Source organism: Nicotiana tomentosiformis, chromosome 10 (genome assembly GCF_000390325.3).
Source record: "Nicotiana tomentosiformis chromosome 10, ASM39032v3, whole genome shotgun sequence".
NCBI classification, from domain to species: domain Eukaryota; kingdom Viridiplantae; phylum Streptophyta; class Magnoliopsida; order Solanales; family Solanaceae; genus Nicotiana; species Nicotiana tomentosiformis.
The window spans coordinates 52,628,512-52,700,600 of record NC_090821.1 but is presented as its reverse complement, the minus strand read 5'-3'; the positions used below and the strand labels follow the sequence as shown (position 1 = coordinate 52,700,600).

At 38.7% G+C, this 72,089-nt stretch overlaps 3 protein-coding genes across 9 annotated transcripts in view; 1 reads left to right on the top strand and 2 right to left on the bottom strand.

Moving 5' to 3' along the window:
* Positions 1 to 6,756, bottom strand: part of LOC138900168 (uncharacterized) — a 14,159-nt gene extending 7,403 nt beyond the window's left edge. Inside the window, exons 1-3 of the mRNA XM_070186883.1 lie at positions 6,467 to 6,756; positions 6,295 to 6,421; positions 1 to 253 (exon numbers count right to left, since the gene is read on the bottom strand). The exon at positions 1 to 253 is cut by the window's left edge and continues 323 nt beyond it. Coding sequence (XP_070042984.1) covers positions 1 to 253; positions 6,295 to 6,421; positions 6,467 to 6,756 — 670 coding nt within the window. The remainder of the gene's footprint in view (positions 254 to 6,294; positions 6,422 to 6,466) is intronic.
* Positions 6,757 to 54,249: 47,493 nt separating this feature from the next.
* LOC104102912 (LEAF RUST 10 DISEASE-RESISTANCE LOCUS RECEPTOR-LIKE PROTEIN KINASE-like 1.5) lies at positions 54,250 to 56,810 on the top strand. The gene has a single exon (XM_009610759.4). The coding sequence runs from the start codon at positions 54,577 to 54,579 to the stop codon at positions 56,482 to 56,484; it is 1,908 nt and encodes a 635-aa protein (XP_009609054.1). The 5' UTR covers positions 54,250 to 54,576; the 3' UTR covers positions 56,485 to 56,810.
* An 816-nt stretch (positions 56,811 to 57,626) lies between these two features.
* On the bottom strand, positions 57,627 to 64,888 carry LOC104102887 (uncharacterized). Of its 7 annotated transcripts, none has more exons than XR_011411445.1 (15): positions 64,718 to 64,888; positions 64,433 to 64,585; positions 64,225 to 64,323; positions 63,608 to 63,709; positions 63,303 to 63,446; positions 63,028 to 63,122; positions 62,825 to 62,954; positions 62,641 to 62,745; positions 62,230 to 62,336; positions 62,093 to 62,144; positions 61,703 to 61,785; positions 61,519 to 61,603; positions 61,327 to 61,391; positions 59,572 to 59,674; positions 57,627 to 57,948 (listed from the first exon to the last, which is right to left on the bottom strand). XR_011411445.1 is itself a non-coding variant. In XM_009610738.4 (14 exons), exons 1-14 carry the CDS (start codon positions 64,805 to 64,807, stop codon positions 57,862 to 57,864), a joined length of 1,404 nt encoding a protein of 467 aa, XP_009609033.1. In that variant the 5' UTR covers positions 64,808 to 64,887; the 3' UTR covers positions 57,627 to 57,861. The 7 variants fall into 7 exon arrangements, 4 of the variants coding, with proteins under 4 accessions (XP_009609033.1, XP_009609039.1, XP_033513763.1 ...); XR_687787.4 differs by having other exon boundaries at positions 61,703 to 61,792; positions 64,718 to 64,887; XM_009610738.4 differs by lacking the exon at positions 59,572 to 59,674 and having other exon boundaries at positions 61,703 to 61,792; positions 64,718 to 64,887.
* Positions 64,889 to 72,089: the final 7,201 nt, after the last annotated feature.

Sequence of the window (72,089 nt, the reverse complement as noted above, 5' to 3'; positions counted from 1 at the left end):
TTAAGGCATCTGCTACAACATTAGCTTTCCCTGGATGGTAGAGAATGTTAACATCGTAATCTTTCAATAACTCAAGCCATCGCCTCTGTCGCAAATTCAACTCTTTCTGCTTGAAGATATATTGTAGGCTTTTATGATCAGTAAATACATCAACATGAACACCATATAAATAATGCCGCCATATCTTAAGTGCATGGACAACCGCAGCTAACTCGAGGTCGTGGGTCGGATAATTCCTCTCGTGCTTCCTCAACTGCCTTGAAGCATACGCAATTACCTTCCCATGTTGCATCAGGACACATCCTAACCCGACACCTGATGCATCACAATACACGGCATAACCCTCTAGACCCTCTGGAAGTGTTAGAACTGGAGCTGAGGTCAACCTGTTCTTAAGCTCTTGGAAACTCTGCTCACAAGCCTCTGTCCATTGAAACTTAGTTTCTTTCTGTGTCAACTTCGTCAATGGTGCCGAAAGGGAAGAAAAACCCTCTACGAACCTCCGATAGTATCCTGCTAAGCCTAGAAAGCTACGAACCTCTGTCGGAGTGGTAGGTCTAGGCCAAGATTTCACGGCCTCAATCTTCTGAGTGTCCACCTTTATCCCTTCATCTGATACAATATGCCCCAAGAATGCTACAGACTTCAACCAGAACTCATATTTAGAAAACTTAGCATACAACTTACGACGCATAGACATGATTCCTAAGTAATTACGGTTATCGCATGTTGATTATTAAAGAAATAAATTATTAAACCTATTGACATAATTTCTAAGTGATTTTCGCAGTAGAGATCAATGAATAGATTGAAAGTACTTAGAATTGCTCGTGCTTTTTAACAGTAACATGATGAAACTATAAACAACGTTTGAAGTGTTCAGCATTAAAATGAGTGGTGATATCCTATAGGTAGGATTTCTAAAGATTGGCGATTGGAACTGATTTCCTATATTTAGTCCCTATAGACATGTTTTCTAGGTGAGCATCATAATAGCAATAGAAATTAACTAATTAAAAATTCTACAGGCATGATTTCTAACGTATTTGAAGCACTTATGCAAATTAAAGGAGTGTTTACTTCCTATAGGCACGCTATCTAGAAACACGTAGCAGTAGACATAGAAATAGATGAAGCATTTAAACTCATGTTTAATGGTATACGAGTGGTGTGTGTGTGTGATAATCCTAAGAACATGATTTCTAACAGTGCACCCAAAATTGAAAGGCATATATAGCAGGTTGGATATATAAATCATATGAATCCTATAAGCATGCTGGCTACCCTTCCATGCAAATATTAAACATACTCGTTTCCCCATTTTACTAATACCCCAATTGTTTATTACAAAGTTATTACTGGCCCAGTAATGTAATTACAAAGAATTGAACAAACAATAACAGTGGATCTATAACAGGCCCAAAAGAAATACCCATCATTGCCTAGGCCTCTAACAAAACTCCTTCACCAAATTAGCACACCCCGATTAACAGGGACTACATCCATCAGCAAACTAGAAATCAAAGGGAAAAACCCAAACCAAACAAGACAGCCACAGATTGACTACATGACCAAACATCGAGTTACCCAGAAATCATTTTAAATAACTTATATGCTCAACAGATAGAATGAGGAAACACTTAGGTGTCTGAGATAACTCAGGTATCAGAAGTAAAGAGAATGGCCAAAAGACCCCAAGCCCTAGTGTATCAGAGTTCACAAGGGCCTCAAATGGACCCCGAGAAGTGCTCACACTAGGGAGGGCAATGGTAAGAGTCTTGGTGGCCTTGGCTTTCAGCCGGCCAAGAATGACAGACTCAGAATGATACATATAGTAAACGAGATTGAGAGAACATGAATTAGTGACAGACTTTAAAGAGATACACTTGCATTTCAGAAGCAGACATAGCAAAGTTGCTTAAAAATATAGAACATGCCAATCAAGTGGTTCAACAAAACTTAGAGGGCATGTCACTATTATAAGTTCAATACTTAGCAAGAGATAACATATTGGCAGTAAACATATTGAGCATTAATGGAATCAGATTTTTTTAAAGATTAAAGGTGCACAATGCCAAGACGAGTTCAAAGTAATGCACCAACTCAAAGGGTTAAAACCTAAGGGTCCAAATTATTCAAGTTAAGTATCACAATACTAGAAAACTATGAAATAGACCAATGTTAAAACTTCATCGTGAATAATGATAGTTAGGACAACTATTCTAAAAGTGTCAAATAATCATGGGAGGGTACAGGATTTAGCAGACCAAAACACAATGAAGTGATAAAAATAACATGGAGCGGATCATAGCTAACATGAATGCCTTAAGTACATTACAAGCATGAGCTAGTCATTACAATGATTCAGGACAAAGCAGGGAAACAAACTCATGTTAGGCAGTAAAGATAAACATTCAGATACCAATCTACTAGTCTAAGCGAGTTTAAGGGAGTCCAAATTATTCAGGTTAAGCATGTATAGATGCATACTTCATGACTGGGAATGTTTTAGGTGAAATCAATGCTCAAGGAGTTCAGATCCTGATAATGCCACAAAGTTGCACTCAGAGATAGTCTAGGAAACATTTAGGTCACGAAATTTCAGAGATATGAATATGCGAATCATGAACGCAGAAAAACGAAATCGCAAAAGCTAAGAAACATACCAGCTATCAGTTGACAAATAGATAAAGAAGGAAGAAAAATTCCACAATATTCTAAACGCTAACAAAGAGCAATAAAACCCAAGATCTTAGTGCGTCAAAGTTCCCAAGGGCTTCAAACGAACCCCGGGCAATGCTCGTACCAAGAAAAGTTGAAAAACTCAAATTCCGGTGGCCTTGGCTTTCAGCCGGCCAAGGGCCAAAGTAGAGAATGAGAGAATAATAGAGTAATAGCTTTGAGTTTTAGTAAAAATCAGTGGTAAAAAAGTCTCACCATTAAAGAGGAATGGGGAGGGTTTATATAGTAGTAGAAATCAAGCAAACGAATCAAGAAAACACTGTAAAATCAACCCAAATAAGGAAATGATAACATGCAGAATCAATAAAAAATCGGATTAGGGAAAAATTAGGTAAACCTTAATTGACAGAAAACGGAAATTGGCCGGAGATCTTGGCTAATCTGACCCATATAGCCTGGCCATGATGCACATGGACAAGATATCGTCCAGATTCAAGCGATTAAAGTTGAACGACCAGATTCTGAGAGATACTACTTGCCATGTTTAGGCAAGTACTAAGTGATACCATGGTCTTGCAGGTAATACTGAAATAATACTTAAAAGGCAAGAAAATCATGGAAGGAATCCATGATTGAGAGGGATTCAGAGAAGAACTAGAGGGCGGCTAGGGTTTTTCTGGGGGAGGGAGGAGTGTTTGAGGGCGGTTACTGAAGAGACAATGGGGATTAGGGTTTGGGTGAGGGGATATAAGGAAAGTGGGGGGAAATGTTGTGAGTTGTTGATCAATTTTGATCAACGGCTGGGGTTAAAACAAGCTGGGGTTGGTTTTTTGACTGGGTTGGGGAATTGAGTCGTTTGGGCTGATGAGGTTGTTGGGCCAGGGGTGTATTTGGACTTTAATGGTCCGAAATTAATCCTAATTTTGGGCCAGATTTAAAATAGGGAATTAAGGGGAAATAATTTTATAAAATATAGTTAAATAAAAATATAAAAATGTCATTTATGCAAATTAATATTTTATAACAATAGTAGAAGATTATAAAAATGTAAGATACTACTTCGACCTTGAATAAAATGATGAATGCAATAAAATTGTAAAATATAGGCTATTAATGCAAGATTGTGCAAATAGCTTAAAAATATAGGCTATTAATGCAAGATTGTGCAAATAGCTTAAAAATTCTAATGTAATTATATAAAATGAAGTAAAAACAATATTTGAAACATGTATTTTGGGTGAAAATAATAATTTTAGGTAATTAAGTCGTCACAAAATAATTTGAAGGAGTAATTAATAGATATTCAAGTAATTTAAATGTAAGAAAAAATAATTTTAAAGCTCTAAAATTATGGAAAATTATAAAAAAAATACTTGTAAACTAAATAATGATTTAAAAATGATATTTTGAAAGTATATATACTATTTGGGAAAATATGAGGGCAAAATTGGGTATCAACAGCTGCCTCTCTTTACCCAAGAATGATGAAAGAGTTGTCGGGTAAAGAAAATGATGACCAATTTTGGCCGAATTGAGTGAGTAATGATGTGATTTGAGAAAATGGAGGTCGAACCCTGGTTCGTGAGTTGCCTATATATCCCTAGTGTTACAGGAATCACGCAGTGTGCAGCTCTGAATCCAACGGTGAACGAGGCCGATGAAGTTGCTATAGGAATGCTTGCATGTTTCGGAGAGGGTTCTTTTGGGTGGGATAGTATCGGATGAATTTATGTGAAGTCGTGAATGTGAGTTTGAAACGTTATGGATGTATCACAGAGTAAATATCTGAATGGTCATAGAGTAAAAGATGGGTAATTGATAGTGGTCGGTTATGTTTGAAACAATTGCGGGATGTGAACGTTATGAACGGAAACCGGAGCAAAGATTGCTCCCGTTTGAAGAATGGTTACTTCCTGGATTACCTGCAAAACTTAAAACACGATGCATGCAAGTATATATGGATTATTGCGAGAATTTAAATATGATGCAAATTCCCTTTGGACCATGAAAGTTGTCTTTGGACGGTGAGGATGATGTCCTTAGACTATGACGTCCTGGGCCATGAATCGTGTAATAAGAGATTCGCAGGCCATGAAATGATGTCCTCGGTCCATGAGGATGGTGCCTCTAGACTATGATGTCTTTAAATAATGATGTGCAATTTTGAGAGATCCTCAGGCCATGGAATGATGTCTCCCCGCTATGAGGATGATGCCTTCGGACTATGACGTCTTTGGACAAAATGGCGATGTTTCAGCCCATGAAATGCAAAGATATGATGCTTGGTCATATGCGAAATTAAACAAGACAAGGCTTAGTCTTGTTTAAGATGAAGGCAGTGCTTAGCCCAGGTGAATAGAGGATAGTGCCAAGTCTTATATAGCGTAATGGAGATAGTATTTAATCTTGAGAAAAAAGGCATTGCTTAGCCTTATGCAAGAAGGGAGGTAGTGCTTAGCCTCATGCAAAGAAAGAGACAATTCTTAGTCTCATGTGGGAAAGGCAATGCTTAGCCTTATGCAATTAGGGAGACAATGCTTAGCCTCATACAAAGAGGGAGACAATGCTTAGTCTCATGTAGGGAGAGCCAATGTTTAGCCTTATGCAAAAGGGGAGAAATGCTTAGCCTCATGCAAAGAGGGAGACAATGCTTAGTCTCATGCAGGGAAAGGCAATTCTTAGACTCATGCAAGAAGGGAGGCAGTGCTTAGCCTCATGTAAAGAACGAGACAATGCTTAGTCCCATGCGGGAAAGGCAGTGCTTAGCCTTATGCAAGAAGGGAGGCAGTGCTTAGCCTCATGCAAATAGGAGACAATGCTTAGTCTCATGCAGGGAAGGGCAGTGCTTAGCCTTATGCAAAAAGGGAGGCAATGCTTAGCCTCATGCAGAGGAAGAGACAATGCTTAGTCTCATGAAGGGAAAGACAGTGCTTAGCCTTATGCAAGAAGGGAGGCAGTGCTTAGCCTCATGCAAGAAAACGATGAGTGATAGTGAGGAAGTAAAGTATTTCTTAGCTGGAGATGCTTGCGCTAGATAATTTGTTGTCTTGAAGACAGTGACTTGATGTGTCTGCGGATATCGTTGTCTTATTGTGCGTGCATCCAAAGAAAAATTGTGAGTTCTGTGGGGTAAGGTTGATTCGTGCTTTTGTTTTCTTATTCTATCTTTGCTCCTGCCTTGAGATCCTATTTGAGTTACCTTGGGTAATATCTAGTTGTTATAGAAATAAAGTTTTCAAAAAAATATGCATGCATTTGATGAATATAGTTATTTGAAATATAGTAGTATGCAATATCAAGTAATTTAGATGAACCGATGATTGTGACATATTTTAGAGATATTGCGACATCCTTGCTTTAGAATTTTGAGGGTTTTTTATCATGGCGAAAATGAAGATTTTATTAAGATGTGATCGAACCCACAGGGCTGCCTACGTATCCCCTCTTAAACGGGAATCAGTTCAAGCGTAGTTCAGTTACATCAAATGAAGAAATGTAAACAATCCTAAACATAGTATCTCTTGACTGCGTTTGAGTTGATGTGCGAACCGTGGTATGATATCCAAGCAAAGCAAATGGTGGCCTCTCATGCCATTGTTTGTAATTATTTACCATTTTCCTCAATATCTTCTTGATGTTCTTGTTGGCGGCTTCTACAGCTCCATTCATTTGCGGCATGTATGTTGTGGAATTCTTATGCTTGATCTTGAAGGTCTCACGCATGGCCTTCATCAGATCACTGTTAAGGTTGGCGACGTTATCGGTAATGATAGATTATGGTAACCCGAATCGACAAACAATGCAATCCCGAACATAATCTGCAACGACCTTTTTAGTTACAACCTTGTAAGATGCGGCTTCAACCAATTTTGTGAAATAGTCTATGGCCACTAGAATGAACCTATGCCTATTTGAAGCAACGGGTTTGATTGGACCGATGACATCCATCCCACAAGCGGAGAAAGGCCAGGGTGCACTTGTTGTATTGAGTTCATTGGGTGGCACTCCTATCATATCAGCATGCATATGGCATTGGTGACACTTCTGGACATACTTGACATAGTCTATTTCCATAGTCATCCAGAAATATCCTGCTCTTAGTATTTTCTTTGCTAAGACAAAGTCGTTCATGTGTGGTCCGCAAGTTCCGGCATGTATTTCCTCGAGCAATTTGGATGCTTCCTTGGCATCAACACATCGCAACAACCCTAGGTCTGGAGTCCTTCTGTACAAAATTCCTCCGCTTTGAAAGAAGTGGTTGGCTAACCTTCGGAGTGTGCATTTATAAGCGTGATTTGCGTGCTCCGAGTACTCTCTTTTTGCCAAGTATTCTTTGATGTCATGGAACCATGAATTTCCATCACTTTCTTCTTCAACATGAGCATAATAACTGGTTGCTTATGGATTTCTATTGGGATAGGATCGATGAAATTCTTATCTAGGTGTTGTATCATGGAAGATAAAGTGACCAATGCATCTGCGAACTCATTCTGGACCCTCGAAACATGTTTGAATTCTATCTTCGTGAACCTCTTGATCAGCTCTTGTACACAGTACAAATATGGCAATATTTTGGTATTCTTTGTAGCCCATTCTCCTAAAACTTGATATACCAAAGGTCGGAATCTCCCATCACCAGCAATTCCCAAACATTCATGTCAATGGCTAACCTGAGTCCTAAGATGCAGGCCTCATATTCTGCCATATTGTTGGTATATGGAAACCTGAGTTTTGCGGATACTGGATAGTATTGGCCTATTTCTGATACTAAGACAGCTCCGATACCCACTCCTTTAAAGTTTGTTGCTCCATCGAAGAACATTCTCCAACCCTCATATGCTTCAGTGATATTTTCTCGTACGAATGATACTTCCTCTTCAGGAAAATACGTTTTCAAGGGTTCGTATTCTCCATCTACAGGACTTTCTGCCTAATGATCCGCCAACACTTGTCCTTTAACTGCCTTCTGAGTTACATAGATGATGTCAAACTTACTTAATAATATCTTCCATTTTGCTAACTTTCCCGTAGGCATGGGTTTCTTGAAGATGTATTTTAGCGGATCCATCCTTGATATGAGACATGTGGTGTAGGCACAGAAGTAGTGCCTCAACTTTTGAGCTATCCATGTCAAAGCGTAGCAGGTGCGCTCCAACAAAGAGTATCATGCTTCATAGGGCGTGAATTTCTTACTCATATATTATATGGCATGCTCCTTTTTTCTCGTCTCATCGTGTGGTCCCAAAACATAACCAAAAGGCCCATCTAGTACGGATAAATAAAGCAGCAAAGGTCTCCCTGGTTCCAGTGGGACCAGAACAGGTGGTTTAGATAAATATTCCTTGATTTTGTCGAAGGCTTTCTCACATTCTTCAGTCCAACTTGTTGGAGCATCTTTTTTCAATATTTTGAAAATCGGTTCACAGATCACAGTTGATTGTGCTATGAAACGGCTGATGTAGTTGAGACGCCCTAAGAAACTCATCACATCTTTCTTGTTCTTCGGAGGTGGCAAGTCCTGGATAGCTTTGACCTTTGATTGGTCCAATTCAATTCCTCGGCGGCTGACGATGAATCCTAACAATTTCACGGCGGGGACTCCGAAGGCACACTTTGCGGGATTCAATTTCAGATTGTATCTTCGAAGTCGATCGAAGAATTTCTTTAAGTCTGCTATATGATTTGTGTTTTTTATGGATTTGATGATAACGTCATCCACGTACACCTCTATTTTCTTGTGTATCATGTCATGGAAAATAGTTGTCATAGCTCTCATATAAGTGGCTCCAGCATTCTTCAAGCCAAACGGCATCATTTTGTAGCAATACACTCCCCATGGTGTGATAAAAGTTGTCTTTTCGGCATCCTCTTCATCCATCCATATCTGATGATATCCCGCGAAGCAATCCACAAAAGATTGGAGTTCATGCTTGGCACAGTTGTTGATCAATATGTGTATGTTGGGCAATAGGAAATGATTTTTCCGACTTGCTCTGTTTAAATCCCGATAGTCGACACACACTCTGACCTTCCCTTCTTTCTTTGGGACTGGCACGATGTTGGCCAGCCAAGTCAGATACTCAACTACCATAAGAACCTTGGCTTTGATTTGCTTAGTGACTTCCTCTTTTATTTTCAAACTCATAGCTGGCTTGAATTTTATAAGTTTATGTTTTACAGGTGGACACATGGGATCAGTAAGTAGCTTGTGAGCCACTATGGATGTGCTCAAACCAGTCATATCATCGTAGGACAATGCAAAAATATCTTCATACTCTTTCAGGAATCGGATGTATTCTTCCTTCTCTGACGGTGATAGATGAATGCTTACACATGTTTCCTTGACTGTTTCGGAATCTCCTAAGTCAATTGTCTCAGTCTCGTCCAAATTAGACTTAGGCTTATTTTCAAAGTTTTTCACTTCTCTGACAATTTCCTCAGGTATTATATCATCTTCTAGATCTTCTAAATCACTATCCTTATGTTGCGTTGTCTCATTACATGTCACAATCGTAGGTTCATCGGGATAAGTAATAATAACGCTGTAGATAGAAAATGTAAAGAATAATAATAAATACTAAAAATAATAATGCATTAAATAAATCTTGAAAACGTCAAACAAGTACGGCTCGATGACTCGAGCAATTATTTTAAAACAAAATACGTTCAAAATAAAAAACTGAAAATGTCTTAGATGCTCATAAAATTGCTTTAAAAATAAGTGATGCTAATTGCCAGGCTACCCAGGAACTTGACGGGCTCTCGATGGTGCAGCAGTCCAGTTCTTGAGAACATCTCCTTTCTCCACAGTCTGAATAGTATGGTATTCCTCCTCCTCTTCCTCAACTATCGCACTGCAATCCATGTCTTCATCATCCAGAAACAACTTTCTTATGCCGACTAAGACTTAATCTTCCTTAGACCCTCACATCACGTCAGCTTGATAAAATGTCTGGTGCAAATGTGGTACTGGTTGTTCCAGTAGATAATAAGGACCATGCCATGGCGGCGACCAATCCTGGTACTCTTGCCAAGTGTATTCATACCCAAGCCCGAAAGTTGTACCATGACACTTTAGCTGTGCCGGTTTGGTGATCCCTTAGAGATTCTTGCCGAGACCCTTGCCAGGCTCATACCTTGTCCATAGCAATATGATTTCTATCTTGTTGCTCCACCATTTGTATTTTTCAATTGTGTTGACGCGCTCAATGCGATCGTATGTTTCTCCACCCAATTTCCTTCTGTTCTCGATGACTAGAATAGTCTGATTGGTATAAATGGGATTACTCTCATCTCCATGGATGATCACTTCCTGATGATTCCATTCAAACTTCATAGCCTGATGTAGAGTTGAAGCTATAGCCCCAACGGTATGTATCCAGGGTCGCCCCAATAATAGATTGTAGGTAGCAGATATATTCAGCACTTGACACTCGACATCAAACCAAGTTGGTTCCATCTGTAGGCTGAGGCTGACCTCTCCAATTGTGGCCCTTTGGGATCCATCAAATGCCTTCACATTCATACTTCCTGCTCATATCTCGTGCAATCCTTTACCCAGCCTCATTAGAGTAGTTAATGGATATATGTTGAGACTCGAGCCCCCATCTATCAGGACTCTGGCAATGAAGTTGTCCTCAAATTGCACTGTGATATGTAGTGCCCTGTTGTGACTTAGTCCTTCCGGTGGCAGCTAGTCTTTATGAAAAGTGATTTTGTGGCTTTCCAGTGCCTGCCCGACCATGTTGGCCATTTCTCCACTAGTGATGTTGATGGGTACATAGGCTTCACTCAGCACCTTCATCAGGGCATTCCTGTGTGTCTCAGAATTTTGTAGCAGTGACAAGATAGATATCTGAGCAGGAGTTTTGTTCAAATGGTCAACCACAAAGTATACTCTTGCTTGCACTTTTCTCCAAAGGTCGTCAGGGCTAGTTTCAATGATAGGCGGCTTAGATGCAACTTCCTTGCTTGTTCCTCCCAAATGTTCAGGTGTATAAACCCTACCAGTTCTGGTCATGCCTTGTGTTGTACCTGTTTCTTCCATTTTTGCTTTTCTTTTCCTTCTCGCTTCCACTACATAATCCCATGGTATAACATCAGACTTGTAAGATGGCGTGGGTGCTACCATCATAGTGAAGGGTGAGGTTACCTCAACTCCAAACGGTGTTGGTGCGGTTACCTCGACTTCAAGCGGTGCTTGGGTTTGTACCACAATGGGCGTGAGGGTGACTGGAGGTTTTTATGATCATCCCCCTCCCGAATGAGTCCAATTGACCCTTCCGGAACCCATTCCTCATCGTTCTCTATCACCTCCTTGATCCGGAAGAGGATTATTACGAACATTGGGTGCGGCTTCTTTTGCCTGTATGACCATGGTGTCGATAAATGTCTAAATCTTGTCCTTCAGAGTGCGACACTCATTAATGGTATGGCCCTTCATGCCTGAGTGATAGGCACATGTCTTGTTTGGGTTAATCCACTGAGAAGAGTTTTCCATAGATACGGCGCGAATGAGAGTGACATAACCAGCAGCCTTCAGTCTCTTATACAGTTGGTTTATGGGTTCAGCGATTGGAGTGTATTGTATGGGTAGTCTGTGGTCGAAGTTTGGTCTTGGTTTTTGGTAATTTTGGCGGGCGGGTAGTGGTGAGTGATAATATGCGGGTTGGGTGTTATAGGTGTGGTAGGTGGTGGCAAGTTGTTGGTATCTAGGGGTGAGGGCTAGTATATGGGTGGAGGTGTTTGGTATGTGAGATGAAACTTAGGACCCTGGGCTACCTTTACATCACCCACTTTTTTCTTCTTAGAGATACCTCCTGACTGCAAAGCTTTATTTGTGGCCTGTAGTGCTTCGAAATTTGTCACCATTCTACTCTTAATTCCTTCTTCTATTCTTTCTCCCAGCTTGATGATGTCAGAGAATTTATGGTTTTCAATAACCATCAGCCTTTCATAGTACTGCGGGTCTTGAGCTCTGAGGAAGAACTTATTCATTTGTTCTTCTTCAAGCGTTGGCCTTACCTTTGCAGCTTCAGATTTCCACCGAGTAGCATACTCGTGGAAAGTTTCTGTTGGTTTCTTCTTGAGATTTTGAATGTAGAAAACATCGGGTGATTTGTGTTGAACCTGAATCTATCCATGAAGTCTGACGCCATGCTCACCCAATTAACCCACTTCTTCTGGTTTTGACTGATGTACCAAGACAAAGAATCGCCTGTGAGGCTTCTCATGAACAGCTTCATACGGATTCGTTCATCTTTGCCTACTCCTACAAGTTTGTCACAATATGTCCTTAGATGTACCTTCATATCACCAGTTCCATCGAACATTTTGAACTTGGGAGGTTTGTAACCCTACGACAGTTCCACATCTAGCTGAATGCACAAGTCCTCATAATTCAAACCTTCAAGGCCCTTACCACATTCGACGCTCTGAACTCTGCCATTGAGCTTCTTGAGTTCTTCCACCATGTTCTTGATGAGCAGGTCCTTCTCGGTTGATTCCGGTATATATAGGGTTTGTTGTGGGGTGTAGGGTAAATTTTCCACATATATGGGATTGCTTTGTTGAACTCCGGGAATCTGGGCATAAGGATGGTCATTGGTTGAGTTTTGGGGATCAAGAGTAGGTTGTGGCACGTTCTGGGGAGCGTGATAAGTGTTGTTTTGCGGGTATTGAGTCGGATGATGGTGGTGTTGTTGAGGAATAGGTACTGGTGGAGGGTTGTGGTTCTGAGGAGCTGTGGTGTATTGATGTGGTGCAGGAGGATTCGATGGTGGATTTTGATTTTGCGTGTTTTGGGGTGGTGTCGGGTTTTGGGCATTTGGATTCTGTTGGTTGATATCAGTTTAGGGTGAGGGAAAGATTTCCCAAGTTTCGGACCTGCTCAAGTTCTCCTTGTAGCTCCAGGATTTTCGGTTCCAGGTGTAAGACCAATTCGTTCTGTGCCGGAATACTTCGGCCATCTGAAGTTTCAACGTTTTCTGCTATAGTAGCATTGTCTTTTCTAATACCGCTCAGATCATCCATTTTTCCTTTCCCTTTGCTTCTGCCTTTAAGATCACTTGGTGGAGGAGGAGGAGGAGGACATCTGGATCTAGTGTGATATGCAGATGATGTCAGTATGTACGAACCAACCTTGGGGAATGGGAATAATCAAAATAAAGAAAAACAAACAAAGGTAACCAAGTTAGTAGGGATATTTGAAAGAATGCTTGCAGTATTTAAACATGTTCCATAAAATCATGCAATAATTCGCGTCCTAATTGGGGACCTCATTGTGCCTGAGGTAGGCCTAAGCGACACATAGACTCGGAGAAAATTGATGCCAATATTGCATCATTTCATTAATGTGAAAACGAGCCAAACTTGTACTAAATCAACAATAACAATGAAGTTACTAATGGCGTTTAGCCTTATTACAATCGAACTCTAAACTAAGCTAGAAAATAGTAAAGAACATCATTTGCTAAATCTATTTGGTCCCTGAGGGACCTTATCCATGCTTCGCTCTCTTGACTCCATCAATCAGGTTTCCCAGGTCGCGCATATCCAATAATAGGTAAGCCTTTGCTAGATGCCCTCCTTCATTGCCATCCGTGTTCTGATAATCTGAAAGCCTCTTCTTCATCTTTCCCTCAAACTCCATCAACCCTTGCTCCAAATATTCCAATCTCTCGGTGGACTTAGTGGCGATTTCCTTCCATTTATTAATTTCCTCCATGTCCACTTTATGTTGTTCCAGATGTCTAGCTTCAGACTCAAAAACCCTTTTGCGAAGCCTTCTATACTTCACATGTGCCTCGGCAGCATCATCAATGATCCTATTTTCCAAATTGACATATGGCTTGACGTCTCCTGCTATGTCGTCTACTAACCATGATGGGTAGAAGTACACATGGCCGACATGATACCTGTCTGGCTCGATAGTATCCTTTTCCACAATGACCTTCTGGTTCCACATGTGTTGTGCCTCAGACTTGAATGGAATGACGTCCCCTTTAAAATATGCTTTGTACTGGACCATGTTAGAAACCTGAGGTATTACCTGTTTTCTTCTCGCTTGCCTCATTACCCTTATAGAAGCATAATGATAGATTCCCCTCAACCCGATCAGTACTAGATGAGTAGTCTCTCTTGACCTGATGAAGAATTCACTGCTAGGGAACCATTCAAACATCCAATGTACCTTCTCGTCGGTTAGATTACTGAAGAAACGCATCCAGCTCATAGCATTTCCCGGTTGTGCAAACCTGTCTTGGATAAATGTCATTCTTTTTGGGTGATTGTAAGCTATGTAGTCGTTTAATGGTCGTCGTAGAAGTTCCTGACGATATTCCCCCCTCTAAAAATGTTCCAATAACCAAACTTGCAGTAACAGATTACAACCCTCGAAGTGTCTAAAACCCTGCTTGCATCGATCTAGAGCGTGGTACATTTCGGCTAGGATCATGGGTATGATGGTATAAGTCTGTCCCTCGATTCCTTCCATTAGAGTCCTGGCGACCATGGCTAAGCGAGTGTGGATCCTTTCCCCTTTCATCGGAAATATTAGCAACCCCACGAAGCAGACAATGAATACATAAACTCGACGGTGCATCTAACCCAAGGAAGTAATGGTAAGTTCATCATGATGAAGGCGATATGACTTGCTGTGCCCATAACGCTCATAAAGGAATTCAAATGGGATGTATGACTTATTCAAACAAAGCAACTCATCATTTTTCTTGAAACCCAGCATTTTCAAAAAACTACGGGGAGTGCGATTCTCTAGCACTAATAAACCTGGACTATCCCATGGCAGCTTAGCGAAGCCTCCTATTTCTTCTAGGAGAGGACTCATTTCTATGTCACCAAAGCGGAAGACGACCCTTTTCTCATCCCAAAACATAGTGACGACCTCAATCAATGCTCTATTCGACCGGATGTCTAGCAAAGATGGTAAATTACCAAGGACCATTCTCACGTGATTCTTGTCGCTAGGCGTGAGATTTTTCCACCAGTCAAACAACAGAGGTAGGATATTTTGGATCATGACGAACCTGGGGACTTCGTGCTTCATTCTCTGCAAATAAATAAAGTTAGCCATTTTCCCCTCCGGATTTGACTAATTACACACTAATGATCAACATATTGGCATATTTTCTCCAAGTAATGCACATAATATGACGGTGTCCATTGGGATTGTGGAAATCTCTTCGGACTTTGGACAAGGTTTATCTTAGCGGGATATCACGTTAACAGCGTTCTAACCCGTACTAGGTTTAACATGATGCATGTACATTTGATATTTGAGTAAGGTTTCTAGGATGGCCTGGACCGATACTCTCAAGTGGACAACTTGAGAGAGAAAGGCACGGGACCGTCGAGTGCACCACTGATTGACTAGTCTATCGCAAATAAGCCTTTCCAATTTAAAAGGGTAATTTTAGAAGAGCGCGGACACTCATCAAGCGACGCTATGTTGATAACTGGTACGAGTGGAGTATGATGTGGATCATGCTTTATGCAAACATAATAACACGTTGTCAAGTTTTTGCATGGTAAATATGTAAAAAGCGAAAAATAAAATATTAAGGTAAAACATGAAAGGCATAAAAGAAAGACAAGGGAAGAAGTTAGTTCGTGGAATATATGAGAATGTAATAAAACAAGCAAGGGAGTAGGGAAGGGAGAGGCATGATATAGCAGTCTTTAAAAAAATGAAGAACAGTTAGAGTAAACAAGGGCGAATAGGGAAAGGGATGTGCATGTTATAACAAATTTAAGCAAATAAAGGTAGAGAAGGGAAGGGATGCGCATGTTATAACGGGTTTAAACAAGTAAAGATGAATGGGAAAGGGATGTACATGTAATAGCAAAATTTAACAAATAAAGATAGAAAAGGAATGTGCATTTTATAACAAAGAAAACTAATCCACATAAGCCAAGTTCATTATGGTAAGAGCTTAAGTGTCCCCAGCAGAGTAGCCAGGCTGTCGCGCCCCGTTTTCTCGCGAAAGCGGGTTTCGACATCGTGACAACTCTTTTTTTAGAGTGGGAGATAGAGTGCTAAAAGAAGAGTCGCCACCTAACGATTTTTAAGATGCGTTAGGGCACCTATTGTGCAGATAACTCTGTTTGACTAGCCAACGCCACCAAAGATTAGGTAAGGGCTCAAATTACCTCAAAGAGAAGGTGTTAGGCACTCTTCGAGGTCCACAAGTATGGGTCCCGATCGAACTTAAAATTATGTGGATTAGGCTAAGTTATCAAATAAGCAAAGAGAATATAAAGGTCAAAACATTTTATTAAAAAAATCTTAATACGAATATAGAGATACAACTATTCCAATTCTAATAGCAAACATAGAAATGAAAGGGGGGGGGTATGGGGATCCTAAGTTTTTTTAGCCTAAAGGATCATCCCGTGAAACATAAATAATATTTCGCAACTCCCTTGGGGTAGAGAATTACTCATATTATTCAGCGGGCACAGACTATCATCTCCTGCTACCCGATTACTATGTTAAAGTTGTTTACCTAAAAGCGCTCTAATTCAATTTTAAGTCGTGCCCTATGCGTGTATTACCCATCCCACTTCTATGGTCCATGAGGTTTTGCACCTCTATTTAGGTAGTTCTAGACTTTACCTAGGCTACTCAAAATGTTTAAAAGCTAGGCGACATAAAAAAAACGTAGGACTTCATATAAGGACAGTTAAGGGCTCAAATTAGCCTCCACACTTAGGCAGCAAATGCATGCAAAATAATTTCTTATATCAGGCGTCTAGACAGTCTCAGGACTGAGATAGAATTAGAGATTATTAAGCCCTACAAACATGATTTCTAGATGACCATGGATTCAAACAGACAGGCAGTTTAAGGCGCCGCTTATAGACATGATTCCTAAATAATTACGGTTGTCGCATGCTGATTATTAAGGAAATAAATTATTAAACCTATTGACATGATTTCTAAGTGATATTAGCAGTAGAGGACAATGAATAGAATTGAAAGTACTTAGAATTGCTCGTGCTTTTTAACAGTAACATGGTGACACGATAAACAGCGTTTGAAGTGCTCAGCATTAAAACGAGTGGTGATATCCTATAGGTAGGATTTCTAAAGATTGGCGATTGGAACTGATTTCCTATATTTAGTCCCTATAGACATGTTTTCTAGGTGAGCATCATAATAGCAATGTCAATTAACTAATTAAAAATCCTAGATGCATGATTTCTAATGTATTTGAAGCAGTTATGCAAATTAAAGGAGTGTTTACTTCCTATAGGTACGCTGTCTAGAAACACATAGCAGTAGACATAGAAACAGATGAAGCATTTGAACTCATGTTTAATGGTTGACGAGTAGTGTGTGTGTGTGTGTGTGTGCGTGTGATTATCCTAATGACATGATTTCTAATAGTGCACCCAAAATTGAAAGGCATATATAGAAGGTTGGATAAATAAATCATATGAATCCTATAAGCATGTTGGCTACCCTTCCATGAAAACATTAAACATACATGTTTCCCCATTTTACTAATGCCCAAATTGTTTATTACAAAGTTATTACAGGCCCAGTAATGTAATTACAAGAAATTGTACAAATAATAATAGTGGATCTATAACAGGCCCAAAAGAAATACCCAGCATTGCCTGGGCCTCCAACAAAACTCCTTCACCAACTTAGCACACCCCCGATTAACATGGACTACATCCATCAACAAACCAGAAATCAAAGGGAAAAACCCAAACCAAAACAAGACATCCATATATTGACTACATGACCAAACATCGAGTTACCCAGAAATCATTTTAAACAGCTTATATGCTCAACAGATAGAATGAGGAAAGAATTGGGTGTCTGAGATAACTCAGGTATCATAAGTAAAGAGAATGGCCAAAAGACCCCAAGCCCTAGTGTGTCAGAGTTCACAAGGGCCTCAAATGGATCCCGAGCAGTGCTCACACTAGGGAGGGAAATGGTGAGAGTCTTGGTGGCCTTAGCTTTTAGCCGGCCAAGAATGACAGACTCAGATTGATACAGATAGCAAACGAGATTGAGAGAACATGAATTAGTGACAGAGTTTAAAGAGATACACTTGCATTTCAGAAGCAGACATGGCAGAGTTGCTTAAAAACACAGAACATGCCAATCAAGAGGTTCAAAAAAACTTAGAGGGTATGTCGCTATTATAAGTCCAATACTTAGCAAGAGATAACATATTGGCAGCAAACATATTGAGCGTTAATGGAATCAGATATTTTTTAAGATTAAAGGTGCACAACGCCAAGACGAGTTCAAAGTAAAGCACCAACTCAAAGGGTTAAAACCTAAGGGTCCAAATTATTCAAGTTAAGCATCACAATACTAGAAAACCATGAAACAGACCAATGTCAAAACTTCATAGTGAATAATACCATTTAGGACAGCTATTCTAAAAGTGTCAAATAATCACTGGAGGGTACATGATTTAGCAAACCAAAACATAATAAAGTGATAAAACTAACATGGATCAGATCATAGCTAACATGAATGCCTTAAGTACATTGCAAGCATGAGCTAGTCATTACAATGATTCAGGACAAAGCAGGAAAACAGACTTATGTTAGGCAGTAAAGTTAAACATTCAGATACCAATCTACTAATCTAAGCAAGTTTAAGGGAGTCCAAATTATTCAGGTTAAGCATGTATAGATGCATACTTCAGGACTGGGAATGCTTTAGGTAAAATCAATGCTAAAGGAGTTCAGATCATAAAACAAGTTCAATGCCACAAAGTTGCACTCAGAGATGGTCTAGGAAACATTTAGGTCACGAAATTTCAGAGATACTAATATTTGATTCATGAACACAGAAAAACGAAATCGCAAAAGCTAAGAAACGTACCAGCTATCAGTTGACAAATAGATAAACAAGGAAGAACAAATTCCACAGTATTGTGAACGCCAATAAAGAGCAATAGAACCCAAGATCTTAGTGCGTCAGAGTTCCCAAGGGCTTCAAACGAACCCCGGGAAGTGTTCGCACCAAGAAAAGTTGAAAAACTCGAATTCCGGTGGCTTTGGCTTTCAGCCGGCCAAGGGCCAAAGTAGAGAATGAGAGAATAATAGAGTAATAGCTTTGAGTTTTAGTAAAATCAGTGGTAAAAAAGTCTCTCTGTTAAAGGGGAATGGGGAGGGTTTATATAGCAGTAGAAATCAAGCAAACGAATCAAGAAAACACTGTAAAATCAACCCAAATAAGGAAATAATAACATGCAGAATCAATAAAAAAAACGGATTAGGGAAAAATTAGGTAAACCCTAATTGACAGAAATCGAAAATTGGTCAAAGATCTTGGCTAATCGGACCCATATAGCCTAGCCATGATGCACATAGACGAGATATCGTCCAGATTCAAGCGATTAAAGTTGAACGACCAGATTCTGAGAGATAGTACTTGCCATTTTTTGGCAAGTACTAAGTGATACCATAATCTTGCAGGTAATACTGAAATAATATATAAAAGGCAAGAAAATCATGGAAGAACGAGAGGCGGCTAGGGTTTTTCTGGGGGATGGAGGAGTGTTTGAGGGCGGTTTCTGAACAGAGAATGGGGATTAGGGTTTGGGTGAGGGGATATAAGGAAAGTAGGGGGAAATGTTGTGAGCCGTTGATTAAAACAGGTTGGGATTAAAACAGGTTGGGGTTAGTTTTTGGATTGGGTTGGGGAATTGGATCGTTTGGGCTTATGAGGTTATTGGGCCAGGTGTTTATTTGGACCTTAATGGTCCGAAATTAATCCTAATTTTGGGCCAGATTTAAAATAGGGAATTAAGGAGAAATAATTTAATAAAAAATAGTTAAATAAAAATATAAAATGACGAATGCAATAAAATTATAAAATATAGGCTATTATTGCAAGATTGTGCAAATAGCTTAAAAATACTAATGTAATTATATAAAACGAAGTAAAAAAATCTGAACCATGCATTATGGGAGCAAATAATAATTTTAGGTAACTAAGTCATCACAAAATAATTTGAAGGAGTAATTAATAGATATTCAAGTAATTTAAATGTAAGAAAAGTCAATTTTGAAGCTCTAAAATTATGGAAAATTATAAAAACAATGCTTGTAAACTAAATAATTATGCAAAAAATGATATTTTGAAAGTATACATATTATTTCGAAAAATATGAGGGTAAAATTGGGTATCAATACCGCATGATTTAGAAGTGCGGCCACAGTGGTGATTCTGCGGTCCGCACAATTGAAATGTGATCCACACAATTTTGAGTGCGGCCGCACAATGAAAGCTCAAAAATCATAACTGTCTGAAGACAGAGAATTGCTCGATCTGCGGTCGTACGCTGCGATCGTGGTTCAATTTCTACGGACCGCACAATTTCAAGTGTGGTCCGCATAATCATTTCACACTATATGCCCTAGCCTACTGATCTGCGAACCTCACAATTCAAAAACAATCGGCAGTAAACTTAGGGTTTCTAATTAACGCATAATTTAGACATGGTAGTAGCAATTTAGACATGATACATAGTTTACCCATCCCCCAAATACTAAATAGGAAGTTACCCACACAAATTTAAGCTCACATGATGATGAATTTGATATTAGGCCTAAAAATAACTAAACTAATTATAAATAAAATTAGGAAAATTGAAAAATTTAAAGATGAATTGAACATACCAGTAATGTAGTGATGCTAAGGAAGAATCAAAGATGATGAAATGAGTGTTAGATGCGTGAATCAGTTGAGTGCATTGTGTTTGACTTTGTGTTAATTGTTCAGAGTTCGTAAAGTCTCAACAGTAGTGAGAAGGCTACTATTTATACTTGACCGGTTAGGGCAGGAGTTCAAGAGATGAGTGTGGCCACACAATTTCATGTGCGGTCCGCACTCTTTTACCTGTTACACATTTACCCTTTGTTGATCTGCGGTCCGCACATTTTTGAGTGCGGCCGCAGATTTTGGTGCGGACCACTCATTTCCTTGTGCGGACGCACTTTGGCCATTTCTCTGACAGGCAAGCTTCAGAGAGTTTGCAATTTTTTGATCTCCAGTTGTGCGGCCGCAGATCTCTTTCTGTTGTGGCATTCAAAATTGTACGGTCTGCACAATACATGTGCAGTCCGCACTTTTTCCATGCTTAGTCAATTTTTCTGAGCACAGTCCTTGTAAAGCACAATCATTCCTGCAACACACTTCAAAACCAGTTACCACAAAAGAAGACTTATCATAAGAAGAATAAAAAGAACAAGAAAAAGAAACACGGGTTGCCTCCCAAGAAGTGCCTGATTTAACGTCGTGGCACGGCGCAGATTGCTGTCACTTCAAATGAATCACTGCCACCACGTGGCCATCATCAGCTTGTCCCAAATAATGCTTTACCCGGTGACCATTGACTCGGAATACCTCATCATTTTTGTTCTTCAAGTCCAATGCACCAAAAGGTGTTATACCCACAATTTCAAAGGGACCACTCCATTTCGATTTCAACTTTCCCGGAAACATCTTCAATCGTGAGTTGAACAAGAAAAGAGGGTCACCCACCTTGAATTCCCTATTTCAGATGTATTTGTCATGGAGGTACTTCATTCTTTCTTTGTACAAGGATAAACTTGCATATGCATGGTACCGGAATTCATTTAATTCATTCAAATGTGCAACCCGCAAGGTGGAAGCTGCATCCCAATCAAGATTTAACTTCTTTAAAGCCCACATGGCCTTGTGCTCAAGTTCCACCGGAAGATGACAAGCTTTATCAAACACCAACAGGTATAGAGACATCCCGATAGGAGTTTTAAAAGCAGTCTAATAAGCCCATAGTGCATCATCAAGCTTCTTTGACCAATCTGTCCGATTAGCATTCACTGTTTTGGACAAAATACTCTTTATCTCTCGGTTGGAGACTTCCACTTGACCGTTTTCTTGAGGGTGATAGGGAGTCGTAACTTTATGAGTGACACCATACTTGCTAAGCAAGGTGTCAAAAGCTTTGTTACAAAAATGCGACCCCCCATCACTTATGATAACCCGCGGAGTACCAAACCTTGTGAAAATATTCTTCTTCAAAAATGCCACCACACTTCTTGCTTCATTGTTGGGTAGAGCAACGGCCTCAACCCATTTTGACACATAATCAACATCTACCAAGATGTAGGTGTTTCCACAAGAACTCACAAAGGGACCCATGAATTCAATACCCCACACATCGAAAATATCAATCTCCAACATGGTGGTGAGGGGCTTTTTATTTTTCTTTGAGATTCCACCGGCCCTTTGACATTCATTACAACGGTTGACAAGATCACTTGCAACCTTGTAAAGAGTTGTCCAATAGAAACTGCAACTTAACATTTGGCCGTCGTTCTTGCTCCACCATGGTGACCACCATATGGCGAAGAATGACAAGCTCCAAGAATTTCACATTGTTCCTCCTCCGGTACACATCTTCTAATCACTCCACCCGTACAAATCCGGAAAAGGTATGTTTCATCCCAATAATAGTCTTGACAATCCCGTTTGAGCTTCTTCCTTTGGTTTAAAGAGAACTCATCCGGGATGATACCACTCACAAGAAACTTTACTAGATCCACGAACCATGGCACCTCTTTAATTGAAATGGATAAGAGTCTCTCATCGGGGAATGAGTCATTGATTTCAAGTCCATTATGCGGCCTCCCCTCCTCCTCCAAACGAGACAAGTGGTCCGCCACTTGATTTTCACTTCCCTTTTGGACTTGGATGTCTATGTCAAACTCTTGCAACAAAATCACACATCTCATCAAAAGGCTTTGGAATACTTCTTTCTCAAAAGGTAACAAAGTGCCGCATGATCCATGTGGACAATCACGTTTGCACCCATCAAGTATGGACGGAACTTCTCAATAGCAAACACAATGGAAAGGAGCTCTTTTTCGGTCACAATATAATTTACTTGGGCATCATTCATTGTCTTACTAGCATAGTAGACCGGGTGAAAGATCTTGTTGATACGTTGCCCAAAATTGCTCCGACCGCCACATCACTAGCATCACACATGAGTTCAAAAGGAATGCTCCAATTCAGGGAGGTGATAATGGGAGTAGTTGTCAACTTGAACTTGAGCAATTCGAATGCTCTTATGCAATCATCATTGAAGTGAAATTTAGCATCTTTCTCCAAAATCTTGCACAAGAGGTTCACCACCTTGGAAAAATCCTTTATGAAACACCGGTAGAACCCCGCGTGACCCAAGAAACTTCTCACGCCCATCACGGATGTTGGAGGTGGAAGTTTAGAAATCACCTTTATTTTCGCCTTGTCGACCTCTATTCCCTTCTTTGAAATTTTGTGGCCAAGTACAATACCCTCCTCGACCATGAAATGGCATTTCTCTCACTTCAACACCAAGTTCGTTTCTTCACACCTTGCCAAAACCTTATCCAAATTTGCCAAGCAATCATCAAAGGAATCCCCGACTACCGAAAAGTCATCCATGAAGACTTTAAGGTAGTCCTCTACCATATCCGTAAAGATCGCCATCATAAAGCGTTGAAAAGTTACCGGTGCATTGCATAAGACAAATGGAATCCGCTTGAAAGCGAAAGTGCCATAGGGACAAGTGAAGGTTATTTTCTCTTGATCTTCCGGGGCAATAAAAATTTGATTGTAGCCTGAATATCCATCTAGAAAGCAATAGAACGCCCGACCGGCCAGCCTATCAAGCATTTGGTCAAGAAAGGGTAATGGGAAATGGTCTTTCCTTGTGATGTTGTTTAGCTTCCGATAGTCCATACACACTCTTCACCCGGTCACCGTTCCTATTGGAATCAACTCATTCTTATCATTGGTGACCATATTTATGCCCCCTTCCTCAGAACGAATTGCACCAGAGAAGTCCACGAACTGTCAGAAATGGGGTAGACAACCCCGGCATCCAACCACTTTATGATCTCCTTTTTGACCACCTCTTGCATTGCTTCATTGAGTCTCCTTTAAAGTTCAATGGAGGGTTTGGCATCTTCCTCCAAATTAATATTGTGCATGCAAAATGCGGGGCTTATTCCCCGAATATCCGCCAAAGTCCATCCAATAGCTTTCTTCTTCTTGTTGAGCACCGCCAATGTAGAGTCAAAATGCACATTAGTCTAACGAGAGGAAAGAACAACCGGTAAAGTAGAATAAGGGCCAAGAAATTCATACCTGAGATATGGAGGCAATGGCTTCAACTCCAAGATATGAGGCTCTTCAATTGAAGGCTTTGTAGGAGGAGTTTTCCTATTTTGGAGATCCAAGGAAAGTTTTTGAGGTGCATAATTGTATGACCCCATCCCTTGCAAAGAATTTACACATTCCATGAAGCCATCCATTTCCCCATCATCAAAATTTAGCAAAACGGCCTCCAACATGTCACCCACATTAATCGTGGCACTTGTATCATCAATAATAACATCGGTCACCAAGTCCACGAACGAACATACCTCATTGCTATTCGGTTGCCTCATAGATTTTCACATGTGGAACACCGCCTTTTCATCACCCACCCGAAAAATGAGTTCACCGGCTTCCACATCAAGAAGAGCCTTTCCCGTAGCAAGGAAAGGTCTATAAAAAATAATCGGCACCTCATATTTCACTTCACAATCAAGAATAACAAAATCCGCCGGGAGAATGAATTTATCAACACAAACCAACACATTATCAATTATACCCAACGGTCTCTTCATGGTACGATCTGCTATTTGTAATCTCATAGATGTGGGTCTTGGTTGCCCAATTCCCAAAGTCTTGAAAACCGAATAGGGCATCAAATTGATACTTGCCCCAAGATCACAAAGAGCTTTAGCAAAGTCGGCACTTCTAATGGTACAAGGGATTGTGAAAGCGTCGATATCTTCCAATTCATCGACCGCTTCTTTGTCACCAAGTCCTTTATGAACTTTGAATTACCGGTCATTTGCTCCAAAGCCTCAACCAATGGCACAGTAATAGATATATTCTTCATCATGTCAATGAACTTTATAAACTGATTCTCGCCATTTTGCTTGGCAAGCCTTTGAGGATATGGAGGAGGAGGCCTTGGAATTGGTGCCTTAGCCTTTGGCACTACCGGTTCCGGTATGTCAACAATGTGCTCCCTAGACGGGTTCACTTCCTCTTGAGTCTCCTCCACATTGTCATCAATAGCAATTCTTACTTCATTATTTGCTTTTGCACCACATTGTTCGGGATCTCATCTTCTTGTACCACTTGCTCATCATCCACAATTTTCCTTTGACTTGAGGTGGGTGCATACCCACATTTTCCACTCCTTATAGTAACAGCCATGGCATATCCCGTGTTGTTCCCACCCTTTGGGTTCACCACAGTGTCACTTGGTAGTACCCCCTTAGGATGAGTGTTTAAAGCTTGCGAGATTTGCCCGAATTGAACTTCCAAATTGCGAATTGAAGTGTTGTGAGAGGCTAGTTGGGCATCGGAGTCGGCATTCTTCTCCATCATTTTTTTGAACATGTTCTCAATTCATCCCATCTCATTATTGGAAGAACTTGGACCATGGGAAGGATAAGGAAGCGGGTTTCTCGGTTGTTGATACATCGGGGGCCTTTGAAACCCGACCCTCGATTTCCTTGGTTATTGTTCCATCCCCCTAGTTGTTGCCTACCCAATATCCTTGACTATTTCTACTCCAATTGCCTTGGTTATTTTGACCGTTCCAATTTCCTTGATTGTTTTGATTGTTCCAATTCCCTTGGTTGTTACCACCATTCCAATTACCTTGGTTGCTAGAATTTCAATTCCCTTGATTACCATGAGGTCGCTATTGTTGTTGATTCGGGCCTTGGGAGTTTTTTCTTTGCCCTTGGAAGTTGTTCACATATTGTACTTCCTCCTCTTGTTCATTGTAAGATTCATTTTGATCAAACCCACTATCTTTTTGCACATAATGTTCCGCACATTTTTGCACTCCAGGACCCTTTTGCCTTCTCTTGTTTACCATCATATTAACTCCCTCCATTGCATTGCTTGCTTAGGACCTTGCACTTGTTGAAGTTGAGCCTTGGCTAATTGATTTATTGTGGTGGTCAACTCGGTAATTCCTTGCCCATGATCATGCAATTCTTTATGTAGGTGAATCACGTTTGGATCACCTTGAGGAACATTTGCTCTACTTTGCCATGCCGATGAAGTATCCGCCATTTCATCTAAGATCTCACAAGCTTCCGCATATGGCGTTGTCATGAAATTTCTACCGGCAAGTTGGTTGACCATGCATTGATTGGTAGTATTGATCCCCCTGTAGAAAGTTTGTTGAATCATAGCCTCCGTCATGTCATTATTTGGGCACTCTTTCACCATAGTTCGGTACCTCTCCCATATTTCATGCAATAGTTCATTGGGTTATTTGTTTGAATGCTAGAATCTCGTCTCTAAGAGTAGACATATGCCCAGGAGAAAAGAACTTGGAAATAAATTTCTCCGCCAATTCATCCCATGTATAGATTGAATGGTTTGGCAACCTTTCTAACCAATCCAAGGCCTTCACCCATAGAGAGAAAGGAAATAGTGTCAACCTTAAAACATCCTCAGAGACGTTTGTCTATTTACTCCCCCAGCAGGTGTCCACAAACCCCTTCAAGTATTTGTACGCATTTTGATTCGGAGCCCCGGTGAAGAATCCCCGTTGCTCTAGCAATGTGAGCATAACATTTGTGATTTGAAAGTTGCCCACCCTAATGCGGGGCGGGACTATGGCACTTGCATACCCTTCATTTGGTAACACCCGGTGGAAGCCGCTCTTGGTGGAGATGGGGGTGGAACGGGAACGTTGTCTTGAGGCGGTCGGCCTCATCTATTTGCTTGAGGTTTAAGAGGAACCTCTTCAACTTGGTCATCTTTCATGTCCACATCCCCCAAAGGCATGTTTCCGAGAGGATCATTGTTGTTGAGAGCCATTGTTTCACCTACAATTGTTTCATCAAAAAGATTAGTAACACGGAATAAAAAGAAGACAATTCACACAAAAAACCAAATATATAGCTAAATCCGTTTTTAGCTCCCCGGCAACGGCGCCAAAAATTGATCTCGTCCAAGTCATTCCTCTATTTGAGGTTATGAAACGGTCGATGCAATAGTAATACCCAACAGAGAGTCGGGGTCGAATTCCACAGGGAGCTATATGAATCAGATTTAGAGGTATATATTGTGGTGAATGAGCTTAAACTATCTTAAATTACACTTCCACAAGGTTTGGTTGATTCTAGGTCTAGTTTAAACTAAGATTGCAAGATAAATAATTAAAACTAAGAAATTGTTTTTGTTGTTGTTTTCAAATAATGTAAAAGGCCTAGGGCTATGACCTTTACCTAGGTGTTTGCCTAATGGGTTGTAAACTGTAAAGCTTGTTTCTTTGGTATTATAGCTATCAATACTCAAGTACACACTCAATACCTCTCGGTAAGAGAGTGATTTTGCCTAATTTGGCTTTCTCAAGTCCAAATGGGTATTGACCAAAACATTTGATAAAATGCTCAAGTCGGGTTTTACTATCTCTAGGTTCAACCCTTTAATTGCGACTATCAATCTCTTGATGTTATCCCAAATTCTTGTTAGCCAAGTTTTCCTAGACTAAGTCTCTCTTTATCAAGAAGAGACCAAGTCAAATGTTTGCAACCATTAGTTCTTCAATTAAAAGCAAGAACAAGGCTAAAATAATAAACACCCAACCATAAAGAAGCCATAAATAAAACACTCATTAGGTTTATACACTAGGGTTGGGTCACAACCCTAGTTAGAAATCTAGCTATTCATAATGGGTATAGAAGAAAAGAAGATAAAACTCATATTGCAAGATTAAAAGATAAAAATCCAATATTAAATCACCAAAGTAAGCTAAAGTTGCCTAAAGAGGCAAATAAAAACGGCTACACAACTTTCAAAATTCCAAACTTAACCTAATTTCGTGAAACTAGTCTATTTATACAAAGTTGGAATTTTCGAATAAAAATGCCCTTTCGGAGGTTTTGCGGCCGCACAATTCCATGTGCGGTCCGCACTTCTCTTCAGTCTTGACAGGAGTTGACTCTGCGTCCGCACAATTCTGGATTGCGGCTGCATCTCTCATATTCTGTGGTCCACACAAATCTTGGTGCGGCCGCACAAGGCTCTTCTACGGACCGCACATTTCTGAGTGCGGCCGCGTAGCTGATTTCTGCGGCCACACAATTATTGTGTGGTCCGCATTTCTTTTTGAGCTTGAAATGAGACTCTCTGAACGTTAGCTCTTGCATAGCTTCTGCGGCCGCACAATAATTGTGCAGTCTGCACTATGCACTTGGACTCCGTTAAATTTCCTTCACATTCTGCGGCCGCAGATGAAAATCTGAGGTCTGTACTTGAGCTTATGTGCCTGATTTTTGTCCTTGAGTTCAGATCACTCCTTCATGAGTTGGCTTTCATCTTAGTGGCTTATTTTCCAATACTCCTGCAATTAAGCATATTTCATCAGTTTTCGGGAATATAATTAAGCACTTTTGGATTACAATGAAAGCTAAAAGGCGTTAATAAGTAGTCAAAATCCCCACTTATCAGGTGGGCATGGCCATCTGCCTTCATTGCCTAGTGACCGAGGAGGACCAGGCAAAGATGAATAAAGTAGGCACGACGAGCCTCTTCAACGAGGCGCAACAAGTACTAAACCGGGTAAGGCGTTTATCCTTTATATCTTTTGTAGATTTTTGCCTAGCATATTCTAATGACCTCATTGTTTTCCAGGCTTCGGTGCTTCATCATGAAATCTTTCTCCGGTCTCGCTTGAAAATCAGCCAGCTTGAGTTTGAGCTCAAAGAGCAAATCCAGAAGAAAGAGATGTATATGGCTCTTAGTGAGCAACAAGACGATGCTCTAAAGGATCTCCCAACTCTTCGAGCCGAGCTGGAAAAAGACTCAGAACAAGGCTTCGTCCGTGAAATATGAGCATGCCGATCTAGTCGAGAAGGTAAGAATCCTTGAGGCTAAAAGCGAAAATCTACTCGTGATGACTAACAACACAACTTCACAGGTCCAAGAGAAGATAGGCTTGATCGACCAGCTTCGAGCTGAGATGGATGAGGTCAAGGCCACAGCCGAAGCGTTGAGGGGCAGGATGGACCTGATGGCTTTGGAAAAGGAGGCTATAAAAGAGGAGATGACATCGGTCAAGGACAAGGCCGGCAAGTTGTCTCGGCTAAATGATGAACTCTGGGCGTAGCTGAACTCGACTGTCATGGAACGGGATCCCCTCAGCCAAGAATACACTGTGCTGAGGTCCAAATAGGAGGCAATTTCGATCGATTCCTCCGATGTTGAGGAGATGTTGGCCCAGAAAAAGGCTGATGTGGAGATATCCAAGGCCCGCTTGAAGACGAAGACCGAGTTTATGAAGTGGCTATCCCGGAGAGAGACCCTCGAGGAGATTCATGCCCGAGGTTTTGGCTTGTTGGACGAGATCGAATAAGCCAAGAGACTCGAGGCCGAGGAAAAGGAACTCTATGACCCTGCGAATCCTGAAGGCTCCAAGGGTTCCGGCGGTTCTGGTGACCAATCGAGCCCCGGTAAAGACCACGCATAGATGCCTTAGTTCTTTTTTAGTTTTCTCTTGTATATTTTCTTTTTGTTTAGTTTGGGGCCGTTTAATCGTGCCTTTGTAAATAGTTTTTGAAATATATAAAATTTCCCCCTTTAGTAATATCGTATCTTTACTTTTCAACATCTATTTGTATTTTTTATTTGCGTATCATTTTTAATGCCTTAGCATAAAATCAAATGTAGTCTAGAGCATCCGTTCTTTGGAGTCCCGAATGGGACCCGATTTTGATGGCAACTCCAGATTACTCGTGGCTTCGATCTTCGATAAAACCGAAGGCCTTTAAGATGCTTAAGTGTTTTAGTCATATACGACGATGTTTTGTCCGAAGGTAACCTTTTAATAGGTTTTTATTATACATTAGGGCATTACTTTCTAGGTACGGTCATCGGATACCTCTAAGCCATTTTTAGGGTGGACGAAGCCTTTCGTATTCGGGCACTACCTACGAGGCTTGGTGCCTCGAGGATTCGATAGCCCGGGCGGTTTGAATTTATTATATCGGGCGACAGTCCCCGTGTAGGGGTAGCCCGTGGGCTTTAGGATCTAGGGTCGAAGAAGCAAAATGCATAGTAATAAATTATAAGAGAAGCAAAGATTTCTTTTATTGCTTTATATGTAGGGTACATGATCGGAGGTGCATAAGCCTTGTGCCGTGGCTAGAGTAGGCTACATGGGCACGTTTCGCATGACCGTTTGACCCTTACAATGAATCCTAACCACCAAGCCTTGGTTTTCGATAGAAAAAATTTTCTTCTCTTGCTAAAGATCTTAATCTAGGGATAATGGCCCCCAGTATTTGAGTCCGAACTTTTGAGGGCTCGAATACTGTTGATTTGGTGCAAACTAAGGCAAGTCTCCATAACTAAGGTAGCACGTTATTGTTTCCTAGTTAAAAACCTTGCCGAAAAACCCGATTCGGGACAATACGTACTTTCAGACCTAATAGTCATATTCGACCCTGGCCGAGTACATGCATACATTAGTCTATAATGTAACTAAATTAAAAAGGAATTAACTCTGTACCTGAGCAGTAGTACCTCTTTAAGTGTGCCACGTTCTAGTAGTTTGGTAGTTGCACATCGTTTCCCGATTCGAGTTTATACGAGCCTTTACCGGTTATTCCGACGACTCGATCGTTCATTTCCAATCCCAATTTCCCTTCGTTTGGGTTGCTGGTGTGTGGGGTTACCTTCCTCAATACCAAATCCCCGACTTGAAAATGTCGGAGGTTAGCTCTTCGGTTGTAGTATCTCCCTACTCTTTGCTTCTGGGTGGCCAACCGGACCAGGGCGGCCTCTCGCCTTTTGCCCAATAATTCTAGGCTCATGGTGATGGCCTCACCGTTTGACACTGGAACCTGAGGCTCAGGTTCCCCTACCTCGACTGGTATTAAGGCTTCCGCTCCGTAGAACAGAGAGAACGGGGTTGCCCCGGTACTCGACTTCGAAGTCGTACGGTATGCCCACACGACTTCGAGCAAGATTTCCTTCCAATTTCCTTTCGAACCGGTCAACATCTTTTTCAAGTTTTGGAGTATAGTTTTGTTCGTCAATTCCGCTTACCCGTTCCTTCTAGGGTGGTAATGCGTTGATAATATCCTCTTGATCTTGCGATCTTCAAAAAACTTACTTACCTTACTACCGACAAATTTTTTTCTATTGTCGTAAACGATCTTGGCTGATATCCCAAATCGACATATTATGTGATCCCAGATAAGGTCGATGACCTCTTTCTCTCGGACCTTCTCGAATGCTTGAGCGTCGACCCATTTGGAAAAATAATCGTTCATGAATGGTATGAATTGAACTTTACCGGGTGCCCATAGCAGGGAACCAATGCTGTTCATTCCCCACTTCATAAACGGCCATGGAGACAGGACCGGGTGGAGCATCTCTTCCGGTTGATGAATCATCGAGGCGTGTCTTTCGCATCCTTCTCCATTTCATTCAAGTAGTGGACGACTCTGCTTAGCTTCCTAAGTAAGGATTCTGCCCCCTAATGGTTCCCGCAAGTTCCCTCATGAACTTCTCTCATGGCGTATTCGTTCTCTCCCGGTCCTAAGTATCTTGCCAGTGGGCTGAATAAGGATCTCCTGAATAATGCCCCTTCGACTAAGCTAAATCTGGCAGCCTTGGTGCGCAGGGCTCTCGGTTCCTTGGGATCCGAAGGCAATTTTCCTGTCTTCAGGTAGTCTATGTATTTATTTCTCCAATCCCAAGTCAAACTTGTCGAGTTTACTTCGGCGTGACCTTCTTCTATCACCAAGTTCATCAGGTGTACCACTTCCCCCGAGCTTAATTCATCAGAGTCAACGGACGACCCCAAGTTGGCCAGTGCATCGGCCTCATTATTTTGATCTCGGGGTACATGCTGCAGAGTCCATTCCTTGAATTAGTGTAGGGTCACTTGCAATTTGTCCAAGTACCTCCGCATCCATTCTTCTTTTACTTCGAACTTTCTGTTGACTTGATTTACGACGATGCGGGAGTCATATTTGGCTTCGATCACTTCGGCCCCGAGGCTCCTAGCTAGTTCTAGACCTGCAATCATGGCTTCATACTCGGCTTCATTGTTAGTTAATTTTACAGTTCTAATAGACTGTCTAATCACGCTTCCCGCCGGTGGTTTGAAAATGATACCGAGCCCGGACCCCTTCGCGATAGAGGCATCGTCCATGAATAGATTCCAGATTCCCAAATTAGCCTCTGAGGTGAGCAGTAATTCCTTTTCGACTTCGGGTATCAAGGCTGGTGTAAAGTCGTCCACGAAGTCTGCCAAAATCTGAGATTTTATGGCAGTTCGGGATTGATACTCGATATCGTACCCGCTAATCTCCACGACTAATTTGGCCTGCCGACCCGAGAGCTCGAGCTTATGCATGATATTCCTCAATGGGTAAGAGGTTATGACACATATGGAGTGGCATTGAAAGTACGATTTTAGCTTCCTGGAAGTGCTTATCAAAGCGAGCGCTAACTTTTCTAGGTAAGGATACCTCGTTTGGCATCGTCTAGGGTTCTACTAACAAAGTAAATAGGAAATTGCATACCTTCTTCCTCCCGGACTAAGACACCACTTACCGCCACCTCAAAAACCGCCAAGTAGAGGTACAAATGTTCGTCTTCCTTCGGAGTGTGCAACAAATGGGGGCTCGACAGGTATCGTTTGAGCTCTTCCAAAGCTTGATGGCATTCCGGAGTCCAGGAAAAATTCTTCTTCTTTTTCAACAGTGAGAAGAACTGATGGCTCTTGTCCGATGACTTCGAGATGAACTGGCCCAATGCGGATATATGCCTAGTCAGTCTTTGAACTGCCTTGATGTTGTCCACTACGGTGATCTCCTTTATGGCCTTTATTTTTTTCTGGGTTGATCTCTATCCCCCTATTAGATACCATGAACCCGAGGAATTTGCCCAATCCATCCCCAAATGTGCACATTTCCGGATTTAGCTTCATGTTGTATTTCCATAGTATGTTGAAGGTTTCCTGCAAATGTTTCAAATGGTCCTCTGCTCGTAGGGACTTGACCAACATATTGTCAATATAAACTTTCATTAATTTCCCTATTTTTTCTTCGAACATCCGGTTTACTAGGCGTTGGTAGGTTGCACCGACATTCTTTAATCCAAACGACAGTACGTTATAGCAGTAGGTGCCGAATTTGGTTATGAAAGAAGTTTTTTCTTGATCATCCTTGTCCATCCGAATTTGGTTTTACCCGGTATAGGCATCAAGAAAACTAAGTATCTTGTGCCCGAACGTCACGTTGATCATTCGATCGATGTTAGGTAAAGGGAAAGAATCCTTTAGGAATGCTTTGTTTAGGTCTTTATAATCCACACACATCCTTAGTTTATTTCAATTTTTAGGTACTACCACTATGTTAGCTAACCAATACGGGTATTAACTTCCCTGATGGATCCTATTTTTAGATGTTTGAATACCTCATCCTTGATGAACGCATGTTTGATCTCAAACTATGGTTTCCTCTTCTGCTTAACCGGATGGAACTTCGGGTCCAAACTCGGCTTAATAGTGGTAAGCTCCGGTGGAATCCCTGTCATGTCAAGATGGGACCAAGCAAAACAATCGGCGTTAGCTTTAAGAAAATCAATAAGTTTTTTCCTGAGCTCGGGGGTTAACCCCGTGCCCAGGTATACCTTTTGATCCAGTAGATGCTCGATTAATATGACTTGTTCCAACTCTCCAAATGTTGATTTGGTGGCGTTGGTGTCATCGAGAGCTATGAATGATCTCGGGATGCCGTAGTCTTCCTCATCGTCCACTTCTTGTTCTTCCAGTTTCTCTGGTTCGGCTGAGACCGGTATCGGTGATTGCTATTTAATCTCTTCTTTTTTGGTAGGTTATGTGCTCCTTGATATTGAAACCACGGGCTCCTCGATATTTAATCTCTTTCGCCCGACTGTTCTCCGTAGACCATTTTGACTCCCCCCCCTCCCCCGGTATGGGACATTTTAGCGCCTGGTGAAAGGTCGAAGGTACCGACCTCATGTTATGGACCTATGGCCTTCCGAATAGAGAGTTGTACCTTATATACCCTTCGATCATGTAGAATTTCATGTCTTGGATTGTCTCGACAGTGTTTACCGATAAAGTTATCTCTCCTTTCATGGTCTCACACGCCATGTTGAATCCATTCAATATTTGGACTGCTGGTACGATTTGATCCTGTAACCCCAATTTCTCTCGACCCTTGATCTGATGATGTTGGCCGAGCTACTTGCATCAATCAGCACACGTTAACTCGAGATTTATTGATAAGTACGGATATTACCAGTGCATCATTATGAGGTTGTACGATGCCCTCGACATGTTCGTCGCTGAACGAAATGACTCCATCCGAAACATAATTTCGAGTGCGCTTTTCCCTCGTAATAGACACTTTAGTGCGTTTTATCATTGGCCCTTGGGGGGCTTCGACTCCCTCAATGATTATGTTGATTACGTGCTGAGGCTCCTCTTGTTCGACCTATTTGTTGGCGTCCCTATTTCTGAAGTAGTTTTTGGCTCGTTCACTTAGGAATTCCCGGAGGTGCCAATTGTTGAATAATCGAGCAACTTCTTCTCTTAGTTGTCAGCAATCTTCGGTCCTATGACCGTGAGTGCCGTGATACTTACACATCAAGTTAAGATATCTCTGGGTTGGGTCAGACCGCAACGGTCAGGTCCACTTGGTCTCTTTGATGCCTTGTAGTATCTACGTTGAAGTTATATTCCGATAACCTTGGTGCCTTCCTACTTCCGAGCGACTTTTCGAATCCATTCTTGCTCATGAGGCCCTGATCACTAGGCCCTCAATCTCTTCTCTTCTCATTCCTTGTTGGGTGACACCCGGATCAATTTCCCCTTCGATCCGCGCTATATGGTTGATATCGATCTCGGACCAGTCTTGGATCTTGATCAATGGCTCTCTTATATCTATCATCGGCCCTGATGGGGTAAACAGATCCAGAAGGGGGCCCGAGTGGATCGTCCTCGACCCTAATCTTCAACTGGTATATGTTGTGGACATCGGCCCAGGTTACCACCGGGTACTCCACCAAATTTTGTTTTAGTTGTTGAGAGGCCAAGGAACTTTGGGGGTTGAGCCCCTGAGTGAATGGTTGAACGGCCCAATCATCTGCAACCGGTGGTAGGTCCATCCGTTCTTTTGGAATCTTGACACGAACTACCTGAGCATCTAGTTATCCCTTTGTTTGATCTTGAAAACATTAGACTTTCTGGTCTCGATCTTGATGGCCCCGGCATGGGCCTTTACGAAAGCATATGCAAGCATATCAAACGAGTCAATGGAATTTGGGGGCAAGTTGTGATACCATATCATCGCTCCCTTGGACAAAGTTTCCCCGAATATTTTCAGCAACATCGACTCAATCTCATCGTTTTCCAAATCATTCCCTTTTATTGCGCATGTATAAAAGGTCACATGCTCATTTAGATCCGTGGTCCCATTATATTTGTGGATGTCGGGCATACGAAACCTTTTTGGGATCGGCTTTGGAGCCGAGCTAGGAAGAAAGAGCTTCTGGATAAATTTTTTGGAGTCCAGCCAATTCAATATCGGGGGTGCTCCCGGGATCTGATCGACCCTGGAATTGTATGTTTCCACCCTCTAGTAATTAGCCTCAATCTTTTACTCACCTAACTCCACCTATTTTGTCAACGCTTCGAGCATCTTCATTACCTCGGAATTTACCCCGGGCCCAGTTTCACCTGGTCTCTCTGTAATTTATTCGTCTGTTCGAGTGCTATCCCGGGATTATTCGGGATCGACCGTGTTGGGGGCGTGGCTTTGATTCTGCAGCTGTGCTATTGCTGCTTGCTGAGCCTGCAGCATTTTGAAAATCATCCATAGGCTCACCCCATCACCTTCACCTTCGGGCGTTTCTCGAGTTGTTGGTCGATGTCCCCTACGAACATTGTTTTTTGGATCAATTGGCAAATTGATGTTGATGGCTACCTACGAGTTAGCATCGACCGAGTCGGCGACAAGGACACCGTTGGGATCGGCAGGAAGCACATCGTTACTGGGCTCTAAATTATTATTTTCGTTGTGATCGCCTCACTCAGCGTCAACGATCAAGTGAGCAAACTGAGAGTTTGATATTTTTAGGTTGACCTGAAATTAAGATTTCGAAGAACAAGCGTAAAACAGGGTGTGTTATGGAGATTCATACCAAATCACCACTATTATCCTTAGCCCCACGGTGGACACCAAACTGTTTACCCCAAAATTAGGTAACAATTAGATTTGTACGTGGTTTAAAGGATACGAGATTTAATATAATACGAATAATTAAGAGTAACAGATAAATGAATTAAAGATGAAATAAATGATCAAACCAATTGCAGTGTTATGACCAAGCATGATATTATATTGATTAGTGACCTCGTCCTCGATTGGACCCTCGGTTCAAACCCAGTTATGAATGAAGAGCAGAAGAAGTGAGCAATGTCTTTAGTAGTAGCTAGAAAGTAGAAATAAACTTTTATTGCTTTGAATTGCGTGTTACAATGTGTCAGATCAAAGAAAAACTTCCCATTTATATAGTAGGAGAATTTTAGTCCTAATATAAGTCTAAAAGAGGTAAAAATCTTCTTCTCCAGGTAATTGTTGATCCATAATCGATTTTGAACGAGATTCGCACCATAATATCCGATTGAGGGTGATTATTACGGGCCCCTATCTGTCGTGCATAACCATGCACTGTGTCTACCGAGGTCTAGAATTTATACTTGGTTTGGGGTGCGTCGCTTCATCATGTTCGATGTCAGATATATCGTCCACTCTTCCTGGGTCTTGATAAGAAGGGTTTCTGGCCTCGATTACATTCTCGCAGATCCGTGCTCCACCTTCGTCTCTCATCGGGGAATCGGGATAAACATTGCCCCCGATTTACCCGTACACAATGATATATAAAGTTGTATCGATGAAGTTTCGACATAGTAGAAATTCAACTTAGTGGTATAATTAGTTGATCATTATGTAGGTTCTATTTGGGCTGATGTTGAGGCTTGAGGGATAAAGACCTGGCCATTGGAGGTTCTACGTATAATCAGTGGCGGACCCCAGATTTTGAATAAGAGGGGTTCAATTTATGACGATAATAACAAGTAGTATAGGCGATTTCGAGTATGACAAGCATGATTTAGTAGTTGTTTTCTTTTCTTTTTGTTCATAACGCGATCTCGAAATAAAGTCATTTTAAAGTTGGTGATCAATTGTTTTAAAAAGTTGGGCATATATGAAAAACATATAAAAGCCTATTCATTTCTTTTTTAACGTTTTATCAATTTAACTTAACACATTTAACAAATTTCCAAACTTTAACAAAAAAAAATCAATTTATCCACTTTAAAAACTTATTAGTTCTAATATATTTAAGAAATTATAGAACTTTTTTGCATTTTATAATAAAAAGTAGTTATTTTCAAACAGACGACAATAAAAAAAGATATACAAAATTGCAAATAGATACCAATAATTAAAGAAATAGAGCTAAACATTAAAACTAAAAAATCAATATAAAATAAATAATTTCAACATAAACTAACAAGTCAAAAATAATTCCAATAAATGTACTTGCATGTGTTATTCATATATAACAAACTGATAAACAAAATAAATTTGCTGAAAGGTTTAATTTTTTGAAATAGAATAACTTTAGAATGATTTTGTAACGACCCAACCGGCCGTTTTGAGCATTTGCACTTCGCTCGATAGTTTATGGGCATAAGTAGCTCTGTATGATGTATGATGACTTATGTGAATCGTCGGTTTTGATTTTCAGGTTATTCAAAATCGAATTGAAAGAATGGATTTCATTGTTGAACCTTTAAATTGGGAGAGTTAACCAAATTTGACTTTTAGTGAATTTGAACCCAGAACGGAGTTTTAATGATTGCGGTAGGTCTTTTGGGTGATTTTGGACTTAGGAGCGTCTGAATTATGATTTGGAGGTCCGTAGTGGAATTTGGCTTGAAATGGCGGAAGTTAGATTTTTGAAAAGTTTGACCAGGAGTGGACTTTTTGATATCGGATTCAAATTGTGATTCTGGGAATTGGCATAGCTTCGTTTTGTCAAATGTGACTTGTGTACAAATTTTGAGGTCAATCGGACGTGATTTGATAGGTTTCGGCATCAGTTATGGAAGTTTGAAGTTTCAAAATTCATTGATTTCGAGTTAAGGTGTGATTCATCGTTTCGATGTTGCTATGTGTGTTTTAAGGCCTCAAGTAGGTCTGTGTTATGTTATGGTACTTGTTGGTATGTTAGGACGGGGTCCCGAGGGGCTCGGACGTGTTTCAGATTGATTTCAGATCATTTTTCCTTCGTGTTTTCATTGTTGTGTTCTGCTGGTTTCTGGTGTCTTAGTCCTTCATCGTGTTTGCGTGGCAATTGTCGCGAACGCGTAGTGTATTCCGATGGCAGCAGCAAAGTGTTCTTCGCTATCGCGAAGTATGTCCCTCATTCGCGTAGAGTTGGGGCAAGTCTTCATCGCGGTCGCGTATGGAGAATCGTGTTCACGTAGTAATGAGGTTGGCAACTGGGAGTTGGAGCATTCCTCTATGCGATCACGGAAGGTGAGTCGCATTCGCGAAGCATTGGCAGAAGTGGTCATCGCGTTCGCGTGGGGTGTATCGCGAGCGTGTAGAGTCTTTTGTGGCAGTGTGAGTTTTATTCATCGCGAACGCGATGAATTTCCCGCGTTCGCGAAAGAGGGGGCTTGGGCAGATTATAAAGTACTCTATTTCGAGGGTTTCAGCCATTTTTACATGAGCTATGGAGCTCGGATTGAGGCGATTCTTGAAGCCATTTTCACCATATGAATTGGGATAAGTTTTCTCTTCTCGATTTTGGTCATATTTCATGAATCTATCTTCGTTTTTGGTAATTGGATTGAGAATTTTAAAGAGGAAATTGGGGGTTTTGGCCTAAAGTTTCATTATGAGAATTTTTGAGTTTTGAACATCGATTCAAAGTTGGATTTGAGTGAAACTAGTATGGTTGGACTCGTAACTGAATGGGTTGTCGGATTTTATGAGTTTTGTCAGGTTTCGAGAAACGGGCCCGAGTGTGATTTTTGGCCGGTTTTGGATTTTGATTAAGGATTCGATCTTTATCATTTGGAACTGTTTCCTTTGGCTTTATTTGATGTATTTGAGTTGCTTTTGGGTAGTTTTGAGTCGTTCTGAGGTCGCTACGCGTGTGATGGCATCTTTGGAGCATCGCTTGGCTTACTCGGTATTGGTATTAGCTTGTTCGAGGTAAGTAACTCTTCTAAACTTAGTGTTGAGGGTATGAAACCCCGTAATACGTGTTATGTGATCGGTATGGAGGTGACGCACATGCTAGGTGACGGGCGTATGGGTGTGAACCATGTGAATTGGGACTTTGTTGCTTATACGGCACTGTATAGTGGTCCTACTTTGTTTATATCCGTGTTTCCACCATGTGATAAAGTAGTTAAGATGTCAATCATGTTTCTTACTGTCATCTTACTAATTTCATTGACATTTCGCACCCGGTCATATCCATGCATTCATACCATATCTCAGTCTCAGTTATTATTTATTGATACATCATATCATTGTTGTCGGGCTAGTTTCATGACATTGTGAGCCCGTGAGTGAGACTGGAGAGATTGATGACTGAGTGAGACTGAGGGCCTAAGTGAGAGTGATATTTTGGGATCGGTTTGCACGCCGCAGCATGTTATATTGATAACATTTTATGGGATCGAGCTGCACGCCGCAGCGATATAGCATTTGTGCTGAAGGAGCCCCTCCGGAGTCTGCACACCCCCAGTGAGCGCAATCAACTATATATATGTGGATCGGGTTGCACGCCGCAACGGGCCTTATGGTCATATTTGAATCGGGTTGTACACCGCAGCAGCTACTGTACAACGTTGAGTGAATGAGTGTGCTGAGCATTGAGCATAGTGAGAAAGAATGCGAGACAGTAAGAATGAGTACTCTGGGGTGTGAGTACATGAGCTCATCATCGAGATGCATTGCATTTGTCATGCGTACTCGAGATATATGCATAGAGATGCATTTCCTTCTGCTACCCAGTTTTGGGGACATTTATGATTTTACTTGTATCTTGACATATGTGCATAGAGACGTAATTTCTTCATGCTATCTAAAAAATGAAACATTTTACTTATCATTGGAAGGAGTTTTGGGAAAAACCACAGTTTTCAAACTTACTCGTATTTTGGCATTTTCGGTAAAAGATTTTGGGTTTTCACTGAGATACTTGAAAAGAAATGCCCATATTTTCTGGAGCTGTGACCAAACTGAGCATTTTATTTCTGAGATACCTCTTTCATTACTTGCTTTATGTTATTATGAAATGTTGTTGGTTATTAGAGCTGGACTCTGACCTTGGTACAAGTTCGTCACTACTTTCAACCTAAGGTTAGGTTTGTTACTTATTGAGTACATGGGGTCGGTTGTACTCATACTACACTTCTGCACCTTGCATGCAGATGTTGGCTGTTGATGTTGCTGTGTTCGTTGGGAGCTAGATCTAAAGATGTACCTACGTTTCGGTTGTAGCTGCCCCTTTTTCATGGTAGCCTTAGATTCATAAAACTCTGTTTATGTACTTTTCAAACAGATGATGTATTTACTTCATACCAGCTTTGTAAACTCTATTCTTAGAAGCTCATGATTTGTACTACCAGTTCTTGGGAAAATGTATTAGTTTCATATATTATTTTTTTAATTAATTGCCATATTAATTTTATTGGAATTGGATAGTTGATAATTGGCTTACCTAAAGGGTTGGGTTAGGTGCCATCACGACTAGTTGAATTTTGGGTCGTGACAAGTTGGTATCAGAGCTCTTGGTTCATAGGTTATACAATTCATGAGCAAGTGTCTAGTAGAGTCTTGCCGATCGGTATGATGACATCCATACCTATCTTCAAGAGGTTACAGGACATATAGGACATACTTCCCATCTTTCTTTCCTTATCGTGCTACATTGATTCAGCCTGAAGCATAACTCTTTGAATTCCTTCCACGCATTCGTATGCGCACATGAGCGCTCGGTATCAGCTGTGCATCAACAGCTTGTGATTCCATGGTTGAGGTGCAAGATATGATTTTGGCGTGTTGATGATGGTCCAGTCTGGAGGACTTAAGGCCGGGTTTTGACTGTATCTTGAGCACGGAGATTTTGATTGTATGAGCACGTGCTTTTGGGACTTATAGGTTCGTTAGGGTCCCCATTAGTGGAATTTATGATTGGATTACTATGTGGTAAGTATGATGTGACTGCGAGATGTGTTTAGATTGTTCGAATGTGACGAGAAGAGTTTACTTGAGATGTAGCAAGAACTATTAGGTGTTTGATTTCTGTCTTGATTTGGCATATGGTCTAGAGTTATAGGTGTGTTGAGGGATCTCTCATGTTGTTTAGTTGTGGAGTAAAGTAGATTCTCATGTCTTGTTGATGAGTTCAGAAGCGAGAAGATTAAGTGATTGCGTAGTAGTCATAACTGTGGAAGGGTATAGGGAGATGTCAGCTTGAGGCAAAGCAGGTGGGTTGTCTCCTGCGAGGTGTCCTGAGGTTGTGTGATCCCTATGATGTTTTGTAGAGAGTTCTCCTTTACCAGTGAATGATATATGTTGCAATTTGAGTTTGGATCGCTTGTGAAAGTTGGCTTAACTATCACGAGGATGAATGTGAGATTGTAGATGATTTGAGGTACTAGATGGTTTGTGTTGCATGAGCTGATGAAGGATTTAGTTGAATCTCACTGTGGTATTATGGCATTAATAGAGTATGGGCATTGTGAGTTATTATGTGTTTTGATCTATGGCTTTGAGCCAAGTGGGGGAGTCTATTATCGATGAGTTGATTGCACGATTATGTGTTGTATTGGTTTCGGTTTGAGGTATACTGGTGAATCAGTTATGACTACAGGGGTTAAGATTGAGGATGACTCGAGTAAGGGGATTTTTGGATACGGGTTGTAATACACTCTATGGGTATATGGGAATCATGGAATGATTGAGTGGTTATTCATGAAGGATGTAGTGTGCATGGAGTAGGAATTTGCTTGGTCGCGTTAAGGTAGGGTTACTCTTTTGGGTGTCGTCATGCCAATAGGGCACCAGTCGTTTGGCCCGTTTGGGGCGGTGCAATTGAGATTGGAGTAGAGTAGATGACTCTTAAGAATGGTTCTAATGGATTCAAGATTTATATGTAGCAATTGGGAATTTTCAGGATTTTTATATGGCTAGAAACTGAGATTTACATTGGATGGTGTCGAGACTTGTGGCATTTCTATATCATTATGGATTCTACATTTCAACATTCAGGAAGGCGAAGGAAACACTTTCAGATTCGCAGAAGATCTCTTCAGAGTGGGTATCTTGTTTGTGGTACTTTTGGGGAGCTGGAGAGAGAATTCAGCGGCTAATGGGCCTTAGGGTGTTGTGTTTTATACTAGGATCTCTTGTGTGATGAGTTTTGGTTGAGGATCGTGGTATTATGGCGAGGAGAACTATCAATTTGAAGGTAATTCGGAAAGAACTCGGAGAGTTAGGACAACTTGGTAGTAGGTTGGATTAGCACAATAATGGAAAAAATTGGTTTTTTGGGTACTTATGATGTGGCTAGTCTCTACAGGTGTTTCGTGGCAATGCTCTTGGGTTTTGGCGACTTGCGTGGCTTGGTTGATTAAGAGAGATTTAGTTATGATGGCTTGATTTTGTGCAAATGGACTTCGAAGGGTTCTCAATGGTTTCTACCACGGTTTTAGGAGTATATTTCCTACTGCCGTGAGGAGCCTATGGTGTATAGTGATTTTCTCCTGGATGAAATCAAATGGAAGGTCCTTGGCTAATTGAGTATGTAGTTGCTTGTGACTCGGAGTGGACTATGAAGTTCTCGTATTTTTCATATGATGGCATGGTATATGCGGTGTGTTATGTGGGATTGAGATTTACATGAGTGAGATCACAATTCAGTTTTGAAGGGAAGGTCATCAAATTCTTAGGTAGCATGGACGGTTTCAGATGACTAGGTAAATAATATTACTATTTGGTATGGCTTGATGAGAGTATACATTTCAGAAGGGGCAATGTGTTTTGATTTATGGATACTTCACTAGTACTGTGGCACTCTCTTGGTTGATCCACTGCTGATGTTCAAATTTTTCTAGGTGGTACGGAAGAATTTTAGAAGTATTCCTCGTGGGATGATCGTGTATGAGAGATGTGTTAGACATTCAGGCGGTGGAGATGGAATCAGAACTGGTGATTCGTGTGTTCTATGGATTTAAAACTGAGAGTTTTTAGGAGTAGATTGTTTCATGGTTGTGGGCTGTGAAGTTGTGTCCAAAGCTAGCCAGATGATAGTAAGTGTTATAATTCGGTCATTGTGGACCTTTGGAGGGTTATTTATCTATTTGTGGGTACCCGGAGTTGATTTGGGGGTCCATTGGTAGGCCAAATTAAAATATGTATTCTACACCGAGCCGAATTGGTCGCCTCCATACTGCTATTATTGAGGGATATTCCATTCGGTTGTTGTTGAGCTTATTCATGTTCTGAAAGGATCTGTGAGTTACTCTTCTATGCTACGAGGAGTTGTGATTCGTTGGCTATAAGCACACCTGGTGCGGTTCTATTTGGGTTTTATAGCAGAATTTGAGCGAGATGAGTAATTGGGTATTGCATGGTTGATGGTGTATGGGTTATGTTCTTTCGAGTTTTGTGTGGCATTGTGTCATCTATTTCTCCCTGGTTATGGTAATGCACTTTGAGTACTTGATGTCAAATTACGCGTGGTTATTGATTTTGAGCATGGTGGTTGAGGTATTCCATATGGATCAGTATTTGGATGGGGTCACGCATTGAAGCGGAGTTATGTTGAGATATGATCCCTTGTGTTAGATTCGTGTGTTTTGGTTCTATAGTGTGTGATAGGTTCTTAGCATTGCGTTGTGGTGGTACATGTTGAGCTTGCGGGACAGTTCTCTCGCCTGAGTCATTTTTTCCATGATTGAGTATATTTGGAATGCTGCTTATTGGTGCACAGATTGCACGGGTTACGGCTTAAGATTGTATGGGTATGTCATGTCACTAGGGTGGTCGTGTTAGATGAGATAAGGTCATTGGACCTAGAATGGATACTATCGGAATAGATTACAGCATGGATGGAAGGATGATATCAAAAATTGGCTTAGAAAATTGCTATAGTTCTTGTCGAAGGAGAGGGAGCTCCATGACTGGTGGATCTGATGAATGGTTACGAGTTTCAGCGTGTTTATTTCATCATCGGTAGTATACGAAGGTTTTAGAATGGAGTCTTGTTTGATATGAGGTTTATTACCAGCATTGGGTTGTTTTGAGCAACTACTGTGATTAAAAAATCATTGTTAGGAGTATCTATGTTATGTGATATATCATGCAATTGTATCTTGGGTTATGGTTACGGCTTGGTACGGCTTGTTCAGACTTATACAGGGCGTAGGTTGCGAGATTCAGATCTTATAAGAAATTCCAGATGTTGGAATTTTGATTCTAAGGATTGTGGGCTAGGTTGAATTGAGAAATTTTAGTTATGTTATGTTATCAAACCTGTATGGGATAGGGTGATGTGGGATCACCCCGGGTATGTGTATGGTAAGGTTACACGGCGGTTTGATGACTTTGAGAACAACTTTGGACACGTTTGAGGACGAACATAGGTTTAAGTGGGGGAGAATGTAACGACCCAATCGATCATTTTGAGCATTTGTACTTCTCTCGGTAGTTTACAGGCATGAGTAGCTCCGTATGATGTATTATGACTTATGTGAATCGTTGGTTTTGATTTTCAGGTTATTCAGAATCGAATTGGAAAAATGGATTTCATTGTTGAACCTTTAAATTGGGAGAGTTAACCAAGTTTGACTTTTTGTGAATTTGAACCCGAAACGGAGTTTTGATGGTTCTGGTAGGTTCGTTGGGTGATTTTGGACTTAAAAGCGCGTCCGGATTGTGATTTGGAGGTCCGTAGTGGAATTTGGCTTGAAATGGCAGAAGTTGGATTTTTGGAAAGTTTGACCGTGAGTGAACTTTTTTATATCGGATTTGGATTGTGATTTCGGGAATTGGAATAGCTTCGTTTTACCAAATGTGACTTGTGTGCAATATTTGAGGTCAATCGGACGTAATTTGATAGGTTTCGGCATCGGTTGTGAAAGTTTGAAGTTTCAAAGTTCATTGATTTCGAGTTGAGGTGTGATTCGTCGTTTCGATGGGCTCGAGCGTGTTTCGGATTGATTTCGGATCATTTTTCCTTCATATTTTCACTATTGTGTTCTCCTAGTTTCTGGTGTCTCAATCCTTCATCGCGTTCGCGTGGCAATTATCGCGAACGCATAGTGTATTCCGATGGCAGCAACAAATTATTCTTCGCGATCGCGAAGTATGTCCCGCGTTCGCGCAGAGTTGGGGCAAGTCTTTGTCGCATTCGCGTATGGAGGATCGCGTTCGCATAGTGATGAGGTTGGCAGCTGGGAGTTGGATCATTCTTTTATGCAATCGCGAAAGGTGAGTCGCGTTCGGGAAGCCTTGGCAGCAGTGGTCATCACGTTCTCGTGGGGTGTATCGCGAGCGCGTAGAGTCTTTTGTGGCAGTGTGAGTTTTATTCACCGCGAACGCGATGAATTTCCCGCGTTCGCGAAAGAGGGGGCCTAGGCAGATTATAAAGTACTTTATTTCTAGGGTTTCGGCCATTTTTACATTTTCAGGGCTATGGAGCTCGGATTGAGGCGATTCTTGAAGTAATTTTTACCATATGAATTGGGGTAAGTGTTTTTTACTCGATTTTGGTTATATTTCATGAATCTATCTTCGTTTTTGGTAATTGGATTGTGAATTTTAAAGAGGAAATTGGGGGTTATGGCCTAAAGTTTCATAATGTGAATTTTTTAGTTTTGAACATCGATTCTAAGTCGGATTTGAGAGAAACTAGTATGGTTGGACTCGTAATTGAATGAGTTGTCGGATTTTATGAGTTTTGTCGGGTTTCGAGGTACGAGCCCGGGTGTGATTTTTGGCCGGTTTTGGGTTTTGATTAAGGATTCGATCTTTATCATTTGGAATTATTTCCTTGGGCTTTATTTGATGTATTTGAGTTGCTTTTGGCTAGTTTTGAGTCGTTCGGAGGTCGCTACGCGCGTGATGGCATCTTTGGAGCTTCGCTTGGCTTACTCAGTATTGAGGTGAACATGTTAGGTGACGGGCGTGTGGGCGTGCACCATGTGAATTGGGACTTTGTTGCTTCTATGGCACTGTATAGTGGTCCTACTTTATTGATATCCGTGTTTTCACCATGTGACAAAATAGTTAAGATGTCAATCATGCTAGATATCATGTTTAGGCATTATGCCGATACTGTTTTGACCCATAGTGGTCATTTTTTACTGTCATCTCATTGATTTTATTGACATTTTGTACTCGGTCATAACCATGCATTCATACTATATCTCAGTCTCAATTATTATTTATTGATACATCATATCATTGTTGTCGGGCTAGTTTTATGACACTGTGAGCCCGTGAGTGAGATTGGAGAGATTGATGACTGAGTGAGGCCGAGGGACTGCGTGAGAGTGATATTTTGGGATCGGGCTGCACGCTGCAGCATGCTATATTAATTATATTTTATGGGATTGGGCTGCACGCCCCAACGATATAGCGCTTGGGCTGAAGGAGCCCCTCCGGAGTCTGCACACCCCCAGTGAGCGCAATCGACTATATATATGTGTGGATCGGGTTGCCCGACACAACGGGCCTTATGGTCATATTTGAATCGGGTTGCACACCGCAGCAAGTACTGTACAGCATTGAGTGAATGAGTGTGCTGAGCATTGAGAATAGTGAGAAAGAATGCGAGACAGTAAGAATGAGTACTCTAGGAGTGTGAGTACATGAGCTCATCATCGAGATGCATTGCATTTGTCATGCGTACTTGAGATATATGCATAGAGATGCATTTCCTTCTGCTACCCAGTTTTGGGGACATTTATGATTTTACTTGTATCTTGACATGTAGGCATAGAGACGTACTTTCCTCATGCTATCTAAAAAACATTTTACTTATCATTGGAAGGAGTTTTGGAAAAAATCACAGTTTTCAAACTTACTCGTATTTTGGCATTTTCAATAAAAGATTTGGGTTTTCACTAAGATACTTGAAAAGAAATGCCCATATTTTCTGGAGCTGTGACCGAACTGAGCATTTTATTTCTGAGATACCTCTTTCATTACTTGCTTTATGTTATTATGAAATGTTGTTGGTTATTGGAGCTGGACTCTGACCTTGGTACAAGTTCGTCACTACTTTCAACCTAAGGTTAGGTTTGTTACTTATTGAGTACATGGGGTCAGTTGTACTCATACTACACTTCTGCACCTTGCATGCAGATGTTGGTTGTTGATGTTGCTGTGTTCGTTGGGAGCTGGATCTGAAGATGTACATGCATTCCGGTTGTAGCTGCCCCTTGTTCATGGTAGCCTTAGATTCATAAAACTCTGTTTATGTACTTTTCAAACAGATGATGTATTTACTTCATACCAGCTTTGTAAACTCTATTCTTAGAAGCTCATGATTTGTACTACCAGTTCTTGGGAAAATGTATTAGTTTCATATATTATTTTTTAATTATTTGCCTTATTAAATTCATTGGAATTGGATAGTTGATAATTGACTTACCTAGCGGGCTGGATTAGGTACCATCACGACTAGTTGAATTTTGGGTCGTGACAGATTATCACCGAATTCAAGTAAAGAAACTTAAAGTGTAATAGGAAATATGACAAATAGAAGAATAATAAATTTAGAAGACGTTGTGGTTGATTTGACATACAAAGCCCAATTTAATTTGGGAAGTTGGTTGCACATCCTCTGTTCCCATGGGAACTGAGCGAAAAATTAAAGTAGGGAGAGGCACTAGTTAGGATTGAACACAAGACCTCACCTAAAATTTGAACCCTCATGACCATCCCAACAGGGAGATGATTCAAATAATTCCTCTATACGAGAATTTTGCTGTTTTTAAATACAATTACCAATATATACCATATAATTTTTTGACGAATCAGGTTTAGTTAAACTCGCTTAATAGCACGTGGGTCCGCCCATGTTAAAGAAGACAACGGTGCCACCGCAAGGATAGTGACTCTGTTCTTCAAAGTTTAGGAATATATCTGGAAATTTTTATATAGTTTACAGGCAAATTTGACCCTTTTCTCTTGTAGGAAAGGTTCACATATTTAAAAAAACAAATTTAGCTCATTTTTATAATGGCATAGGTAAATCTAATCTCAAGTCTCAACTATTAAAGAAGGGCAAATCTGACCCATTTCACAAAGTTGAAAAATAAATTTGGCCACTCTCCCTGCAATCTATTATTTAATTGAATCAACCACCAACAAGAATGCCAATTTTAAACTAAGAAGTTTTATTCGGGGTGCTAAGGGTGAGAAAATCTAATTAAGGAGGTTAGTGTACCACATTCATTCAAGGGAAAATGTGAAAGATACATAATGCAACAGCACACAAAATTCACTACTACTACACAAATAGTCAAATAAAAGTCTTGCAATATGATGACCTAATTGAACCACTACCAGTTTTTAGTGAAAATATCAATGTCCAATTGCCCACTGCCTTTCGGATTTTTCGGAGGGAAACATTTATAGTATGAGAAAGTTGATAAAAAATTATTAGCAACCAATGGTAATGCTTTAGTGCCTTCATATTGGACCTTCACTTTCTAAGAGATACATCAATATTCAAAGCCATGTGGGATTGCAACTTGACCGAAAGGAATTCACCACTATGTCACGTACCATTACTTAAACTAAACACATGCGTCACTTGACAATTTACTCACGATCTTCCGCAAGTCGTTCACAATTTTGTTATGTCAAGTTAGCCTTACTATACTAAAGATCACTAAGAAAATATTAGAATACAGAAGAATTGCCAAAGTAAGCTTTTGTATTAGAGAGAACTTGATTATTTTGTTTGATGGGTTACAAATGAATAGCCCTTTTTATATACTAGCCTACTAGGGGCTAGTGAGTAAATAATTATTATTATACAAGGCCTTTATTATTTACAAGTAAGTCCCTTCTCTAAAATATTCTATATAGATAAAATCTTTTAAGGACATTCCTAGTAATTCCATAGGGTTCTAAGATATTCCATGAGAAATCTCCGTATTTCTCTAGAACCTTCCCATATGTGCTATTCTATTTCATATGTAAGCTTTCCATATGTCAAAAATATATGTCAAGTGGCATCTACATGGCATGATAATATGGCAGGTCATGACACTCCCCCACCTAATTTTGTGTCGCCCTCGGCACAAAGCATCGACATGTACAGGTGTACCTCGCCTTGGCATCACTGGAGATATTTGTCCATTAGCCATGATGCCCTATGAAGCGGTTCTCCTTCTCAAATCACAAGGTACTGATCACCTTTCTTTTTGCCCCGTTTGTACTTTGGATGTCTAGAAATAATGGCCTTAATCCTCCATCCGTTGGATGCGTCTCCTTGCCCTTGGCATGAATCTCTATGTGACTCAACCAAGTCTAGCAGCTTCTCAAGCATCGGGTCCATGCTTCCACCCCCTATTTGGATGTCCTCCGTGGTCCCAGCTTTGCTGGAAAATTTGACCCTTCTGATTGGTATACCGTCTAAGTCTGATAGAGTGCCATCACTTTGTAACTCTCCATCCTCTTCAGTTATGTCTGCCCAACTTTTCTTGCTGCCGTCATGCTCCATTTGGATGGCGCCAAGATAGGCTTTGGAATCCCCTATTTTCGGCTTAGATTCCAATCGGATCCCCCCAATGCAGGTGGTCCCTTCTGTGTCACCCTTGTGTGCCTGAGCAAAGTTCCCGATCATTGTTGCAAGCTTCCCCAACTCTGGGCATTCACTTGCCCGATGTGATCTTTTACAGAATTATCACCCTCCCTTAGGCACGTACTCGCTACCGTTTTTCGACCCCTTGCCGTTTCTCTTGGATCCCTGTCCATTATGAAATCGACCCTTGTTATTGCCCTTATATACCTCGACTATGCATTTCTCGTTGTCATTGTCGTGATCTCCACCACCCCTCTCGGAGTTGCCTTCTTTGGACTTGGAAGGCTCCATCTTGAAGTCAACGAGTGACTCAGCTACCACTATAGTCTCGTCCACGTTGGCTACTTGATGTCTTCTTAACTCCTGTTTTTCCCAATTTTGCAACTCATTCATGAAATAGAATAGAGAGTCTTCCTCGGACAACAACGGGATTTGCAGCATTAAGGTAGTGAACTCGCGCACATACTCCCGAATTGTGGTCGTCTGTTGGAGCTCCCTTAGCTTCCGCCTAGCTTCATACACCACATTCACCGGGTAGAATTGCTTCTTCAACTCCTTCTTGAACTGCTCCCACGTCTCAATCTTACATATTCCCTTCTCCATGTCAGCACACTTTCGATGCCACCATAGCATGGTAATCTCTGAGAGGTACAACACAACAGTATTGATCTTGGCCTCGTCGTCTCTTACTTTGTTGTGCTTGAAGTAATTCTCCAAGTGCCAAAGGAAATTTTCCACTTCCTGTGGGCTACGAACACCTTTGAACATTGGTGGCTTGGGAGACTCGATCTTAGTCTCCCTCTTCACAACAATATTGTTGGCTGCCTCGGCCACGCTAGCATCAACATGTTCCTCGAGTGACTCTATCTTTGCCTTCATAGCATCGATAGTACTCAAGGCCTCTATGAGTTTGCATTCTAAGGCAGTGATGGTCTGCCTTAGCTCTATCTTAGTCTGTGTACGTCCCTCCAAGTTACTTTGGATACTCCCAATCTCCTCAAAAGTGTGTCTCTCAAGAACGCTAAGGGTGCCTTCCACGTTTCCCCAAGCATTGGCCAAAGATCTCGATGGCGTCCATCCCCGCGTTCACCCTTATCACTCACTCTTTACCGAGCGAGACATCCTCTGGCAGGACCTCCACTTCATCCTCGCTCGCCTCAGTGGCAGATGGTTCTTGGGATGCAAGCCCCTCGTTTGACATAACCTCGAGCGGCACCTCCTGGCTCTTGTTGGTGGCATTCCTCTTTTTGTTACGCTCGTTCTTGCCAACAGCATCCTGCATGACGTTGGCTTGGGTGTTGGCAGCGTAATTTCTCCGTCGTTCGCCATTCCCTTAGTTGCAACCTTTGCTCTAATACCACGTTGTCACGTCCCTAGACTTAAACTAAGCACACGTGCAACACTTGACAACTTGCTCACGATCTTACGCAACTCGTTTGCGATCTTGTTATGCCAAGTCAGCTTACTACACTAAAAATCGCTAAGGGAATGTTAGAATACAGAAGAATTACCAAAGGAAGCTTTTGTATTAGAGAAAACTTAATTGTTTTGCTTGGTGAGTTAGAAATGAATAGCCTCCTTTATATACTAGTCTCATAGGGGCTAGTGAGTAAATAATAATTATTACATAAGGCCCTTATTATTTACAAGTAAGTCTCTTCTTTAGAATATTCTACATAGCTAGAATCTTCTAAGGACTTTCCTAGCAATTCCATAGGGTTCTAAGGTCTTCCATGAGAAATTTTCGTATTTCTCTGGAACCTTCCCACATGTGTTAGTCTATTTCATACGTAAGCTTTTCATATGTCAAAAATATATGTCAAGTAGCACTTACGTGGCATGATGATGTGGCGGGTCATCACAACTAGCTATGATTTCTGTCTGGTAACCCGTTAATTTTTGAAAAAGGAAAAAAAACAGAATTTGTGAAAAATTTGCATGATCTTTTTCTACGAAGTACCTATAATGTTTTATTCTTTTATGTGGAGTCCTTAACCTAAGGGATCACTTAAAGTTGACTTGAGGTTTAATAAAATTCCTTTAACATTCCACTTAGTAAAATATATTCCTCAAGATATTTGTAAACTATATAATTTTTTTAACTCTTTTACCACTACAATAGAATTTTCTCTTATATAAAGAAAATTGAACAGTTTATATATAACTAAAAAAATTATTTTGACTCTATTTGCACAGCATAATTTTTGGATGAAGGGAACACAATTGAACCGCTTACCATAAGAATAACAAATGGTTTCTAAGGCTCGAAATGTTCTCTATGTCTATAATAAACTGTTGTAATTAATTTGGAAACATATACGTGAGAAATAAGGAACTGAATGTACTACAAATATGTATAAGAAAATAGGAGCTGTTGTTCGTTAATATCAATGGTGAAAATGAGGAGATTGAAGGAGAATTGTGCAAAATATTTCGAGAACAGAGCCAAATCAAGAATTTTGCGATTGAGAGTAAAACAGAATAATTCACCATTCCTTGTTTACAGGGATTTGATTACCTATTTTCGTTAATAGTGCTTAAGACATGAGTGTGAAAAAAGGAAGCAAAGATATTTTCAATGTTACCGTTGTGTTGTTTAGTAAGTAATCCAAATAGCCGTCTAAACTAAAAATCTATGTAATATATAATTTATGTATAATCTATATATATCGGGTAAAAAAAAGTAAATATTAAATCTAACCGGTTATTTGTGTAAGGGATGAAAGGTGTTAAAGTGAATATTAAAGAGATATTAAAGTCCATCTCAAATATAAAAATTAAAATTGACGTTTAATATTTGTAAATACTGAAGTTTAATATTTAAAATGTTGGTGGAAGTATGTTAGAAAAGTATTTCAAGTGAAATGGCAATAGTTTTCACTAACTAATCTTTAGTTTTTTTCTTCAATTGACATTTATTCGGAAAATTTGTTTAATTTCAACAAAATATTGTCCAAATGTCTACATATTTTATTTCTTGAGAATTGAATTTAGAATTTTTAACGCCTGACAGGTAAAAGATGAAGGGGTTAATTGACAAATATCATTATTAACTACTAGCCATTTTCTCCAACCTAAAAAAATAAATTGGTGGTTCTGTGTCTCTTTATGAATTTTGATAATTCTTTTTAAAGAGGAAAGTAGATAATAATAAAAGAAACCTTGAGCTGATTAATCTGACAGTGAGAATTAGCCGTGCATAATTTGGTAAATATCGAATTACTGTACCGAAACCGAAATTTTTGGTATTTGGTATTCGATATTTTGGTATTCGGTATGGTATTTGGTTTAAGATTTTAAAAAATATGGTATTAGATATGGTATTTGGTATTTTAAAATAAAATACCGAAATACCGATATCATACCGAAATATATATTATATTACACAAAACACATATTATTAATTATAACATAAATATAAAAAAACTAAAATTTTACTTTCTTTTATTCTCTAAGTTTATCAATTATTTCTAATGATCAAATTTATTCCTTTATGTGCAGTTTTTTCTCTCTAGGTTGATATTTGTTAGTTTTGGACAAAACTTTTTGTCAACAAATGTTTTTAGTTTTTTACTTTTGAGTACTTTAATTAAGAATATTATAGTTTATGACTCTACGCACTTATTAGTATTGAAACCGAATAAATCGAAGTTACCAAACCGAATAAAACAAAATCAAAAAAAAAAAATCGAACCATACCGAATTTAATTATGTACGATATTGGTAAATATTTTAAGAAATTGAATAACAAAAAATAGCGAAATATTTAAATAACATACCGTAACAACTCGCGAGAATTGAGTCTGAAAATTTGAGCTGAGTGGAGGGAAAGAGGAAGACTTTCATTGTTTACGAGGTCTTGGCCTCTTTCCCTCATATAGCCTTTCTTTACTGACTTTACTCCCATGCTAAAGCAGATTCACATTGAATTCCTGTGTAGTAAAATAACAAATCTATCACTTTTTTTTTCATTCCTATTTTCGATACTTGGTCCTAGCTTCCCAATAATGTTGTGATTGCGCCTTTTTATTTCACAAGATAATACTAAAATTTGTGCACGCACTATTCTTTCCACTTCACTTGTGTTAATACAAAGGGCTTGTTATTATTGTTGCTGCTCTTGAGCTTCGCAATCTATTAGAGATAAATTGTTTCCCGAAAGTTGAATTCAAATTTTAGAACTAAAGGTGTAAGGATCCTATTTATTTCCCCCGATCCATAATTAATGACGATATTTTTATTTTTATCCAAAATAAGTATTTTTTTTATATAATCATTAATAAATTATTTTTATTTTTTCAAAACTTGTCCTTATTTATATAATAATATATAAATTTTAATTAAAAATAATTTAGTTAATACATCTTCTTTTTCTAAAAATTAGTATTTTTTAAAAAAATGTGTCAAAAGCCAAAAGATCGCTTAGCCGGGAGTATCACATTGCAACTCTATGTCAATGACATTTCTTGATTCTTCTCAAAAAAAAAATTGCATACAAAATTTCCTCCAAGATCTCTCTTTTGAAATCCAAGCCCCTTATATGGTTTCCTTTGCTAAATGACCAAACAATTTATCATTTACTTTTCTGCTTTTTGTCTTCTTCCAAATTATCTTCACGTGACCCTCTCTCTTTTCTTTCTTCCTCGAGTCCCCCCACACTCCACTTCTCTACTAACAAAAAAAAGTCCAACATCCTATGCACACTGATAATACTACTAGATAAAGAATCTGAACCCAAATCTAGATCATAGATTCAACACTCTTTCTTTTACCCCCAAGATTCAATCTTTTCTTCTTCTTCTTCTTCTTCTTCTTCTTCTTTGTTATTTTTCATTTGAATGACTTCCAGTACCTAGTACTAGTAGGAGTTCATCATCATAATGCCATTTTTACCATTTTTGTCTATCTTTCTTATCTTGTTTTTTCTGGTTAGCAATAAGACAACAGCAGCTCATATCTGCTCAAAACCATCAACTGAAGCTGAAATCTTATGCCCACCTTTTACTTCTTTTCCTACTTTTCCTTTTTCTTCATCTCCTGGTTGTGGTCACCCTTCTTTTCAAATCCAATGTTCACCTTCACATGCTATTATTTCAATCAATAACTTCACTTTCTCTTTGCTCCATTATGAGCTTAATTCATCAACTCTTCTCCTTTCTCCACAAGAATCTGACTTCAACAACTGTTCTTTTTCAAGATCCATTTCACTCTCTGGTTCTCCATTTAAAGTCTCTGATTCTTCTTGTTCTAGGCTCTCTGCTTTAAAACCTTGTCCACCACCAAATCTCCCAAATTGCAGCCACTGTCCTATGCAATGTAAGCTGATCAAGAACCCACTTTTACTACTACATGAATGTGGTTCAAGACACCATTTTGACTCTGATGAAAGATGCCAAAGTGATATTCTTGGGTTTCTTGATGATTTCTTGAAAATGGGTATTGAAGTAGAATATGATGAGGATCAAGATTCTTACTTTTCTAGCTGCAAAACTTGTAGAGCTAATAATGGTGCTTGTGGATTCAACTCTTCACACCCCAAGAAACCATTTTTATGTTTTCCTTTATCTCAAGTTAGGTACTCACCTCCTTTGATTAGACAAAAAAGTGCTAATCATGTAGTTATGTTATCAATGCTCTTTCTACTTGTGTGTTTTTTAGTTGTTTTCTCAATTGGAACCTTCATTTTTCGTTCAAGACAAAAGGGTTCAGGTTCAGAAGAAGATCCTACAATTATTTACCTTAGAAGGCATAGGTCTGCTAGTTTACTTCCACCAGTTTTCCCTTATGAAGTACTTGAAAACTCAACAAATCACTTTGACCCTAAGAGGAAATTAGGGGATGGTGGATTTGGTTCTGTGTATTTAGGGAATCTTGAAGATGGTAGGCTTGTTGCTGTTAAGCATTTGCATAAGCATTCTCCAGCTGGGGCTAAAGCTTTTTCAACAAAGTCATTCTGCAATGAAATCTTGATTTTGTCATCAATTAACCACCCAAATTTAGTCAAACTTCATGGCTATTGTAGTGATCCAAGAGGGCTACTTTTGGTTTATGACTATGTTCCAAATGGTACACTTGCTGACCATCTTCATGGAAACAAGAATTTGTATAAAAAGGGTTGTTTAACTTGGAGTTTCAGAGTTGATATTGCACTGCAAATAGCAATGGCAATTGAGTACTTGCATTTCTCTGTTGTTCCACCTATAGTACATAGAGATATTACTTCAACCAACATTTTTGTTGAAAAAGATATGAGGGTAAAAGTTGGTGATTTTGGGCTTTCAAGACTCTTAGTATGTACTGATGCAACAGTTGCTTCTGGTGATTCTACTGGTGAAGTTTGGACAGGTCCACAAGGAACTCCTGGTTATTTGGATCCTGATTATCACAAGTCATTTAGATTGAATGAAAAGAGTGATATATATAGTTTTGGGGTTGTGTTGTTGGAATTAATAACAGGGATGAAAGCTGTGGACCAAAAGAGAGAGAAGAGGGAAATGGCATTGGCTGATATGGTAGTTTCAAGAATCCAAATGGGGTTGTTGCAGCAAGTTGTGGACCCTGTTTTGGTGGTGGATGGAGAAGCAATAGAAGGGGTTGGTGCGGTGGCGGAGCTCGCGTTCCGGTGCGTAGCGGCCGATAAGGATGATCGGCCTGATTCAAGGGATGTGGTGGCAGAGTTGAGACGGATAAGGGGAAGGGCAAGAGGAGTTGGAAGTGGTGGTGGTATATTGAGGACTTCAAATTCTAGTAACATGGTGGTTCCTGATGGGCTAGGTCTAATCGACTAAGTCCATCATGTTACAGGGTTAATCGGTACTTGTGTGTAGTCGATATTTGATAGAATAGTAGCATTCTGCACTATAATTGTACTAACGGGAGGTAGTGGATATCTAATATAATAGTTAAAGCTGTGCACGATATTTGTATTAATGAGGTACTACCAATTATCTCATTGAAAAATCAGTTGTGCACAAGTTACTTGAAAATAAAAGTGTAAATGTGAATTGCACATGTGGGGTTTTGGGGGGGGGGGGTGCTTTGGACTGAAAAGGTGTCAGGTGAAGTTTTGTTTGATTGTGGTAAAATGGAATGTGAATAGATCCAACTTTCTTTAGTGTTTGTTTCTTACATACACAACCCCTCGTGAATTTACTTTTTGCTGTTTGATTTTACCTTGATGATAATTGAGAAAGTTATTACTCCCAAAGCTCAAACAAGATCTTGTGATAGCCCTTTTTCTCAATAGAGATCGTATCTAAAAATATAAAAAAATTATCCATTAGTGTTGGTTCAAATATACAGAAGGAACTTAGTCTATCACACACTTTGACATGCAACAAAGCTAACTTGGAAACACTTATATTAAACTATGGGATCAAAAAAAAGTAGCCGAGTGCACCAAGTATCTCGTTTTCGAACAAGGTTCGTAGACAGTGCTGCACTCTAGTCCTTCAAGAATATAATGTAAACAGTCTACCCTAACGCCTTCTACTATAATTATCATTTCTACTCTATAGGAAAAACTATAGTATTTGATGCTCTTTTCATACCAAAACTGCACTATTTTCATGTCCTTTTCACCTAAAATGTGGAGCCATCTAAGTTTTGAATCTTTGGGAAACATCTACACTCATGGATTTGACTTTATCTATTTACAAAAATGAGCAGGTTGGGGGAAAAAGCAAGTTATTCAGGCAAAAAGGAACAAGTAATGTAAGGTCACCTCTTGAGTTAAAAGAATACAAAATTATTGGCCAACATTATTGCACCTCATGGGATACTCTTAAGGATCAGAACTACTATACCATGTGGCACGTTAAGTCTTCGGATTCAATTTATATACACGTATATAATGTTAAAAGAATTCACATTGTCAATAATTTAAACGGATACAACATGTTATTGTTTTGTTTTCCAATTTACAGTACTGTTGATACACAAAACTTAAACTTGTGTCCAATTATTTAAGATTTCAGAGTTTACATCTTTAACCTGCACGAGTGTCTCCAGCCTCCAACGATAAAATTGGCTCAGGGGACACTGCTTTATTCATAAAATACAACAGGGAAAAAATTTACATTTTAGCACTACTCAAATTCTAGAAAAGAGGAATACAAGAAGTGAAAATCACTAATATTGATAGCTATCTTCCTCTGCTGGATTGATTATTCAAAGTATGCCGCTTCCAATGCCCGAGCTTTTTTGCCTGCATCTATTGCTTCCTTCTTTCTTGACACTGAATAACCTTTTTCCTGCACCAAGAAGCAACAATAATACAAGATAATCTAATTTACTGCCTCTGATAATATAGTTCTCAATCTATATAGTATACAAGGCTCTTAAAAATGGTAAGGTACTAAGCCTTCAGGTCTAATTTTTAGACTCTAATATACTGGTAGAGGTCTGTGCCTGATCCTTTGACATCACAAGGTGGAATTTTTATAGAAAAAATTGTCCTCCAAAGGAAATTGCACCTCAGATTCACAATTAAGACTGCAGCTATATCCCCATTTAATTTCATTTGAACCGTGGAAATTTGCAGAAACGTAGGGTAAGGCCGCGTATAATAGACCCTTGTGGTCCGGCCCTTCCCCGGACCTCGCACATAGCGGGAGCTTAGTGCACCGGGCTGCCCTTTTTTTTTTCACTTAGGGGGGGTCAAATGGGCGGGTTAGCTGATTTTGGGATGGTCAAAATTGGCTAAATCAATAAATGGGCGAGTCATTGACCCGCTCAAAAAGTTACTTGGGTTGCGATGAGGTGGGTCAAAATGGGCTAAAACTTGGTTCATTGCTAACCCACTCAACCCTTACCAAACTTTAATTAATATGTGTTATTTCTTATGAATTGTTTAATTACCAAATAAGCTTTTTTTTCTTTTGTTATGGTCATATATAACATACAAAACAAAACCAAAAAAAATTAAAGATATTTTGGCAAAGTAAATCAGCCCAACTTTAGATGCACTAAATTCAACAAATGGAGAGGTCAATGACCGGCCAACCTTGGAGAGGTCATATTTTTCTACGCCAATTTTGACACCTCTAGATACACTGCAGGACTTCAACTTTTTTCCAATGAGACTAATCATGACTAGTGCTGGACTGCTGGCAAATGGGCGGGTTGGATCAAATATGGGGTAGAAAAAAACCCAAGCCGCCCATCTTTTGTACGTATAAACTCACGGATATCCATATTTTTTACAAGACTAAAATTACTATCTTGCAAAACGAAGTCTACACAGATAATGTCTTGTCACAAGAATTTTATAAGCAAGAGGAACAACTACATGCTTAAATCTAGAATGCCAAATTTTTTTGACCAAACTTAAACTAGGACCAAATACATCCAAATCAGACGAGAGAAAACTGTAAACAATAACAAAACATAGGAACATCTCTTACTGTTTACTTGGGCATATGTATACATTTATAACTAGTTTCACTTGAACCAAAAGGTCCGAAACCAAGGGTATCCAAAATACTAGCAAAGTACAATCACAACTTCATTCGTTTTTAAACAGTCTTACACAACCGAAATAATTATTATTTTCCTAAACTGAATCAACAAATACATAAATGGATTTGCTTTAATTCCTTGATGCAACTTCTGAATAAAAAGTCCTCAAAACTGAGACACATTCCACACAGAATATGTCAACAACGGTGTGCATTCTTGTCATCATCATTCGCATACTTTCTCTCCCCCGGTATATTCACACAGTAATGCAAATAACGAGGTAAAGTAAAGAGATTGTTTTTTAGATAAACAATAGGAAAGCATTTAGACCAGTAAATTAAGTGCCAAAGCGAATGTTCTTAAGTATGAAATATATTTGGACCTAGATCTCAAGCTTGTAATGTACATGGATTCACCTCTTGACAAAGGGGCACGCATATTAGAGATGCCACCAGAAGCCCAAACATGAAAACAGATAATATGACGGCATCCTAAAAATGATTCAAATTAAAATCACCCCTGCAAACAAACAGAAACAAGATCATGATGACTTTAAAGAAAAGTAGAACCAAGGAGGAAAGATTTCATATCACATAGAATACGACAAATAACCTGATAATTCGCAGTAGATGCATCATAAACAAATAGTTTAGGTTAAATAAAGAAAAAAAACAATAAGGATGCACTATCCTACACTCTTCTTTTACCAATTCTAACTTTATCAAACACAAAGGCCAAATCTTTCCAACTTTCAGGTCCAGACATAGAATGAGTACAAAGAATATTAAAATGGGTAAGGCAAAACTTGTAAAACAAATATTATCCGGGAATTCTCTAACAAACAAAACATTAACAAACAATGTGTTTCTTTTAAGCCTTTGAATTGGAAGTGATTTGAACACAGATTCAGTGGAAATAATTGAAGTACAATGTAGAATAACATCAGCAGGCTGCTCACAAGGTCCTGTGGATCTTGAAAAAATGAAACACCTAAAGAATGTGCGATACGTGTTTAATTATTTTTTCAAGATCCACATGACCTGAGCGTACCTTGATGTTATTTTACGTTGTACTTCAATTATTTCCACGAAACTTGTGCTCAAATCACTCCCAATTCAAATGCTTAACAGAAATACATTATTTGTTGATGTTTTGTCTGTTAGAGAATTTCCATATAATATTTTTTTTAACAAGTTTTGCCTACCCATTTTGATATTGTTTGTACTCAACCTATGTTTGGACCAGAAAGTGGTAAAAATAATTAGAAAGATTTAGCCTTTGTATTTGATAAAGTTAGAATTGATGCAAGTAGGGTGTAAGATGGTGCATCTTTATTGCTTTTTTTTTCTTTGATATAATATGAACTATTTGTTATGACGTATCTGCTGCGAATAATCAGGTTACTTGTCGTATCTATGTGATTTGTGATCTTTCCTCCCAGGTTCTGCTTAACATTGAAGTTAAACATGGATGATTTTAATTTGAATCATTTTTAGAATGGCGTCATATTATCTGCTTTCATGTTTTATGTTGGGCTTCTGGTGGCATCTCCAATATTTGCGCCCTTTACCAAGAGGTGAATCTATGGACATTGCAACCTTGAGATCTATGTCCAAACATATTTCATACTTGAGAACATTCACTTTGGTACTTTATTTACTCGTCTAAATTCTTTCCTAATGTTTGTGACAAAAATAATCTCTTTACTTAATCTCTTCCTCTGCATTGTTGTGTGAATGTACCGGTGGAGAGAAAGAAGAACAAATGATGATGACTGCAATGCGCATTGTTATTGACGCATCAAACTTTTGTGTCGTTAGAAACTTATCAGGACATTAAATACAGATTATTGACGCATGGGATATTTTTATAGCTGGAATATGTATATGTAGATACTTATAATACATGAAAGAACACTCTTTGTTGGTACATTATTCCATTTACCTTCATATTATTACATAAAATTACCGCAGAATTTGGAGAAACTAAAGTCAAACTAAACCGTAATTCCTCATCGTCAATTTGTCTTGTTGAGGCATGTCAGAAAAGATTAAAGGTTTTATGCGAGGCAATTGATAAAACCTAAGAGATGGCAATGAAAAGTGCAGTTATTCCTGAACAATCTATTCAGCTAAGAAGCCAAAATTATGGAGCAGAGAGCTAAGACATACCAGGAGGCGCCATAAGAACGGGGTTCCTTCCCTCTTCTTTAGCTGCTTCTCTATCGCCTGAATAGCTGTGAGTTCCAAAATCGCAACTTAAGCATAAGTGACTACGACACTTTTAAGTGTATATCAAAAGGTACTAATAAAAAAAAAGGAAAAAAAAAAAAGCAAAAGGTGAGGTTCACTGAAATGGTATACCTTTTGTAGCTTGACCACTGTTTAACAACATAGTGATCCAAACATCATTGAAAACATCAAGCTGTTCGTCTGATGCTCCAATAATCTGTCACAAAGTATTATTTACTTGTCATACATGAAATAAATAGAGATAATGCTAAATAAACAATAGAATCCCCCCCCCCCCCCCCAAGCTCCAATCTACCTTGTAGTTAATAGCATCAAATGTCTCGTCAAGAAATTCCAACGCCCGTTCATTTTCACCCTTGCCATATTCGAATAGAGCTTCTGCAAGCTAAAATAATATATAAGGAAAGAATTAAAAGTTAAAGTGAATGAAACAGTTTCTATCTATCATATATCAATCAAGCAACTAATAGATGCATCAATATTTCAAACTTGTGATAGACCGAGTCATTTTAAAAGGCCGAGTCATAAAACCAGTACTAAAATCAATTGGAAAAACCTTCTGAAAATGAAAAGTCTATGCTATTGAAAGAGAAAAGAAACTGCAAGGTATGAGTATATTTTCTCCAAAAAACTATACAGAAGTTGGTAAATACAAAAAAGAAAAAGAAAAAAGAAAGGGACAAACCAGCATTGCTCGCTGCATATGTTGTCGTTTTTTCTTGGTCATTTTGGAAATTCTACAGGGAAAAAGAACAAACTTTCAAAGTAAGTGGTTGGACAGCCTGGTCTATGAATGAAAAGAATGGCTAAATTCATTCTGACCTGGATTTCAAACCCTCGAGTAACTCTTCTGCCTTAGAAACTTCGCCTGTACAAGATAGGGCCCATACCACCAATACATCCAGGTGCCATTCAAGATACCAGAAAGCCTAATATTGAAGTTTTTCTTCCTTAATTTTATATTTGGTAAGGGGGTAAGAGAGGGATTGTTCAAAAGCATGTAGTGATGCGTAACTTAAACATTAAAGGTCATTGCAGAAAAGCATAAATATATGAAATTTGTTCCTACATTTCTTCATAAAGTCTTTGACTAGTTAAAGGTGCTAGCTTGTTTAGCTGATTTTCCACTTCTAATATAGGAAAGACCTACATAACTCCAACTAAAGTGCATACACATGCAATTATGGTATAACCTAAAAAGAGAAATTAACACGCTTCTGCACCTGAACTCACTTTATTTGTCAGACAATCAGCTAGGATCTTCAAACGATCCCCAAAGACATTAATCCCACCTCGTACATATACCCGGAGTAACAAACCAACAGCATTCAAGTACACCTGCATGTTTCCAAGAACACTGTTAACTCTCATCAAGTATTATTGAAAGATGTTGTTTGACTAGAAACCACTAACTTACTTCGGCTGGAGAGGCATCGCTTCTTTCCAACTCTTTCCAGATGTTCTGGTCATACATGTCTCTTACTTTTTCCATGGGAGAATGACCTTCCAAATAACAAAGCGCGACGTGCCACCAATTGTGTGTATACCTGCAAATATCCTAGTGGTTAGCTTTTAAAAATTATAACATAAAGCTGAACTAGTATCGGATTCTGTGCATACATAAAAGATGACAAAGAACTCCAGGTTCTTGAGCACTTCTCCATAAATTGTACAGCTTCTTTAAAACGACACTTGTACTGATAAACATGACAGAGCTGCAAGGAGATTGTCATGAGATACGCAAAAAAATTTATACTAGGATAGCAGTGAATGAATAAATGAATTTCCTCCAGACGCCAATATATTTGCATGTATTTAGACGATTTCTTTAGCCAATCCAACTAATATTAGCAGTTTCACTAGCAGATATCAGCTAGAAAGGACGAGTATCTTACAGCATGGTGTGTCCAGGCATCTTCACTATCAATCTCAAAGCCTTTGTTTGCAGCTTCTTCTGCATCTGTGTATCGACCAAGTTCTAATAGGGAAAAAGCGAGCATGCCATAAATGTAACTTTCTTGTTTATTTACTGATAGGACCTGTAGACCAAATTCAAGAAACCTGAATTCATTTATAAGAAAATGACTACAGTAGTCACTCCTATTAAATCTCTGGATATTATGTCAGGCACAAGTTATTTATTTCTTTTACATTGCCTAGGAAATTAAGGAAGAAGTCAAGGCGATATTCAATAATGAACCTGCTCAACAAGTTTCAGAGACAAATCAGGGCGACCCATGTAGAAACAAAGCACTTGAGCCCTTTTAAGAGAGACCAGATCTCTTGGGAAATCCTTAAGCAGCTGCAAATAGTAATGAATTATCATTATCAATCGAAAGATTTTGCCAAAGATCATAAATGCAAACTCATAAATGATGACACCATCTATTATTCATCCATGTCTGCTTTTTGTACTAGTCCATCTTATTGCATCCTTATGGTTTTAAGTAATATTTCCGCTAATTACACCACAGACCAACCAAATCAGATATGACATGTTATTTTCAGGCTCAGTGAAGATCGAATGTGAATTCAACAGAGCATAACTTTTCAAGATTAAATTGAATTAGGACTTACATAATGAAAAGAATTGTCAAAAGAAAATAAAGAATGGATAGAATAATTTGACACACTATGTTTTATTGAACATACTAGCAAATTGTAACTATTACAACTATCGATAATCAAAAGCTGATAAGACCCCATAAATAAATATCAGCAGAAGTGAATAAAACTTAAAAGTATCAAATCTATGAAAAAAGAAGAACATTTCAAACAAGCAGCAAAAAAGAAAAAAAGGAAGAAAAAAAAAACAACCTTAAAGTGTAGTTCAACAGCCACATCATCATCTCTACTTGGAGAAATCAAACAATTGATTACATCAAAAACCACTTTCTCATACAAGCTAGCTTGTTCCTGAACAAAAACATTAACAAACACATAAGTAAAACTAACTCCCAAAATATAAAAAGACAAAATGAAAATAACCAAAATATGCCAAAAACAAAAGATAATAAAACTGTACAAGATAAGACTTGGCAGCTTGAAGAAGAGGCAAAGCACGTGAAGAATCAGCAGAGGAAAGATAATGAGCAGCTAAAATATTAGCCAAAACACAAGTTGGGTCTTGTTTTGGCGCTTCTAATATCACTGACCTCTCTCTTCCATAACTAAGTACCTGAGCTCAAAACATCAAAGTTCAAATACAGTTAGAATTTGTAAATTTCACACTTACTCAATATCAACAAAAACATCTAATCTTTTTTAATGAAACTGATAAATATTAAGGAGATATGAAAAGGGTATGTACCTGATGATAATAAGAATTAATGGAAGAGATGCAAGAATCAGAATTGGTCTTTACTTCATAACCCCATTTATCTACTTTGAATCCTTCCATTTTCTGAGGTTTTTTTCCTTTCAAACTTGGTCTGCAGCTGGTTCTTGAAAATGGGGTAATTGTTTTTTGCCTTAGGAAGTTACGAGAAATATATATATATTTTTAAGTGGAAAAAAAAAAAAAAGTCCCCCCACCAGCATCAATTTCAAATAAATTGGGATGTATATATATTATATTATGGATGTTCATTTAGTACTCCATTGTAAATAAGTTTTCTGAAGAAGTTTATCCATATGAGACTCCGTCATAAATACATTTATCTATTTAGTATTCTATTAGAAATAAGCCTCCTGAAGAAGCTTATCTTATATATATATATATATATATATTTAAGTGGAAAAAAAAAAAGTCCCCCCACCAGCATCAATTTCAAATAAATTGGGATGTATATATATATTATATTATGGATGTTCATTTAGTACTCCGTTGTAAATAAGCTTTCTGAAGAAGTTTATCCATATGAGACTCCGTCATAAATACATTTATCTATTTAGTACTCTATTAGAAATAAGCCTCCTGAAGAAGCTTATCTTTTTGGTACTCCGTTATGGATAAATATTACCCATGATAGAAGATTATCTATATCTGGCACAACAATTTAGAGCAGCAGCTTACAAGCAGCTTATATAGCAGCTTACAAGCAGCTTGCAGTAGCAGCTTGCAGTAGCAGCTTACACAACAGCTTCCTTTCTTCTATAAATAGAGGAGAATTCAGTTCATTATGTACATAAGTTTGAAGTCAGAATAATATATCAGTTTCTCTCTATACTTGTTTTTACTTTACAGTCTTTATTTTATAACACGTTATTATCACGAGACTCTGTCATCTCGAGAAAATACTTTGAAAGTATCAGAGGTACGAACTTTCTTTTTCTAAATAATGTCAAATCTTTCTAAACTTGAGTTTGTAGCCCTGAATATATCGGGCAAAAGTTACATGTCTTGGGTGCTTGATGCCGAAATTCATCTTGATGCGATGGGTCTGGCAGACACCATCAAAGATAAAAATCAGGCATCAAACTAAGACCGTGCTAAAGCAATGATATTCCTACGCCATCACCTTGATGAGGGCCTGAAAATGAAATATCTTACTGTTAAAGATCCAGTCATACTGTGGAGTAATTTGAAAGATAGATATGGCCACCTGAAGATGGTCGTTCTTCCACAGGCACGTTATGATTGGACTCATCTAAGGCTACAAGATTTTAAATCTATCAGTGAGTATAATTCTGCTATGTTCAGAATTATTTTCCAATTGAAACTATGTGGTGATAATATTACTGATCATGATATGTTAGAGGAAAAGGGCACTGGTCACGTACATGCCGTACGTGTTTACATGTGGAGGTACTATCATATCATGGCTCTCCACAAAATAATCTATTGTTGCTACTTCTTCAAATCATGCTGAAATAATAGTCATTCATGAAGCAGGTAGGGAATGCGTATGGTTGAGATCGATAATTCATTTTATTCGAGAAAAATGTGATTTGGAATGTGAAAAAAGACCCACAATTTTATACGAAGACAATGCTGCATGCATAGCCCAATTAAATGGAGGATTTATAAAAGGAGAAAGAACGAAGCACATTTTACCAAAATTATTCTACACACACGATCTTCAGAAAAATAGTGACATTGATGTGCAACAAATCCGTTCAAGCGACAATCCGGCAGATTTATTCACCAAATCTTTACCAACTTCAACTTTTGAGAAGATGGTATACAAGATTGGAATGCGGAGACTTAAATATTTGAAACAAGGTTTTCATCAAGGGGAGTAAAATACGCGATGTACTCTTTTTTTCTTATTAAGGTTTTTTCCCACAGGGTTTTCCTTATAAAGTTTTTAATGAGGCAGCTAGCAATGCGTATTACTAAATATGTGTACTCTTTTTTCTTCACTAGGATTTTTTTTCACGGAGTTTTTCCTAGTAAGGTTTTAACGAGGCACATTATCTTTTAATGAACATCCAAGGGGGAGTGTTATGAATATATTATATTATGGATGTTCATTTATTACTCCGTTGTAAATAAGCTTTCTGAAGAAGTTTATCCATATGAGACTCCGCCATAAATATATTTATCTATTTAGTACTCTGTTGGAAATAAGCCTCCTGAAGAAGCTTATCATTTTGGTACTCCGTTATGGATAAATATTACCCATGATAGAAGATTATCTATATCTGGCACAACAATTTAGAGCAGCAGCTTGCAGCAGCAGCTTGCAGTAGCAGCTTACACATCAGCTTCCTTTCTTCTATAAATAGAGGAGAATTCAGTTCATTATGTACATAAGTTTGAAGTCAGAATAATATATCAGTTTCTCTTTATACTTGTCTTTACTTTACGGTCTTTATTTTATAACAAGATGGATTATATGAATCTCATTTTCATCCTTTAAGTTCCACTCATATCATAGTCATATCAAAATAAGATAAAAATAAAATAAAAATATCATTCAACTCATATCATAATCATACTAAAATAAAATATTAAAAAATCAAATAATATAAAAGCTTTTTAATCAGTACCAAAAACACCTTTCCTTATTTAAAAATAATTTATCTTTAATATTTTTACTTTATCTTAATAAATTAATTTATAATTATACAAATATTTATATATTTTTAGACTATAAATTTCAAAAGTATTTTTTTTTAACTCCATGGCCGAGTCAAATATCTACATCGTCACATAATTATTTAAAAATAATTTAATCATAATTTTAGTTTTCTATATTTACTATTTATATCCTCACCAAAAATTATGTAGCTAATTTTTCATCACCAACTTCAACATTAATTTCGTAATATAAATTGTGTATTTCATCACCATATATATAAATTAACAGAATGGGTGGGTAGTAGACGTGGAGGTGGGTTTTGGGAAACAGACGAAATAATAAAATAATAGCGGCCAAACTTTTTTATGGGCTAAAAGTAATTTTTTTTTTTATTGTCAAAATTGCTTTTGGCCAAAAATTGAATTGTTTGGCCAAACTTCTAGAAGGAAAAAAAGTGTTTTTGAGAAAGAAGAAAAATATAGCTTCTTTCCAAAATCACTTTTCTGATAAGCATTTTTAGAAAAATACACTTAGAATTAGTTTTCAAAAACTTGATCAAACATTAATTATTACTCAAAAATATTTTTTAAATTAATTAGTCAAACACAAATTGATTCCACAAAAAAATATTTTTTTAAAAAAATATTCTTAAAAAAGGCGCTTCTCAAAATAATGAGATTTTAGAATCGTTACCAAACAGGCTATAAGTCTTAGGATGGGCCCGAGGAAATATTTGCCGTCACAATGCTGGTTATGTTGACTAGGATAGCAGATAGCTTTTGATCTTTTGTTTGTTGAGTGACAGCTGCATATAACGCCTCTATTCTTTCGATCCAAACATTTATTACTCCGTATTTATCATATGATGAAATATATCTTATCCAAACTAATTTGATAATAAAAAGTAGAGTAGCAATTGTTAGTTGGTAAGGCCTTATCTTTAAGAGAGCGTTCAAAAATGTATACTATTATTTAACTGTTTAAGCATATGTATATTGAGTTCAATTTCAAAACACTGAGTTATATTAAATTATATATATATATATATATATATATATATATATATATATATATATATATATACAAAATTTTATTTATACTGTTTTAAAATAACGTATATTAAGTTCAGATTCTGAGTTCTATTGAATTGGTGAATGCATAATTGAATCCACTACTAAGAAAGGAAGTAACAAAGACTTATTAAACCATGTCATAAAAAATTATAGAAATTCGAACTAGTAGAAAAATTAAATTGAAATTATGACCTCTAACCTCCTGTTTATTGAATTGACATATTAAATCATTTAATTAAACTAGTATTAATATTGTCTCAATGAGTATAAAATTTTAAGAGAATACATATATTTTATACTGAAATTTATATGTGAGCTATAAAATAGAAGCTAAATAAAGAGTATAATTTTTTTTAAAATGACGATCTTTGATTCTATTTAATTAGCTAATTACTTAATAAAGGAAGTTTTCAATAATCTCAATCAATATATTCAACTTAATATTCATTCCAGTTCCATAATTTTATTACTTCAATTTCACAAGTAATCATACTTCTATTTTAGTTTTAACAAGAATATATAATCCTTGAAGATTTAAGAGTTTATTTAAAAAAATTATTTTGAAAAACTATATATTCTTAAATTCATTCTAAAAGATACAAACATGGTCAGGTAACATATAAACATGGTCAGATAACTCACATAAGAGGTCTTTTTATTCCTTGCAAGCAAAATGCAAATTGTTTTATTTGTTTAATCTATAAGAATACTATACAACTTGTTTCCGACAAAAAAATTAGAATAATATTATATCCTTTATTTCGTTTTTTGCTATATGGTAAATAGAATAGAAAAGGATATGGGGTTGAGGTGGAAAAAATTTCTTTCATGTAATTCAAAAATTTGAATAGACATCCATACTGTTTTTAAGCACAACCAAAAAAGAAAGAAAAATCAAAGAACTTTTAACCTTTTTTAGAAATTAAATATATCAAGAAATTTTATTCCATGTTCAATGTTATTTTAAAAAAAGAAAAATATGTAATATGAAATATTGGACGTAATAATATGAAATTAAAGAGATAAAATAACTTTCTGCAAATTTCTTTTTTCTTTTTCTAACTTTTTCTTGTCTACTTTGAATAACCTAAATAGTTTGTGCGACACAAATGCTTATTCTCGGTGCAATTCTAGAACTTCTACCACTTTATTCCTCGTTAACAAAATAAGTAGAAATAAGATTTTAAATATTAATAATTTAAATAAGGAAATAATTTATATGAAAACTTGTTATTAATTTTAAAATACTAATATTAGGACTTTTTATCCAGTTCAATAAGGAAATATTTAATAATTAAAATTTTAATTAATTTCAAAGTCCTTAATATTATAAAAATAAATTAATTTATAATTTTGTCCAATATGAAACCTATTTTTAAGGGGTAAAAAAGTCGAACGATATTTCGCTAAGGGATTTCGTACTTTTAATATTTTACTAGTTTTAGTGTACGTGCGTTTCGCGTGTTCCCCATTGTCACGACCCAAAATCTCACCCGTCGTGATGGCGCCTATCTCGATACTAGGCAAGCCGTTAATGTACTAAACCACAATTTCTTTTAAGTTTGAAAATATAATATTTAAATACAATACAAAATCTCCTAAATACAAATACGAACACTCCCCAAAACTTGATATCACTGAGTACATGAGCATCTAATATGAATACAAATCTGGAAAAGTACGGTCTACAATAGTCTAAGACCAAAATACAGTAATACAAAGATAGGAAAGGAGAGACAAGGTCCTGCGAAACACGACAGCTACCTCTGAATCTCCGGAAAATCAGTTGTACGGAAGAATCAACACCCGCTATGTCCGGGAATACCTGGATCTGCACACGAAGTGCAGGGTATAGTATAAGTACAACCAACTCAGCAAGTAACAATAATAACTAAGGAACTGAAGAAAAATGACGAGCTACACAGTTATAGTTCACTTTCAGTAATTCCACCAAAGAATAGACATGCTTTCAAATCCAACAGTTTAAGTCAAATCATTTTTATGCAGTTCAAGTTCATGTAATCCGAATATAAAATCTTTTAGAGATTTCACAACAATGACAGATAGCAACCAAATGCAACAACAAATGCAAAGCAAGTATAGCCTCTCAGGCAACAGTCACTTAACTCATCACTACGGCTCAACCACTCGGCTCTCAGCCCTCAACCCTCAGCCCTCAGCCCTCAGCACTCACACTCAATGGGTACCCGCACTCACTGGGGGTGTACAGACTCCGGAGGGGCTCCTACAGCCCAAGCGCTATAATCTGCACGGACAACTCACATGCTGCACGGACAACTCACGTGCCATAATATAAATATCTGGATCTGCACGGCCAACTCACGTGCTATAGTATAATATAAGGATCCGCACGACCAACTCGCGTGTTGCACGTCCAACTCATGCGCTATAGTATAATATAAGGATCTGCACGGCCAACTTACATGCTATAGTATAATAAAAGGATCTACACGGCCAACTCACGTGCTATAGTATAATAAAAGGATTTGCACGGCCAACTCACGTACTATAGTATAATAAAAGGATTTGCACGGCCAACTCACGTGCTATAGTATAATAAAAGGATTTGCACGGCCAACTCACGTTCTATATTATAATATCTCACAATCAGGCCATCGACCTCAGTCAGTCATAAAGCTCTCCAGTCTCTAGGGCTCTGAACAATCATGAAATCAGCCCAAACAACAATGATATGACACATCAATAATGAACAATAGAAACTGAGACAAAATAATCAAGTAACTATGACTGAGTACAAAATAATAATTTAAGCAAATAATTCAACATGTACACGACCTCTGTGGGTCCCAATAATACCAACATGTAGCCTAAACATATTTTTTTAACATGACTTATAGTCAAATTTCCACAACACATAGAGAACACATATTATCAACAAGTTATTCAACTTTACAGTTTATACGAGACGGACCAAGTTACAATCCCCTTGGTGCACGCCCACACGCCCGTCACCTAGCATGTGCGTCACCTCCAAAATAATCACATGATACGAAAATTCGGGATCAGGACCAGATTTAAAACTGTTACTTACCTCAAACCGTATAATTCTTTATTCTGCTATGCCCTTTCCATGAGAATTGATCTCCGAAAGCCTCGTATCTAGCCACAATTAATTTGATTCAGTCAATACCAATTATTATAATTAATTTCATAAGGAGATACTAATTTTTTCAATAAAATCCGAAATTAACTCAAAAATCGCCCGTGGGGGCCACACATCGGAACCCAATAAAAGTTACAGAATATGAACGCTCATCCAACCACGAGTCCAACCATACAAATTTTACCAAAATCCGACACCAACTCGACCCTCAAATCTTCAATTAAAGCCTATGAAGATTTCTACCATTTTCAACCCAATCCTTACCCATTTGAACTTAACAATCTTTTCACAACCTTATTGGTATGTATACATAATACTCTTACACCCAAGAATCATACTATAAATCACTTATTTTTACTCCAAACCCGAAATTGAATAATTGAGGAAAGAAATTCTTATCTCTTTGAAGCCCTAGCAAGATCCTTGTGAAATCTTCAAACCTTGAACAAGAATTGATGGATAAATGACTAAGTCTTCACTTTATCTCTCTAAAATGCT

Excerpts from the sequence above, each read along its gene's own strand:
- LOC104102912 (XM_009610759.4), top strand. The coding sequence starts at position 54,577 with ATGCCATTTTTACCATTTTTGTCTATCTTTCTTATCTTGTTTTTTCTG.
- LOC104102887 (XM_009610738.4), bottom strand. The coding sequence starts at position 64,807 with ATGGAAGGATTCAAAGTAGATAAATGGGGTTATGAAGTAAAGACCAAT. Across the intron at positions 63,710-64,224 it reads CTGTTGAACTACACTTTAAG|CTGCTTAAGGATTTCCCAAG; the intron begins GTTGTTTTTTTT and ends TACTATTTGCAG. Across the intron at positions 62,746-62,824 it reads GCGATGCCTCTCCAGCCGAA|GTGTACTTGAATGCTGTTGG; the intron begins GTAAGTTAGTGG and ends GGAAACATGCAG.